The sequence below is a fragment of the Cryptomeria japonica genome, chromosome 4 (genome assembly GCF_030272615.1).
Source record: "Cryptomeria japonica chromosome 4, Sugi_1.0, whole genome shotgun sequence".
NCBI classification, from domain to species: Eukaryota; Viridiplantae; Streptophyta; class Pinopsida; order Cupressales; family Cupressaceae; genus Cryptomeria; species Cryptomeria japonica.
Genome location: NC_081408.1, coordinates 160,721,061 through 160,793,149, shown reverse-complemented (window position 1 = coordinate 160,793,149; position 72,089 = coordinate 160,721,061). Strand labels below are relative to the sequence as shown.

The following is a 72,089-nucleotide window of genomic DNA, read 5'->3' as shown; positions in this document are numbered from 1 at the left end:
ATTTATTTTTTCTTTCACAAATGTGCTGACATTGTATATAACACCTCTCAAAATTATATAGAACTCCAAGGTATCAAGACCTTCGCTAATGATCTCTTTGTTTCAGATTCGGGGCTTACTAGGGCAGGTTTGTCTAATGGCCCTTGGATTTTGAAGATTAATGGTTGTCTTGAAAGATGCAAAGAGCAACCGAAATTGGTAATTCTGCTTGAGATGATTGTTGAAGATGTTGAATATTTCTCAAAGCACTCGTTATACTACAAATTTTTGGGGATGAGGGTTTCTCTACAGTTTTTGGAGAATTGGGCTCAGAGGACTTGGGCAACGGAAGGGGAAATGGATGTTATATTTTTGGAAAACAATTACTTCATGGTAATCAACACTAGTGATCCTATCATGGGAGGTGATAAGGTTTTCTTCGAGTAGAATAAACCTAATGACTTCAAGAAGGATGTGGTAGTTTGGAACTACTATATTGAAGGCGGAGTGGAAAAATTCATGGAAAAAGTGTGTGGACATGACAAGCAACTTTCCATCCAATTTGCAATATCATGGAACAATCGCATAGTGGTCATTGTAGGGATTTCCTTTGAGGTCACTAAGGAAACTATTGCCAAGGTGATTGGACTATCTCTAGAAGGAAGAAGATGGAAGCAAGTGAGTCATATGGCTAAGAACAAAGGCCTTAACAAATTCTTCAAAGGGAAGGAGGCTCTAGTCAAATTTCAAGGCAGTTTTGTCAAAGGGGAGCTCAAATAGCCATGGGATATGGTATGTTTAATGTTCATGAAGTATTTCACTCTCGAAGATTGTCATTAATTTTTATATATTAATACCAGTTTCCCTTGTTAAATCACTTCAGAAATAATGATCTATCATGTTTTCTTTTCTATCTATCACATTCTATAAAAAATTCAATTAAAGAGGCCCTTTACCCAAAAAATGAGGACAAACCATCTATCCCCCTCCACCAAGGTTTGATTTATAGGCTCTACCACTACCAGTTGGATTTATATCCCCCCAGAAACATAATGCTTATTCAACCCACTTTGGATGGCTCTCATCCTTTGGTGGCATTTGCGAGCATAACGGCCCCTTCCAAATTTTTCCAACTCTCCACTAAAGCTTTTTCTTCCTCCCTGATCTCTCTTCCTCTATTACTATTACTGAGTTGAGGCCTCCCACCATCCCTTCACTCTCTATTGTGAAGGATAGGAAACCATCTTCCTCTAGGGGGAAGGGAAAATCTACTAGGAAACATAAAGATTAGCTGGTGAAAACTGAGGGTAGAAGAAGGTTTCATAGGCTTGCCTCCAAGGTTGTGGGTGAGAAGAAGGATGAGACCCAGAAAGCTGTTGAAATTGAGGAGGACTTTGAGGAGGGTGAGGGTGCCAATATTGCAAAGGAACCTATGGGAGATGAGCCCAACACCCAAAATTTGGATAGTGTCAACATGGAGGACCCCGATCCTACCCTGCGACCCGATGATTTGAACATAAGAAATGATAAGGCAACTAATAATTTGGATGATGGATCCTTAGAGAGCCCTATGAAAAATGTGGCTTTCATTATTTGGATGGCTTATGAGCTAGTCAGGGGGTCTAGAATGATGAAGAGGTTGTTGCAGAAGGCAAAGATAAGGAAAATAAAAGGAATGTGAATAAGAAGAATATGAAAAAAGCCAAGGGTCTCTCTCCCAAGGAGATGGAACATCAAGAAATGCTAAAGGAAAAAGATATGAATTCCATGGATCACCCTAGGGAGGAAGAGTTGAAGGTGCTCAATTGTGATGATCGTGAGCTAAGGAACTGACTCGATGTTTGGGGGTGAAGGAAAAAATTTGGAAGTTGGAACAAGAAATTAGAGAGATGAATAACAGGTTGGATACCAAGGACAAGAATCTTGTTAGTATCAACAAATTTTGCATTCATGTTATGCTTAACTCTGCACTGACTCTCTACCTCCTCCATGATAGAATTGTTGAAGATGATGCTGACAATCAGGCTGATCAAGAACTCTACAACTTCCTCTCTAAGGATACGGATAATATTATAGATATGACTAAGGTCCATAAATGGCCCCTTAGGTCTTAGTTTGTTGGTAGTTTTTGGGTTCTATTTGTTGGAGTCTTAGGGTATGCCATGTTGCTTATATTTCTGCTAAACTCTTGGTTCAAAATTTGTTTTTGATGTTTTGATGTTGTTTATGTGATGTTGATAGTCTTGAACTATGCTAAGGGCTAGCGCCCTAGTTAACGCCACTTTACTAATCAAAAACATTAATTGAAAGATAAATTCAATACTAATAAATATTTTTTTAATTATTGTTGGTGTAAATAATTATTCATCATGGATATTATTCCACTTTACATAAGTTAACTTAGGATAATGCATCTCATTATAGTTTGGATATGAGATACTTAGGGAAGTGTGCACATAGGGATATAGCTTGTAGGAGAAATTCCACCTTTTGTGGTCTTATTTTGCTGTTACACTCCACATTCCGTGGGACATTATATGGTTTCTCCTACCTAGCCCTAATTTTTCTTACCTACCCTTGTTTCTCATTGAGCCACATGTCATGATTGTGTGCTCGTACATCCATCTGGCCTTGCCTATATAAGTAGGCTCATATACATTGTATTGGTGAATCTAGTTGATCATTTTTTATATTGATGAGAATATAGTTTGTTCTTGTCATTATATTGTCTTTCTTTATGCTTTTAATTGTACCCTTGATCTTGGCAAAATATCACATGGTATCAGAGCCATTGGGGCTTCATTGATTGGTTTTAAGAGACATTTTTGGAAGGCTTCTATTTTTGGATCTGAGGTACTATGCATTTTGGAGGCATGGTAGAGCATTGTTTACCTCACCATTGCATCCGGGAGGCTATTTCTATAGAAATTGAGTATAAAATCGACCTATTTTAGCGAAATTCGAATGTTGGGTGTTGGAAATTTTTTTTACCCAATTCAGGCACTGCGGTACTAATTTTTTGTTTTTTTTTGGGGGTCCCTACCTTCTATTTAGTTAGCTTCTACCTAGTCCATAGTGCACAGTCAGCGCTTAGTTAGCATTTTTTGAAAAATTTTAGGCCTCTCTCCATTGAGCAGTTTAGATTGGGTCAACTTTGGAGGCTCATAACTTGCTCAATTTTGCTCCTTTTTGGGTACAAGATTTTTTAATTTGGGCTAATTTTTTGTGTTCTTCACAGTGGTGTGGTTATTTTCTGATTTTGGTGTATAGGTTTTTCAAATTTTTTGGATTCTCTTAGTTGTACCTATCCAATCCTAAATTTTTGCAACGTTAAAGGCTTCATTTGAGCTAATATGACCTCCTTTTGAGGTGTCTTTTTTTTTAAAGTGCATATTTTTTTGTCTAATTTCATAATCTATTATCAATTTTTAGATATTTTGAGTGGATATTTTACTTTTAGATATTGGTCATTTTTGGCCTATTTGGTACTTGTAATTTGCTTGGATCTTAGTTTAGATCTCTTGCATTATTAGTTTGAGTCTCCTTTGGCCTCATTGAGGCAGTTGTAAAGTTGAAATGATAAGTCCACTTTGTAATTTTTTTCTAGTGGTCCATTGTACACGCACTAAGTATAAAGTGTCAAATCATCAGTTTGGGGGGGGAGGGTTCTTTGATTGAGTGAATTTGGGGTGGTATCTTGTATGATTGTGTCTCTCTTTCCTTGTGCTCTTTCATTTTTGTTGCAATGAGTCCTCATAAATTTCCACCTTTAACTCCACATAATTATGCATCTTGGAAAATTAAAGAATGGAGTAAATTAATGGAAAAGGGACTTATGCATTACATAGATGGAACAATAGCAACACCACTTGATCATAGGGCTAATCCTAATTATCAGTTAGAATGGCTCACTAAGAATTGCATGGCTCTTGGAACTTTGCATAAATATGTATCAGATGACCTCATTTTTCACATTGAGAAGTGTTCTACAATCAAAGAGGCTTGGAAAATGTTTCAGAAATTGTATGGTCAAGTTGATGAAATCAGAGATTACAAGGTTGACAATGAGCTCACCAACTTGGATCCCAAGAGTTTAGATACAATCCAAGACTATGTCACCAAAGCAAATGAGCTAAGAGAAAAGCTTAAGGATTATGGAATTGAAAAAAAGGATGCTCAGTTGATATTCAACTTGTTAGACAAGCTTGCACCAGAATATGCAACATTTGTTTCAAGCTTCCAAACTCATCATTTGACAATAAGGAGTTCCTATAGTATGCCTTCATTTGATGCTTTCACAAAAATGTTGATATTGGAACAATCTAAGTTGTTGAACATGGAGCTTCTCAAGTCTTCAAAGTCTAAGGCTTTGGTGGCTAATCACAGAAGTCAAGGGAGTCAAGGAGAAGATTCCAAGAAGAAGAAGAAGTCATCTAAGTCAAAGCCACAACAGGAAAAAGGGAAATCATCCTCTCCATGACAAGGCAATTTTTCATCCTCTTCCAAGAAGGGGACTCCACCTAAGAAGGATAAACCAACTTGTGCTTACTGCAAGAAGTATGGTCATGATGAGCATCCATGCCATACCAAGCAAGTTGATGAGTTGACAAATCTTCTTAAGAGAAACAACATCAACTTGCCATTCACCTACATAAAGAACGATTCAACTCCTTCCTCTTCCCCTCAGTCTAAGGGAAAAGGGAAAGCATTTGTGGCTACTACAGGTTCTTCACAGTAGTGGATACTTGAGTCAAGTGCCTCTTATCACATCTGTTCTACAAATGAGAAGTTTTCTTCATTGGAGCCATCAAAGGTACCTCACATTTACATAGGTAATGATACACAAGTTGAGGTTGAAGGGAAAGGTTCAATTGACATGGATGATGGAACATTTGAGAATGTTCTTTATGTTCCTAGCTTGTCTACCAACCTTCTCTCTATCTACCAAATCACTCAGTATGGGAATGGGAAAAAGGTTGAGTTTACACCTGATTTAGTTGTGGTAAAAGAACTTGATAATGATGCCTTGGTAGCAGTGGGACAAGTCAATGACAACTCAAGGATATATTCATTCTCCCACTTTGTGCCGCATTCTCCTTCTAGGGCCTTACTCATTTAAATTTAGAAAGTAAGCTATGGCATGAGCGGTTTGGTCACCTCAACTACCACTATCTTCAGTAGCTACATCACTATGAGAGGGTATATGTTGAGAGTGTTCCATGGGCAAGCATCATGAGGAGAAGTTTGATAAGGGGAAAGATTGGAGAGCTTTGGAAGTTCTTCAACTTTCTCATAGTGATGTAGCAGGTCCATTTTAATCACCTTCATTTAGTAAGGCTTGCTATGTCCTCACCTTCATTGATGACTACTCCCGCTTCACTTGGGTCTACTTTCTTATTCATAAGAGTGAAGTATTTGATAGATTTGAAGACTTCAAGGCTCGTGTGGAGAAGCGATTCGGGAAAGTGGTCAAGATTCTTCACACAGATAATGGAAGGGAATATGTGAACAAAAGACCTAAGTATTTTTGTACATTTGAGGGGATTGATCTTCAAATCGGCAGGAAAAAAATCGACAGAATGGGCAATTATAGTTTAATTGTGTTTTATTATTTTTGACTTCTATGGTCCTAGGTTTGAGTCCCAATTGACCAAATGAGTTTTAGCTCAATACAAACCACATTCTTCCTTTAATGATCCAAAAACATTTATATCTTCTTACATTCAGTTTACTTTATGTTTTTATATAATAAGCCAAAAGGTGGAAATCAACCATCACACTTGTTAATAGTTATGTAATTATATTTTTGAACACCCTTAACAAAGGGTTTTGGATATTTTTTTAATTTTAAAGGCTTATCTCACCTTTTTCTCCTTTTAATCAAAGAATTACCTTCTCTTTCATCTACTCTATATTTTAATAATTTTTTTTCCTTGATAAAGGGTTGTGGCCATACAGATTTAATTAAATATCAAAAAAAGTTTACATATGGTTACAGAGAGGTTGAGCCATGCTCCAGGGCATTTACCAAAATTGCTTAACAGGTAAAATGATCAAAATGCCCACATTTGTCTTTTATCTGCAACTTCCCTAATGGGTGAATCCATAAGAGCAAGAGTCGATAAAGCAGGATGAAGGACTGGAGAAAGAAGTCTCAAAATGATAAGGGCAAAGAAAAATTCTCTTGGAGAGGTTTATTTATAGAAAAAAGTTCCAGATGAACCTCTATCTTGAAAATGTAGACCATAAATGCCTCATAATGGCGAAGTGAGCTATGTACCATGTCGTCCTTTTGACTAGTTGGAATGAGCAATACTTGAGTAAATTCCACACTTGCAAAAAGATTTTCTCTTGATCTTTAAGCAACCAAGTTGACAAACTTGCTGCCAAAGATATGCTTTGATTGACTACTCATCAATGCCTGGAGAGGGCTTACCAACCTGTGATCCAACTCCAACTCATATGGGTGACCTATCAAATGATATTGTTGACTGGGAGCACTCCTATACACCTCAATAGTCAAAGCTTTGGAAGGCCATCATTGTTGGGGCCTATTCTTCCAAATTCAATTCCATCCCCCAATCATTGATGGAACATTTGAGAATGTTCTTTATGTTCCTAACTTGTCTACCAACCTTCTCTCTATCTACCAAATCACTCAGTATGGGAATGGGAAAAAGGTTGAGTTTACACCTGATTCACTTGTGGTAAAAGAACTTGATAATGATTCCTTGGTAGCAGTGGGACAAGTCAATGACAACTCAAGGATTTATTCATTCTCCCACTTTGTGCCGCATTCTCCTTCTAGGGCCTTACTTACTCATTTAAATTTAGAAAGTAAGCTATGGCATGAGCGGTTTGGTCACCTCAACTACCACTATCTTCAGTAGCTCAACACTAAATACATGATCATAGGTCTACCTCAAACCAGTTTTTAAGAGGGTGTATGTTGAGAGTGTTGCATGGGCAAGCATCATGAGGAGAAGTTTGATAAGGGGAAAGATTGGAGAGCTTTGGAAGTTCTTCAACTTGTTCACAGTGATGTAGCAGGTCCATTTCCATCACCTTCATTTAGTAAAGCCCGCTATTTCCTCACCTTCATTGATGATTACTCTCGTTTCACTTGGGTCTACTTTCTTATTCATAAGAGTGAAGTATTTGACAGATTTCAAGACTTCAAGGCTTGTGTGGAGAAGCAATCTAGGAAAGTGGTCAAGATTCTTTGCATAGATAATGGAAGGGAATATGTGAATAAAATACCTGAGTATTAGTGTACATTTGAGGGGATTGATCTTCAACATTTTGTTGCATACAATCCACAACATAATGGAGTTGCAGAGCACAAGAATAGAACTCTCAAATAAATGGCTATCTATATGATACATGCACATTCTCCTTATCCCGCCTTTTGGGCAAAGGCTATTAGTTGTGCCACACACATCTAAAATCGAATTCCTCACAAATATTTGCAAGGTATTACTCCTTTTGAGGCTTGGGCAGGTAGGAAACTTATTGTGAGACATTTCAAAGTCTTTGGGTGTCTAGCATGGGCTCACATACCTCCACAGAAACGCAAGGCATTGGAACCTCAGAGTTGGCCTTGTATTTTTGTTGGATATCTTGAGGGTGTTAAGGCATATAGATTGATGGATCCTGAGACACGTGAGGTGTTTTTTGAGAGGAGTGTTAAACCTCTCCAAGCTTGGCCTCTCTACCTCCTCCACCTTCCTCCATTATGGATAGTGATGTCAATGATTCAGATGATGAGACTCCTTCAACCTCGGATTGCAGGCTTACACCTCTATAGGGTCCACTTGTAGTTGAGGAGTCTCATTCTCCACCTCCCTCTAGACCTCCTTGGGCTTGATAGACACTTGAGTCAGTGGGTTCTCTTGTTGAGGATCTTTCTAATACATGGAGGACTCGATCATAGCATCAGGATCTTCCACATGCATTCATTGCTATAGCTTTCGATCCACAGAAATTTTGGGAAGTATTACGGGTTCCTGAGTGGGAGCACACTATAGAGGAAGAGTATAGTTCCTTGATGAGGAATAAAACATGGGAGTTAGTCCCTCTCCCTAAGGGGAGAAATATGGTTCGATGTAAGTGGATCTATCGGACCAAGTTTGTCGCAGATGGTAGTTGGGATAAGTATAAGGCACGTTTTATTGTGAAAGGTTTCTCTCAGGTTCCAAGTGTTGACTATTATAAGACCTTTGTGCCTGTAGACAAGATGAACTCCATTTGCTTGACACTTGCTATTGCTACAGCTCATGGTTGGGTTGTACATCAGATGGATGTGAAGAGTGTTTTTCTTCATGGGGATCTTAATGAGGAGATTTATATGGAGCAGCCATAGGGTTTCATCTAGGATTCTTCCTTGGTTTGCAGACTAAGAAAATCTCTATATGGCCTGCTTTGGTTTGCAGACTAAGAAAATCTCTATATGGCCTTAAGCAGGCCCCCCATGGCTTGGTACGCCAAGATGGATTCATTTCCTCTCTTAGCAGGGTTCACTAGGCATCATTTTGCAATAGGATGACTCTCACTTGATACTTGTGCTTTATGTTGATGATTTGATCATTATAGGGAGCACTACATCCATCATTAGCAGGGTCAAATCTTCTTTGCATGAAAAATTTGCTATGACTGACTTAGGTCTTTTGCACTACTTTCTCGGGATAGAGATTTCATAGTCACCTTCGAGGTATACACTATCGCAGCCCAAGTATGCTCTTGATCTACATGCACACTTTCATATGGTTGATTGTAAGCCTGCACTGACTCCCTTTCTTTCAAGAGTCAAGCTTGAGGCTCAGTGCTCTTCTCCACTAGTTGATGCCACATTGTATCGTCATCTTGTGGGTAGTCTCATCTACTTGACTCACACATGCCCTGATATTTCATTTGTAGTTGGCATGGTTTCCAGCTTCATGTAGGAACCACATGAGCTTCATTCAAAATCTGCCAAATGCATCCTTCATTACATCTAGGGTACACATCATTATAGGATTCACTATGCAGCAGGCATAGGACTTCTCTTGGTTGGTTACACAGACTCAGATTGGGCTGGAGATCTTGATGATCGTAAGTCTACTTCAGGTTACAACTTTCACCTTCGTTCGGGCCCCATTTGTTGGTAGAGAAAGAAGTACAATGTTATTGCTCTCTCTTTGACTGAGGCTGAGTATCGAGAAGCTATTAACTCATTGACTGAGACCATTTGGCTTCAACAAATTCTCACAGTGTTTGCGTTTACCACTCCATGGTTGATAATTCTACATTGTGACAATCCAAGTGCTATTGCAATATTGAAGAACCCGGTTCAGCATCAGTGAACCAAACACATCGAGATTCATATGCACTACATCTGGGAGCTGATTCAGGAGTAGGTCATTGATTTGCAGTATTGTCCTACAGCACAACAGGTTGCAGACATATTCACCAAACCTTTCACCGAGAGTACGTTCTAGTAGTTGCGAGCTCTCTTGGGGGTGCGAGATGTCTCATTAGGGGGGGTCAACTGACTTCTCCTTTCTCTCTTATGGGGGGAATTTTTCCTCTTTGAGGTTTTGTCCTTCTTCTTTGAGAGTTCTTTTGTACACTCATCTCTCTTTTGGGTGGGGGGGGCGGGGGTTCCCACCAGGTTTTCTCCCTTTCTCCATTTTTGAGAGATTGCATTGCATAGTTTTGCATTCATTTGCATATTGTACATAGGTACCTATCATGGCCTAGTAGTCGAGACCCATCTTGCATTGTTGACTTGAGTCTTCATTCCCCTAAGTTGCACTTAAGGGGGGTGTTGGTGTAAATAATTATTCATCATGGATATTATTACACTTTACTTAACATAACTTAGGATAATGCATCTCATTGTAGTTTGGATATGAGAGACACTTAGGGAAGTGTGCACATAGGGATTTAGCTTTTAGGAAAAATTCCACCTTTTTTGGTCTCATCTTGCTATTACACTCCACATTCGATGGGTCCTCCACCTCTTGTGGAATATTATACAGTTTCTCCTACCTACCCCTACTTTTTCTTACCTACCCTTGTTTCTCATTGAGCCACATGTCATGATTGTGTGCTCGTACATCCATATGGCCTTGCCTATATAAGCAGACTCATATTCATTGTATTGGTGAATACAGTTGATCATTTTGTATATTGATGAGAATACAATTTGTTTTTGTCATTCTATTGTCTCTCTTTATTCTTTTCATTGTGCCCTTGATCTTGGCAAAATCTCACAATTATAAAATTGAATATAAATATAGAGTTAAACTCTTAAATAAATTAAATTTGAAAATTTAAAACTATAATTCAAAAAAAGATTAAAAATAAAGTAAAATATATTACATTAAAATTGATACAATTTACATTTTAAGTTTCACATTAAAAATAACAACTTAAATCATAGTAAAAAAATTCAAAATACAAACAAAACATATTAAAAAAGATTTTAAAAAATTAAATTTATTTATGTAATTTTTTTATTACCTTTGATATCATAAATAATATCAAATATAGGATATTGACTTTTCCTATATATAAACAAGAGACACATTGCGTCAAGTTCCTAGTACCAATATCTTAGTTAGTTAAGAGTAGGTAGAAAGATAAAGATAGAGATGAGAATTGATATATGGAGATAGGTAGACATAGATATATAGTGGTAGAGAGATGCAAAGATAATGATATATAGATAGGAGAAGTGACTAAAGAATAAATATCGAGGGATCGAGATAAAGTGATGAAGAGATTTAGATATAGAGGTTTAGAAAGACAGAGCAAGAGAGAGTGGTGGATTGATAGATGGAGGGAGTCATGTCTAGAGATAGTAGGGGAGAGAGGAAGATGGAGATAGAGAGAAAGAGGGAGTGAAATGGATAGATAGATATAGAGGGATAGATAAAGATAAGGATGGGGAGATATAGAGGAGGAGAGATAGATATGGAAATAGATATAAGCTATGAGATAAAGAGATCGATAGATCAAGATATAGAAGATATAAGGGAGGAGAGGGAGAGGGAGAGATAGATTAATAGATAGAGAGGGAGTGATATACATTGCAAAGATATAGAGAGATATAGGAGGTGATGTATAAAGAGAGGGAGGAGTTGGAGAGATAGATAAAGATATAAAAAAGGATATACAAAGAAGTTTGTGAAAGATTGGAATTTAGCTAGTAAAAAAAGGGAATGGAAGTTAGAGGTAGAGGGGGCAAGAGTGAAAGATAAATGAGGTGATATTATACTAAGAAATACTTTAATCTAATATATTCAAACTATAATGATTTATAAAAAGAAAAAGTATTTAAGCAAGCATAATCTATTTAACTTAAATGATAATTTTTTTAAAAATCTATATTAAAGATATATTAAAATTTAACATAGAATAAGTTAAATAAAAAGTTAGAATATATCATAATCTAAATAAACATCACATATTAAATCTATTAAGTTAATTAATAACTAAATAAAAAAGTTAAAGTAATTTTTAAACTAATGAGAACTAAATTTTAAGAAGACATATACTTAAATAATGTAATTAATATATTACAAACAATATTAAGAGAGATATACACAATATTAAAAAATAAATTAATTTTCTTAGATGAAAATCACACTTTAAATAAAATATTAAAATAAAGATAAATTATATTAAAATTATTAGTTTAAAATAAAATAATATATTTTAAAAAACTAAATAAAATAATATATTTCAAAAAAGTAAATAAAATAAGAAATAAATTTGCAAATAACAACTGAATATGAAAATCATATTGTTTATTATGATTGATTATTCTATATTATTATAATACTTACTTAAATTTGTGAGGGTTAACTCAACAAAACAAATGTACTATTAAACTATTAACTAACTATAAATTAACACTTTGGATCATAAATCTAATACTTTATCATAAAACATGAAAAAAGGATGAACAATTTCTAATATCTGAAAAAATAAATCAAATAATATTACAATTATAAAATAAGATGTATATTTAAAAAATAAATCTAAAAAATAATTCCTTTAAAACTTTACAAATAACAAAAGAAAACAAAAAATTGAAAACTAAACTATATTAGTTACATAATGCAAAGGTAAATTAAATTTTCAAATTTCATACCTTTAAATTAAAGAAATTCACTAAAATAAGAGTCATTTAGAAATCACCTACTAATGGGCTTTTGAGGGCTAATCCTCTTAGGAAGGGAGGTAAAAGTCAGGAGTAGGTTCCGCCAGATAAGGGCTGGACCAAGTTCAACTTTTGACGAGGCTTTAAGGGGGAATTCCAAGATTTTTGAGGTAGGGGTCATAACCCGTGATGAGAATGGAAGTATTCTTGCTCTTGGAGCTAAGAGACTGGTGGATGGTATGAATAATGAAGCTGAGTGTCAAGTGGTAATTGAAGCCATTCTTTTGGCCAAGAAATTGGAGATGAAAAACTTCATCTTGAGGGGGACTCCCAGAGAGTGGTGAATGGTATTGCTAGGGGACGGATGGAGGCCTAACACCTGGATAAACTTATTAGAAGGATGAATAACCTTTTGAGTGGGTTGAGGATTTTAAGGTATCGCATGATCTCAGAGAAGAGAATGTTGAGGCTGATAAGCTTTTGAACGTTGGTGCAAATGGTTCTTTGGGTGACCATTTTAATTTATTTGAGGACCTAAGGGATGTGTGTCCCTTAGAGTTTAGTTGATGGTTCTTTGGTAGTGAAGGGAGAATCTGAGACATGGTGTTGTGTTTTGTGTGATTTGATATTTATGATGGAGGGGAAGGGATGAATCATGTGTTTCATGATTTTTGATCTGGTCGCATCTGGTAATGGCAGCGTAGGTGTGATGATGTCAGTGATTGGAGGTCTATCTAGTTTATGATGCTTGGTTTGAGGTGATGGGTGTGAAATTATTTCTTGCAGTGGCTTCAATTATTTTAGGGCCTCGTCTCTAGTTGTTTTTTCATTTCACAGAGGATGGTTTTGGCTTTCGCGAGAGCAGGGTATGGAGGCAAGTGTGGGGAAGGATGGAAACCAATTTCTCATTGTCTATAGAGGGCCAAATGCCTACATTCCATGGTTCAATTTCAAGCAATCGATTGTTTAACATTTTTAGGGTGGATAAGGATTTTTTTTGGAGGGCTCTGCGTCTAATGGTTGGGGAATAATTCCTGGATTTGGATTGTCATCCATGAACAAACCTAGATATCTCATCCTTGTTCATGGCACTGGCCCTAATGGTGGGAGGTTCAAAGGATGAGGTGTTGCAGGTGACATCCCTTTTGCTGAGACCTAAATGGTCTAGTGCTCTGGAGGAGGTGGTAGCGCATGCAGAGATTGGCAAGGGTCATGGCGGCATCTTGGTGAGGAAAGGGGAGCTGTGCAGCAGCTAGTGGTGTGGTTGGCTTCTCGTTCTGTGGATGTGTAGATGGAGGATGCAAGAAACGGGTGGAGGGATGTTGTGGAGTTTGTGTGGGATTGGCGGATCAAGCAAAATTGTGAGGCAAGCAAACCCCGATGAAGTTGTAGGCTCCATTGGATGAAGATGGGCGGTCGTTGGTGCGTCACCAAATCCTGTGGAAGAGTGCGAAGGTGGTGGAACGTAGTTTTCTCTGAGGTGGCAGGCCAGGAACCTCAATGGGTGGTGGGATGGAGATACCTGAGGCAAGTCCTAGTCAAGGCATCCCCAATTTCTCTAGGGAGGATGCCCTTGGTTGGTTCCGATAGGCTGCTCCCATGGGGTTTGTCAGGTTTTGGGTAGGGAGGATTGATTGCAAGGTTTGTGTATGGATTGGGAGACTTTGTAGGTGTGGTGTCAGTCTCGGGTTCTTTTAGTTTTGTAGGGGCGAGACCCCTTTTGTGTGGAATGTTGTTGAACAACTTTAAGCATGTATAATTTCCTTTTAAGCAATATAAATCTAACCTGGTTATCGTTAAAAAAAAAAAGAGTCATTTAGAAATTAATATATATAAAAAAAAAATTTCAACAAATAAAATTTCTAAAATTTTCAAAAAACTTAAAAAAATAATACAGCAAAATAATAATAATAAATAATCAAATAACATAAATATTTTTTTCTATAATTTGAGAATTACTCTAAATTTTTTTTAATAAAATTCCAATCTCTTCAAAACTAAATTTGATCAATTAAATAGTAAAAGGATAAATTAACTTTTTAAAATTTATACATTTAAATAACCGAACATATAGAAAATTACAATGTTAAAAATAATACAACCAAAAAGTAATAATAAATAATAAAATAAAAAGCTCTACATATTGAAAATAATTTTTAAAAATTGAAAATAAATTCTAACGTCTTTATAGCTGTATGGTGGAAAAGTGGGCGAATAAAACTTAATATATGAAAATTTAGTTAAATTACTAGTCCACACACACACACAGGACTTCTTGATGCAAGCTATGGAGTAACGTAGTGTTACTCAGCTTCCCAAGGAGGGTCCCATGGTTCTCTATCTCACAATGTCCCTCAAACCAATGTTTTTTCTCTCAGATCACTGAGCAAAATGGTTTAGGGATGGCAAATATGAGAATGAGAGATGCTTTTGATTGATTTTAGTATGAGATGTGTTGTAAGCTATGTATGATTCTAAAATGCAATAAACTAAATGATAAGATGACAAGATTAGTATGAATACTATCCTAGCATACTATATTTAGTCTATGATTGAACTAAAATGATAAAGAAAGTAATCTAAGCATGCATATTAGTCTAATTTATGATCTAAAGAGAGGCTAAATGATGAGCATATATGAAATGAGAAAGCTTGAAAGAATTTGAGCATAAGTGTAATGCTTCAAATTTGAAAGATGATTGTTAAAAATGGAGGAATGAGAGCTCTATTTATAGCACAAACAGGGCAATGGATGGTCAAGATTGAATGGTTTAATCAAGGGCCAAGTTTGAAAGTTTGGGGATCCATATGCACAATTGGCACCAATAAAATAGTGACAAGTGTCAATATAGGATTGGGTTGAGAGAAGAGGTTGGAGGCATTAAAGGCCTGAGAAGACCTCATGGTTATCTAAAGGCTAAGGGTCAAGTCTAAATTATGTTTACCCAATGGATTAAGATTTAATCCAAGAATAAACCTTTGTGCAAATGATTAAGAGATAACCATGGTCAAAGCATTAATGGCCTGATGAGACCTTTGGGTTGGGTAGAGGTTGAGTCAAAACAAATGTTTTAACCATGTGGGAGGGTTTGAATTAACCATTAATGGTTATTGGAGACTTTGGGGATTAAGTGGTTGAAGGTTGGAAGCCTTTAATGGTTTTCAAAGACTTTAAGGATTTTGGTGGTTGAAGGTTGAAAACCTTTAATGGTTATCAAAGACTTTGGGCCATTTGAGAAGTGACTTCCCTTTGCTTAGGGATGTGACAAAGTTTAGAGGAGGGTTAGGTTAATTAGAAGCGATTAGAAGATTCTAGAAGGGATTAGAAATGGGTTTGGGATTTTGCAAGTGGATGGGGGGAATAATAGGATTTAATTGAATTAAATGATTTTCATTCAATTTGGTTACAATTTGGAGGAATTAAATAAATTAGATTTATTCAATTTAGGATAACTATTTAATTAAATTTGAATTTAATTAAAAGTTGCTAGGGGGATTTAATTGAATAAAATGATTTATTCATTAAATGGTATAGTGAATTTTATTTAAATAAATTGAGTAATTTACTTAATAAAATAGAAGAATGTGGATAATTTAATTAAATTGGATTTAATTAAATAGAGAAATGAACATAAAATATTTATTTAGGAATATGGTCATTTTTATACGTCTAAAATAGCTAAATTATATCAATTACATAATAAAAAACATAAATTAACTTTTCGAAATTCATACATTTAAATTAAGTAAATCTATTAAAAAATATAATAAAAAAATAATGCTACCAAAATATAATAATAAATAATCAAATAAAATAATGTGATATTTTTGCATAGCTCTCTTGATATTCATTTTTATTTTTATGCTAAAGCTTGTATATGCAATAATGTGATGTTATAGATTCAAGTACATGCTAATAAAGTGGCACTTGAAGTGGCCCTCTTGCAAGTGCTTCTGGATCACTGGGGTAATGCCCCTTATACTATTGCTAGGATTCTGTCGGACCCTTCTTCCTTCAATGACCATTTTTTGGTCTGTGGTCATTGGTGTGGTTGCAACACTTCTACCGATGGCTCCTGCACACCTCGCTCTCAAGGTCCTTGCCACCACTCTGTGTTACCCCTAAAGTATTAATGGTATTAGTGTCAAAAAGGAATTTTCATGAAAGTTTTACCCTTGGCATAGTTATACATGAGATATATTATTAGTGACTAAGTCACTCGATGATTCAAAAAAGGCAAAGGTTTTGAAGTCACTTTAAGTGACTAGGAAAAATGACATCTTTTGGTCCCCACCAACAAGGTATTTATTGTAAGCACAGTATTTTATATATTCCCATCAAAATACCTTGTGTTATGTGGTGGTTGGTTGAGGAACTCTTGAAAAGCACTTGTTTTTTTCTTTGACATTTCATTTGCACTTTGAGTTGTCATTGTTCTCCAAACCCTAGAGCTAGGGCACGACATTTTTTTCGATTGTGAAAGCATTTCATTTATACAGTGGTCTTGAATAAGGTAATGTTGAGCCTAGATAAGGTGAAGTTGAGCTCGAACAAGGTGAAGTGAAGCTAAAGATGAGAATGAGGTGTTTACTAGAAGTCAAGGACAACATAACTGAAAGAGAAGAAAATATTTTTAGGTGTATCAAATCCCTATCTTTCTAGTCTTCCTATCTTTCCACAATTTATTTTGTTTGTTAATTGTTGTTAAGAGTAGTATGTCTTTGTTTGTATAAAGATTACTATGTTTTTGTGGATTTGTTTTGGAAAGTTCAAGGTAATTTTTTTTTATAATTTTAAGGGTTTCAAAAATATTTTTAAAGGACGAAAAAGGTTGATGTTCTAGTTGTCTTTTGTGAACACCTTCATGTTCTTTAGTTTTTTTAAAAAATAAAAAATCCCTAGTCAAAGTTACGGGTATGGATTATATCGTTGGGAATGTTTTCTTTCTCAGAACCCTAGTTAAGGGTCTATGAAATGCTTTGAGTTTCAATATTGGTTTCAATGTCTGCTTTGGGTATGTTTGTCTTGAATTTTTTAGAACCCTAACCAAGGGTCTACCACGACATACTCCAGGAGGTTTTTTTTGTGATAAGTTTATCTAGATGGAAAGCTATGCTCTGTTGTTTTTGTAGTGATCGAATTAATTTTTCAGATTTGGTAAAATATGATAGTTATGTTTTGAATAAGTGTAATATTTTCTTCAATCAAAAGAGAGCATTTTTTATACTATGGAGATATGCAAAAGTTAATTCTTATTAAGTGAAATTAAGTTGAAAGAAGACATCCCTTGAGATTCTCTTTGTCATTTTTTGAAGGCATATAATACCATTGTTATATCATGATCAGATTGTAAAGAATTTGTGAGTAATGATATATAAGAGCTTCTACAACAATATTCACTATAATATATTATGTTGTACTTTACATATGCACAATCCACTTGTGTATTTGAGCATTTGCACTCTTTATATGACAGAACTGTGTATATTTTTCATACATTTTAATGCTTTATATATGAATTGAAAGAACTATTGTTTCTAAGTCTCAATGTTGTGAGACTAGAAAATGTAAAAGAAGTGAAATGGAGGCAAAACTTTGTATGTTATTTTAGTATATTTGTTGAGAAACATTCATAAGCTAGTGAGATATTTGAAAAAGTCTATTGAAGTGAGATAGCATCGTCAGTGAGACACATGAAACAGCCAGTGAGGCATTTGTAAATTTTTATTGATAAGCCAATGAGGCATTTTTCGAGTGGTTTTATTCCTAAAGAGGGTTTCCACTCAGGACATACTCTTTGTCATTTTCTTTATGTGTGTTGTATTTATTTCTGCTATCAACTCTGAGTGCACTTTATTGCTTCTAATAAGTCAATATTTAAAGAGTGGCTTAAAATGTTGAAATTGATCATAATCACTGATTCACCCCCCCTCTCAGTGCCTATATTACTCCAACAATTGGTATCAGAGCCAAACCCTTGTTGTCTTGCATTGTGCTAAAGGGTTTCCATGTAGGAGTACTTCAATGGCGAATCAAGAAGGTTTGTCCACTACTAGGGCACCTTTGTTTGATGGTACGAGCTATGCTTTTTGGAAATTTAGAATGCAAAGGCATATAACCTCTCTAGGATATGAGGTTTGGGTTGCAATTAAAATTGCATATATCTCTTCTACTTCCCCCTCAACCCCTGATGAGAAAAAAACTTATGAATGTGATGCAAAGGCTTCAAATACCATTTGATGTGCTTTGTCAAATGATGTTTTGGTCAAAATCATGAATTGCAAGAATGCAAAATCCATTTGGGATAAACTCTCTAGCATATGTGAAGGTAATGATAAAGTTAAAGGCAAAACTTCAGACCTATAGGGCTAGACTTGAAAGCCTTAAAATGAATGAAGAAGATAAAATAGCTAATTTCTTTCTTAGAATCTTAGAAGTTGTTAGCTCAATTCGGGGTCTTGGTGAAACATTAGAAGAAAAGGTAGTTATGAAAAAGGTACAAAGGTCTTTGACACCTAAATATGATTCAAAAGTCTTTGCCTTAAAAGAAAGAGACTTGAATAAACTTACTATTGATGAGATTCATGGTATTTGAACTGCCTATGAAATGAGATTTTGTGAAGATGTTCCAATAAATAAAGAAACTTCTTTCAAAACTCAAAAGAGAGATAATGAATATGAGTTTGATAAACCTGATGATGAAGAGTCTACTTTGTTTGTCATCTTAGAAGAGAATCATGTAGATATACAGGGAAATTCCCCTTTAAGTGCTTCAACTATAGCAAAATCGACCACTATTTTGCACAATATCCAAACAAATAAGCTACAAGTGATGATGATGATGGTAGAAGGCAAGGGAAGAAAAAAAATAATTTAGAATAAAAGGAAAACATCCTTCAAAAAGAAGAAGAGCTTTTTTCTTGACATAATAGATAGTTTTTCAAGTGAGTCTCTTGAAGGAGATGAAACTTTGTTTATAGCTACTATTGAAGCTCAAGAAGAGATCATTTCAGAATATTTTGAATGAGAAATTGACCTTGAGGGAGAGCTTAAATGTGCTCTCAAAGAAATTAAAAAACTTAGAAAAGAATATGTATCTCTAAAGGATCACAATCAGAATGATACCAATCTCATATATGATCTTACTCTCTAGTTAGAAGAAAGTAAAAAGATTCTTGAAGTCACTCAAGGAAGACTGATCAATAAAGAGAAAGAATGTCACTTCGTAGAAGAAAAGCTTATTCTTCTTCAAGGACAACTTAAACTATATGAGAGAAGTGATAAATCATCTACTCTGATCAGTACTCCCAATGATTACAAGAGTAAAGGAATCCAAACATTCATTGATGGTGAGTCCTCAAATCATGCAACTACTAGCAAGTTCACTGATAGAACAAGTAAGTTTTCTAGATATCTCTTTCATTTCTTTGGTTATTTATTTAATTGCCAACAATTTTGGCAAAAATAAAATACATGCAGAGTTATGTCTATAAGAAAATATAGTTTTGTTAATGACAATTTATACAAATTCCTCAGTAATATCAGATGTTATCATTGTAAAAAACTAGGACACATAGCTACTATCTATAAATCAAATTCTATAAAACAATTCAGTAAATATGATCAACAAAGATCAAATCCAATTTGATTTGGAAACCTAAGAAAAAGGTAGAAGCCTTAATTGTTCAAACTACCTTGCATTCTGTCAAAAAGAATCTTTGGGTTGTGGACAGTGGCTGTTCACACCAAATGAGAAGATATAAAAGTGAATTTGCTGACCTTGAAACCTACTAAGGAGGATGTTTTAGATTTGGAAATGATCATTATATTCCCATTGTAGGGAAAGGTACTATTCTCCTAGATAATGATACACTAGTACATGATGTCTATTATGTAGAAGGTATGGCTCATAACCTACTTAGTGTGAGTCAAATATATGCTAATGGCTTTGATGTTACCTTTAATGTGCTTGGATGTGAAATAAAAAAGAAATCTAGAAAAACTGTAGCAATAGGGTGTTAGCTTTGTGTTGTCATTGATGTCAACTGGTATGAGAGATGTATGTGCAACACTATCAAGGAGGAAGCATAGGTTGAGATATCTTTGATATCACCTTGTGTTGCAGATCACCAAAAATGAAAGGATGTCAACTGGTAAGTAATTTTTTTGACTTAGGAAGTCACATCAACCAAGAAAGTGGATGTCAGCTTGCAAAGGTTATGACCAGAGTTCAAGGAGGATGAGCAAGGTGTTTAAGCTGGTGCTTATGATGAAGAGGCAGAATGTTATCAAAATCACATCAACACTGGAAGAGAAGAATGAACCGGTGTGCTGTGAGGTTGCAGAACACCAAGACTCTCACCGGATGAAGATGAAGTCATCATGGGAAGCAATGATTGTCAGTGAGTGTCCACACTAGATCACATGTGGCTATTTCAAGATATGTTGCACAAATAGGGAAGTAACATGAGCAGAAGACAAGGTGTTACTCCACCAAGTAAGTGGAGCTTATCTCCTATATGAATTGAGTGCATTATAGTTTGGTGAGATAAGAGTAAAGAGGTAAAGGCAAGTACTTGAAGGATACCACTACATCCATCGATGAATTGAGGGAATGCCTTAAGTGCATGAGATCAAGGTTATGCACTGAACCAACTGAGAAGGCATGCTGAAATGCTAATACAATAGAAGAGTGATGTGTTTGTCATTCAAACAAACTGGCTAAGCAGATACAGTCAGAGGAGAATGGCCTGACCAATGAAGGAGTCTAGTGAAGGTTGATGATGGGTGTCATCAAGAGTGGTAACTGATATGTAAGCCCAACGAGAATATAAGAAAAGTGCAGATGTAGATGACTCCCCACCTTGTGGAAATGAGCGTGCTCAAGAAAGACATGTCTAATGACCAGTCAAGGTGTTCCACCCATAGTTCAGTAGAATGCAGACATGATGAGGTTACCGGTACAGTGTGTGATACCGGCAGGAAAGAGGAACTAGTAGAGTGGCTACTCGGTGACCCTATATGGATCGAGAGGAAGTGACAAGCTGGTAGTTTGTTGATATGGATTCCACATGGAGTCAATGTGGTGATCCTGCATTTGGATAAAGATGGAATGTAGATCGATGGGGTAAATGTAGGGCTGGTCGACTTTAATGAAAGGTCCCATAAATCATGGGACATGTTGTAGAGCTATTGCAGGGGTTTGAGGCTCAAGGTCTGGAACACAACTATGAGCTAGCTAAGAGCAATTGAGAAGATCAAGGCTATGGAGGAAACAACATGACAAATCTTTTGTGTTTGACCAAGAGATCAACTATTACGGTGAAAAGAAAATCACCATAGATGAAAGGTGTGATCTAGGAGATGCATAAATGGTAGAGTTGTACAAATTGGTAGTCTAAAAGATCGGATCAGACAAGATCTGATAAGATCTAATTGGATTCGGCTTTCCTCAAGGGTGGTGAAGAAACCCTAACTACCTATAATTTGAATTGTCTTTTGGCAGGAAACTAGTATATAAATAAGTAGGGCAAAGACATTGTTGAGTGCTGCTGAATAGAAGATTATTGTGCTACTGTGAAGTGAGTTACTTCTGCAAGTGAAAGAAAATCAGCCAAGTGCTCAGAAAGTATCTGAGATAAGAGGGAGAGTGAAGAGAATAATGGGCAGTATCTTTACCAAGAGAGATAGAGGGAAGAGAGCTACAAAGAAGGCAGACAAAGTATCGGTAAAGTGTTATACTGGTGAAGTCTAGAAAGTAAGGAGGAGATCCAGCAAAGAAATAGAAGTGGAAGAGGTGTATCAGTAATATTTACTGATAGAGAAGCAATAGGTGAATAGCAGCAGGAGAAGTGAGTTAGTGTTGCAAAGAACCTGTATCTCACCAGCAGGGAATTTTCTATTGAGTTGTTACAAGATTCGCTTGTAACTAGATGACCACCTTTGTAATTGAAGTTTTTGTGATCATTGAGTTGTAGCTCGGTGCAAGGGTTGTAGCTCCTTTGGGTTGTAGCCCATAAACAAGTTAGGGGTTGGTTCTCCTTGGGTTGGTGCCCTAAATAAGGGGTTGTAGCTTCTTGGGTTGGTGCCCTAAATCAATGGTTGTAGCTCCCTAGTTTGGTTCCCTAAATATTGTAACAAAGGTTTGATTGTGAGGCTGGATTGAAGCAATAGTCTCCAGCAGCATTTCTCACCAAGTTTTTTCCCACCTTAGGTTTTCCTTGTACATCCCGATGTTATGTGAGGTTCCTTTGTGTGATTGCATTTGTGTTGGTCTCTCCACTAACTCGTAAGTCTATATTGAGTTAGATCTATTAACCGATATGCTCACATTGGATAATTAAAGGGAAAAAGATTGAGGACCATTGATCCACTCCCTCCCCCTCTCAGTGGTGTATTGTGTCTAACAATTGGTATCAAAGCATAGGTTCCTAGTTATAAGAGTGTTCTCCAACTTGGGTAGATTCTAGATTAAGGACACAATGGTTTGTTTAGTGTCAATATATGCTGCTGTATTTGATGGTTCAAACTTTTCTATTTGGAGTTGCTGAATGGAAGTTTTCCTATCCTCTTTAGGGTTTGATTTACTAATGTGAGTAGTTGATGGTCTCCCTAGAAAAGTCAATCTTCCTACCTAATTTGTAGAAGAAAGAAGAAACATGTGCAATGAAGAAGCCATGAAGGTAATATTGGGTGGGCTCACCAGTGATGTCTCTTCATAGGTGGATAGGTGTAAAAGAGAAAAGAGCTTATGGGAATGATTGAAGAAGCTCTATGGAAATGAACCCTCAACTATAGAACCAACATTTGAAGGAAATGTGAGAAAAACATCTCATATTAATCTAGATGATGAAGATAGATCTCCTGGCAGCTGCAATAGTGATGAAGATGGAACCCACTTCTTCATGTCTCAAGAATTTGAAGGAGAAAAGAACACATCTGAATGTGTGAGGACAATGGGTCCCCACTTGTAAGATGCAACTAGTAGCAATGAGGAAGGGGAAGAAGAGGTTGAAGCTGAAATTGATCTTGAAGAAGAGCTTGTAAATGCACTTGAAGAACTCAACAGAGTTAGAAAGGAATACAAGCTATTCAAGAATGTTACTATCGTAGAGAAGAATTGACTAACAAATGCCTCTCAGAGTTGACTTCTCATGCAAAGGACACCAAGAAATACCAGTGTGATGATCTAGCCTTTTAGCCAGAGATAAAAGACAAAAAACTTCAATGGCTGCTTGGAGAGATCAAAAGCTAGACCTTCCCAGTTAGATATGCTCCTCGAAAGAAGGTTGTCCTAACCACAAATATTCTGGACTTGCAGACAAGAGTGAAGATCAATGCTACAAAAAGGAAGAATCATGCATATCCCAAAGGTAAGGGGAAGATGGGAGAAGAAAACTTCACCAAAAGCCAGACGATGAGGAAGTAGCACAAGAGACCCTCCACAGGCAGAGGACAAAGAAATGCTACCACCCACAAGGGGAAGCAAGTGCGGGAGAAGAAGAAGAGATCAGATGAAAGAACTCCTCAGAATGGACAACCAAGGATCCATTCTCAAAAAGGAAAAGATGGGGATGCAAAACCGGCAAGATCTCCTCATGCATGGCAAAGTAAATTTGTAATTCATATGCCATCATTCACCAGTTATTGCTTTACATGTAATAATTATGGCCATAAGGTAGGGGAATGTAGAAAGAGATCTAGAAAGGATAATGTAGGATCTCATAGAAATCATACTTATGGGAAAAATGTATCCAAAAGTAGATACACGCATGTGCCTTCTCCGATTATGCAAAGATTGTTTTTCATAACCACAAAGGATTTGGCCATAGAGAGTTTGAATGCAGGAAATCAAATGGAGGTTAGTACAACAACTATGCTCTACAGAAAAGTGGATATAGAACGTTTGGAAGATAGAGACCCGCATGGAACCAAAGGAGAAATGTCTCTGCAAGAGTAAGAGGTCCACCAGTTTCGGTTGCCAGTCACAGCAACATGACCAGAAGGAGATGGTCAAACTGGTATGTCAAGAGATTCCCAAATCATGAAGTTGGGATGGATGTTGTGTGCTACTATAGCACTACTTATGCATGTGATGAGGAATTAGAAGATGGAAAGACCTATCTGCAGAAGAAGGAACGACTTGCTCCCAAGCTTGAAAATAAGAAGAAGAATAAGACCAAGAAGGTATGGAGGAAGAAGACCTTGGACTGGCACTGTGTACTCAATACATAGATGATATCTCCTAAGGCCTAAAGGAGATGCAGGACCTAAAGGGGAGTGGCACATTGAATTTATCATTCACCCCGTCAACAAAGATGACAACATGGAAGAACATGTTGTTGCCAATGTAAAAGAGAAACAAGAAAGTGATAAGTGTGTGTAGAAAACTACATTGACTACACACCTATAGATCAGTGTTGGAACACCACTGCATGTTATAAAGAGTGATGGTTAACAATTAATAGGTACTTGTAGGTTATGTACAACAATGAGGTTGGAAATCATTGCATTAGCCCCGGTAGCATGGAATGTAAAGTTATGTCTCAGGTGGTGTTGATGAAGACCTGAAAGACATGTGTTTGGCCCTATGGTTGATCATATAGGGTTGCATGTTTTTGTGCTAATTGGTTTGATTCTTGGCATAATGATAATATTGTATGGAATTGTGTAGTCCTAGGATCATGTCATAGGCTATGATGAAAAAATGAAGTTGATAGATCATCAGATGATCTCATGTTCACAACTAAACCGATACATGGAGGAGATTGGAGTCTCAGTATTGTACCTGACCAAAGATAAGAACCTAAGGTGTATGACTCAGGAGGAGTTCAAGTTCTCATGATGCAAAGATGGTGTGCTTGAACTTGCAAGGATACTGACTACCCAAACTACAAGAGATGAAAATTGTAGAGGTGTTGCAGGTTGACTGACAAGTGAGTAGGATTCAATGGCTCATTGACAATTGGTATCAGTCTTTCTACAAATTTAGTACTCTATCAAATAGTATTAGACTTGCATACTCAATTGGTGTCATTTGATGCTTAAGTTCCCCATCTCAAGTGTTGTGACTTGAGAAGATGTAACAAACAGTGACAATATAGCAAGTGGTATCAAAGGAAGTGTTGCATCCAATCAAAAAAAAGGAGGGAGAAATAATTCTCTCAGTAACTGGTAAATACAGGGAGAAATGATATCCTGACAGTGTCCTTTGTCATTGTTGTCAAAGGGGGAGAAGAATGATTATAGTATGCTGCATACTACATATGTGAGAACTCATTGGAGAGATAAGACTATGTAGTATGCCAGATACTATATTAGTTGACGTCAATGCCAAAGGGGGAGATTGTTGGCATTGTGTTGTCATTGATGTCAACCGGTATGAGAGATGTATGTACAACACTATCAAGGAGGAAGCATAGGTTGAGATATCTTTGATATCACCTTGTGTTGCAGATCACCAGTAAGGAAAGGATGTCAACTTGTAAGTGATGTTTTTGAGTTAGGAAGTTAGATCAACCAAGAAAGTGGATGTTAGACTGCAATGGTCATGACCAGAGTTCAAGGAGGATGAGCATGGTGTTTGAGTTGGTGCTTATGATGAAGAGGTAGAATGTTATCAGAATCACATCAACACTGGAAGAGAAGAATAAACTGGTGTGCTGTGAGGTTGTAGAACAACAAGAATCTCACCAGATGAAGATGCAATCATCATGAAGATGTAGTCATCATGAGAAGAAATGACTAAGAGTGATTGTGTCCACACCAGATCACATGGGCCTGTTTGAAGATATGATGCACAAAAAGGGAAGTAACATGAGCAGAAGACAAAGTGTTACTCCACCAAGTAAGTGGAGCTTATCTCCTATATGCATTGAGTTTATTAACATTGATGTTCCTAAAACAAGTGCATATACTCTATGATAACATGAGTGCTATCAATATCTCCAAGAACCCTGTTCAACACTCTTGAACTAAGCACATTGATATCAGTTATCATTTTCTTCGTGAAAAGGCCCTGAATAATGACGTGGTGTTAGATTATGTGTCTTCCAATAATCAAGTAACTGATATCTTTACAAAGACCTTACCAAAATAAGTTTTTTAATTTTTGAGGGACAAGATTGGTGTTTTCCCTCAAAGTTCTATTTAGTAATTTACTCCGATCCAGGGAGAAAGGGGAAGCATTTCTTTCACATCTTTTACCCCCATGGCATCTTGTGGAATTAATAGTAATCTAAAGTAAATGTACGATGCATTCTTATATCGTATATGTATGCATCATGTGTTTGCCTTCATACAATGATTAGTTTCATATTATCTCCTTTTTCACTACTATCAAAAGGGGGAGATTTGGCAATTCTCGGTGATTTTTAGTGATTTTTGCTCATAGTTCGGTTGAAGTTTCAGTTCGGTTCAAATTTCTTGTTCAAATTTTAGTGATGCTTATCAGCGATTGGATGGTTTTTGTGCATGATTGGTTTCATAGTGAGTGACTATGTTGTTTATAGTTTTTCATGGTTATATTATAGTGCTATCTTTTGATGATAGACATTTCTAATGATTGCTTTGGTCATATCTTGCAGTCGATTCTGTTGTTGATAGTATTTCATGGTTATATTATAGTGCTATCTTGTGATGATATACATTTCTAATATCATTCTTGTGTCATGCCATCTGCTAGGAAAATATATGTATGTTTCAGTGTTCTGGTGATTCTTTGATTTGTGCAGTGATATGGGAATTCACACTAGGATTATGTATTTATTTTAAGTAGTGACATTAAGGTATATTATGATGATTTTGGTCAAACTTATTAGATTTTACACCAATGCCAGAGGGGGAGTTTGTTACCCCTAAGGCATTTTTGGAATTACTGTCAACATTATATTTTCATGAAAGTTTGACCCTTGGCATAGTTATACGTGAGATATATTATTAGTCACTAGGTCACTTGGTGATTAAAAAAAGGCAAAGGTTTTGAAGTCACTTTAAGTGACTAGGGAACATGAAATCTTTTGGTCCCCACCAACAAGGTATTTGTTATAAGAAAAGTGTTTTATACATTCCCATCAAAATACCTTGTGTTATGTGGTAGTTGGTTGAGGAGCTCTCAAAAAGCACTTCAGTTTTTCTTTTTCATTTCATTTGCACTTTGAGTTGTCGTTGGTCTTCAAACCATAGAGCTAGGGCACAACATTTTTTTTAGTGTCAAACCATTTCATTTTTACAGTGTTCTTGAATAAGGTGATGTTGAGCCTAGATAAGGTGAAGTTGAGCTCAAACAAGGTGAAGTGGAGATGAAGATGAGACTGGGGTGGTTACTAGAATTCAAGGACATGATAACTGAAAGAGAAGAAAATATTTTTTAGGTGTATCAAATCCCTATCTTTCTAGTCTTGCTATCTTTCCACAATTTCTTTTGTTTGTTAATTGTTGTTAAGAGTAGCATGTCTTTGTTTGTACAAAGACTATTATGTGTTTGTGGATTTGTTTTGGAAAGTTAAAGGGATTTTATTTCAAAAATTTTAAGGGTTTCAAAAAGATTTTTATAGGTTGAAAAGGGTTGATGTTCTAGCTGTCTTTTTGTGAAAAGTTTCATGTTCTTTCTAGTTTTTTTTAAAAAAAAACCCTAGTCAAAGTTACGGGTATGGATTATATGGTTGCAAATGTATTCTTGCTCAGAACCCTAGTTAAGGGTCTATGAAATTCTTGGTTTCAATATTGTTTTTAGTGTGTTCTTCGGGTATGTTTGTCTTGAATTTTTCTAAACCCTAACAAAGGGTCTACCACAACATACTCCATGGGTTTTTTATAATTATTATTTTATCTACATGTGCAGTTATATGCTCTATTGTTTTTGCAGTGACCAAATTACTTTTTCAGATTTGGCAAAAGATGATAGTTATGTTTTGAATTACTGTAATCTTTTCTTCAAACAAAAGAGAGATCATTTTTTATACTATGAATATTTTTAGAGGCTAATGCTTATTATGTGAAATGCAGTTGAAAAAAGACATCCCTTGAGATTCTCTTTGTGATTTTTTGAAGGCTTATAATACCACTGTTATATCATGATCAGATTGTAAAGATTTTGTGAGTAATGATATGTAAAATCTTCTACAACAAGATTCACTATAATATATTTTGTTGTATATTACATATGCACAATCCGATTGTATATGTGAGCATCTAAGCTCTCTATATGATAGAACTGTGTATATTTTTTATACACATTAATGTATTACATGTGAATTGAAAGAACTATTGTTTCTACGTCTCAATGTTATGAGACTAGAAAATGTAGAAGAAGTGAAACAAAGGCAAAACTCTATATGTAATTTCAGTCAATTTGTTGAGAAACATTGTTAAGCCAATGAGGCATTCATAAGCTAGTGAGACATTTGAAATTTTTTATTGAAGTGAGATAGCATCATTAGTGAGACACATGAAATAGCGAGTGCGACATTTCTAAACATTGATTATTAAGCTAGTGAGGCATTTTTCTAGTGGTGTTATTCTCCAGGAAGGTTCCAATCCATGGGGGCTTCATTGGCTAGGCAATATTATATCAGGTGCATTCATATTGGGGGGTTTAATATCCCAAAAATGAGGGTGCTTTTAAATTTAGCTATAAAATAATACAATATTTGGTGAAAATAGGGTGGCTTTTAATTCAGAATGTGTATTGGGAGAGGGTGACAACAAAGGATTTTAGGGCAATGTTTTTTGAAAATAGGGGGATTCTTTAATATGCCATAAATGCACATGCTATAACCCAGGGTCACTGCATGAAGCCCCAATGTTCCACTCAGGACATAGTCGATGTCATTTTTCTTTATGTGTGTTGTACTTACTTTTACTATCAATTCTGAGTGCACTTTACTACTTCTAATAAGTCAATCATTAAAGAGTAGCTAATTTTTTTTGAAATTGATCATAAGCATTGATTCACCCCCCCTTCTCAGTTCTTATAGTACTCTAACACTCTAATGGAGAGAGAGAATTTTCATACCACGCTCTACCTCTCCACCCCAAGGGGGCTCTACCTTCAGGTGGTCTACAGGTGGTGGTGCTTCTTTGGCTCCTGGTATTTCTGGTTGGCTCAATTCTTCTAAAGGGTTTCCCTAGTTTTCTCTCACAATTTCTATGTCAAGAAAATATAAAGATGAGAAAGATGAGGTTACAGAGGATTGGTGGTCTCCTCATTACCCCCTCGACCCACTGATGTATGGGGTAAAAAAGATGATATGGATCCCGATGAATGCCTAAAAGGATATGCAAGGGACACACAAGTTCAAACGTTAGTGTTGTTAGTCACAATTAGAAACGAAAAACAAAATAACCTATGATCCTAAGAATGAATATCAAGAGAGATATAAAGCATACAAAAAGAAGCATACATAAATGAAAGAGGGAAAGAAGACCCCCAAAGAAGCTCCACAAAATTCCCATAGTTGCTCCTCCATTGTTCCTCTCCTCTCCAAGTTCAACATGAGTGTCGCTCTCAAGCTTTTTGCACTATGTATGGATGTTTTTTGAAGATTCAAGATTATGAAAAATGAAAGTAACTTATGCAAGTGTAAACAAGCTAAGTATGAGAAAGAACCCTAATTATCTATGTTAATTTTAAACAAAAATAACAAAGAAAATGTTCCTAAATGTTCTCTATAAGTTTGATGCACAAAGACTTGGATTCTTGAAAATGAGGAACGAGAGCTCTATTTATAGGGAAAATAGGGAAATGGATGGTTGAGATTGAGTAACCTCAACAAGGGTCAGGATTGATGGGTTTGTGATCCATTTGAGGGCTTTCAACCCAATCCCAGGATGACAAATGTCAACATGAGATGGCTTGAGAGGAGAGGGAAGAAGCATTAAATGCTTGAAATGACTTGAAGGTTACCTTAGGAGGTAAGGTTTAGCCTTGGGTTAATGAATAAAATCTTGTATTCAATGAATAATGCTTTTATCCAATGGATAATCTCTTGTGCAAGAGTTAGTGGGGATAACCATGGTTAAAGCATTGAATGTTTGAATAGAGACATGAGTTAAATGGGGGGTTGAGTCAGAGGTAAAGTTTATAACCATGTGGGTGAGTTGATTTTAACCAGTAATGGTTATGTAAGAGCCATAAATGGTTGTATAATAACGATTAATGGTTTGAAAGACTTTAGGGGTTAGCTTGTGGGAGAATAAAAGCCATTAAATGCTTTTGAAATACTTTGGAGGCTTTGAGAAGTGACTTCAAGTTGCTTAGGAATGTGACAATAACTAGGAGGGTGATTAGGCTAATTAGGAATGGTTTGGAAAAATCTAGGAGGGGTTTAGGAGGCAAGTGGGTTTGGTGGGTGAGAGAAAATAGGATTTTAATTAAAATAAAATTACTTTATTTCAACAAAATAGGTGAAACTTGCATTTGTAGGAGAATGAAAGTTGGGGAGGGGGGGGGGGGGTAGTTTAGGTATTTAAATAAATATTTATTTATTTATTTAAAGGAGGAAAGGGGTTAAATTAAATAAATGTGTTTTATTCATTTAATTGATTTGGGGATGTGGTTTAATGAATAATTTAAATAACTTGGATAATTTATTTAGTTAATAGAAGAACAGGTTGAGGATGAATTAATTAAATGTTGACTGATGGTTAAATAATCAAATTAATACTAAATATTCATTTAATTAAGTGGACAGATTTATGTGTCTACATTTGCCCCTCTTTGAGATGGTGAGGTTTATTGCATCGTTTCAAAGAAAAAAAGATAGGTGTGAAGAATATGCCCCATAAATGTTAATTTAGTGGGTGGAATGCCCCTCAAGAGATGGACCAATTTTTTTTTGAAAAATCGGGCAATCTCTCGAAAAAGAGAAAGAAATTAGGGGGAGATAGAATAGGAGAATTTATAAATAATGGTGAAAGAACGAGAGAAACCGAAGTTAATACAAAGAAATGGGAGGCATTGGAAGTTCACAAGGACCACAACAGTGAGTGGGGTGATTAGGGTTAGGGGTGTTGGGGTATATATGGAGGGGAAGGGAAAAAAACAACCTCATTTGCACCTATCTCCCTAGAAGTTTGGAGCTCTGATAGTGACATTTGGTGAAAGAGTGAGCAACAGTCATCATGGTCGTGCTGATAGAAAATCATTGATTTGAGCAGATCTGCCAATACCAGTGACCAGAGGACTACAGACCAGCGGTACGTAAATCTTAAATTTTTCTTTTTATGCATTTTTGTCATGTTTTTTCAAGCGTCAAAGTCCAAGTAAGAGAATAGTGCTCAAACTATGTTTTAGCACTTTTGTAGCCTAAAATAGCACTATTGTGCCGCAATGGTGCTATTGCATCATTATTTTAGTGTTGTTGTTGGTTTAGCGCTTTTGAATAAGAGTTGTAGCACTTTTGTAATGTTAGCATTGTTGTACACTTGTTGTGACACTTTTGCCATGAAATAGCACTATGGTATAGCTATTATAATGCTATTGTTGATCTAGTGCTTTGGTACATAAGTTGTAGCATTATTGTTAGTAGAATAGCGCTATTGTAATAAAATACCCTAGTGTTAGATAGAATAGTTCTTGATGCCTCTGTTGATTGATTGATTGGTTGTTTTGGTGAATTATAGCAGCCCCGTTGAGATTAGGTCATTACGATGAATGCTTGTTGTAGTCTAGGATTGCCATAATCGATTGCCTGTTGAGACCCGAAGATACTTGATTAAAAAGTATCTATTGATAGTTTAGGTTGAAACTTAAGAAAGTTTGTAGCAAAACAACCGATGTTTTTTGATGTGTGTAGGAGGATCTACCCATCTTATAGATGCGAGAGCAACATCCTACCACATGGCAACTATGAGAGCAGTTGACTAAGATGGAGATAGATTGTATCTGCACTATTGGTTTGTATGATATGATGTATCTTCCCATGATTCGGATGAATCGTGGACTCCTGATAGTGTTGGCCAAGCAATGGTAAAGCGAGACATGTTCTTTCCACTTGGCAATGGGAGAGATGATGGTGACCTAGGAGGATGTTTGGAGGATATTGCATATCCCGATTAGAGGGGAGTTGGTGACCTATGATCGGCCACTAGGGACGATAGTCATGCAGAGGATATTTGTCGATGATATTTACATTGAGAATGGCTCTGTGGTATGGGAGGATATAGCAACGTTGTATGAGCCCTTACCAATAGTACTATTAGTGATCGTCAGGGGTTTTCTTTGCCCCGATCAACATTCTCATGGACTAGCCGTTTCTTGGGGCCAAGTGATTGAGTAGATGATGACATAGGGGAACCGCTATGCATGGGGACCATGTATGCTAGCACACCCTTATAGGGATCTACATGAGGTAGTCTACCGAGAGACTAGATCACTAGGGGTAGGGATTAATTTGCTACATATTTGGGCTTGGGAGCACTTGCCAGTCACACGGCCAGTATGCTTGAGATTTAGGGTGATAGATCAGCCCTATGTGTGTATGTATGGAGGTATGATGAACCAACCCCATTTAGGGAAGCTAGAGTTTCGATGACGGGCATTAGATGACCTAGATACAGTTATATGGAGGTCGTATATCAATTGTGATCCCTGGGAGGATGATGGAGAGGTCCTATTGTATGTGTATGTGACATGGTTTTTGATTGGTTGCACATCCTACTATGTGGAGAGACATTTGCCAAGGAGAGTGATGAGACAGTTTTGACAGAGGCAGAGGTTGCCGAGGGGTTCAGGAGAGTATGCATGGGTAGTGCAGGAGTGATTTCAGTGGGGGTAAATGTTACCCTATGATCAGGCCCTCGCAAAGTTTTGGATATTACAGTCGAGACCATGGCAGATGAGGCCAAAGATTGTAGATATAGGGGTGACAGAGGAGCATACTCAGTATCGTGCTGCACATCCAATTCCATGGATTTCAGATCCTGCCAAGCTCATATCATTGTTTGAGGATGGCAAGAGATAAAGGAGGAGAGGAGGTCGGGGTGTAGGAGGAGGATATGTAGGTGGTAGAGGAGGAGATGGAGGTGGTGAAGGAGGTTTTGGTGGGGGAGGAGGAATTGGTGGAGCACAAGGAGGGGGAGGGGTTAGGGGAGGTGGATTTGGGGGTGGAGGTGGATTTGGAGGTGGAGGTGGTGGAGGAGGACGATTACAGAGAAGAGGTAGAGATGGAAAACCTTTACGACTATCACAGGGTCTGTTGATACAAGGAGCAATGAGAGGAGGGAGAGATGTTGGTGGGGGAGAGGATGGTAATGAGATAATGGGAGAGGGAGTTGTTGGTGATGGAGAGGATCCTATGGAGATGGGTGGGGGAATCATGGGTGGAGAGGGAGATTTGCGATATTTTTTTATTGTACAACTACAGACTCGACTGACAGGAGGTGGGGCATAGTTGGAGGATAGGGATGTAGAGATTGCAGCAAGGGATGTCCATCTTTTTGCATGGGAGGCAGAGTTGGGGGTAGTGGTGTGAAAGAGAGATGATCTGATGGATAGAGTGATGGAAGTATAGGATAGAGTTCATGTTTTTGAGAGAGCACAAGGAAAGGGTTTGACTGGAGAAGTGCTGAGGAAGATGTGGTGGGTAGGGGCAAATATTGACTATTGGTGGGGATTATATGAGCAAGTTGTGCCATCTAGTCAGTGAGTGATGGGTTACTCCCAGATGCAGCAAGCAATATCAGAGTGGTCTCAGAGGATGCAGAGCAATGGTGGTGTTATGGGGCCGTGGTGTTATGGGGCCTCCTCGACAAGATGGCGAGGGTGGTGGGGGAGCAGTATCTGGCCAGAGTGCTAATTTAGAGATTTTGGTACATTTTGGCTTTGTTATTAGACTGATACTTTGATGGCTCTTGGTAGCCGATATTTTTCAGACATCATTGTACTCTGATACATGTATTCTTGTTGATGCGATATCATTTTTTGTGGTGATGATATGATATGTATCCATGTGATGACATGTATGTTTTTATGCAGGATGATGATATGAGTTATGCTTGGATACATGCTACGAAGATGTTTTACTATATAGATATACATGTTGATGATATGACATCTATATGAATGCTATGTGTGTGCTAACATGTGTCTGCAGGTTACTAGATGAATGATGCTTTTGTACTGCTATGAATGTGATGCAATGATGAAGATTTTATGCTAAATGATGAGTTTAGATAATGAATAATGATAGTATGATAGATAATACTTGTTTATGTTGATGATATGATGAGATGATGATAAGAATTAATGATGCATTTTTTTAAGATGAATCTTAAATGAATGAATTTTTTTTTGAAGATGTTATGTATGCTTCTAGATGAATGCACTAAAATGGATGAAAAGTTGTTTATATAAATGTTATGTACGTTTCTAGATGAATGTACTTACATGAATGGTTTGAATGCACTTAAGGAATAAATACATTTTTATATGACGATAAATGTATGTACTAAACAACTAAATGATGGAATTTAAAAAAAAAAGAAACAAAATGAATCTAAATAAATTAACAGGATGTGAAATGCAACTAAATGACAATGAAATGAATGCAGCTAATGGATAATGAATAACTGTACCTTAATGCAAGTGAAGAAAATTCATCTTCATGAATCTAGATGAAACTTTTAAGTGATAATGAAATGAATGCATATTTAATGATTACAAGAATGCACTAAATGGATAGATGATTGTTCTTGATAACAGATAAACAAATGCACTTAAATGCAACTAAATGAGAATGTACTAAACAACCTAAATGATGATGAATGTTTTTTAATGATTAGATGAATGTAACTTACCGGTTTGAGATGAAACTAAAGGATATTAAATGCACCTTAATGCAAGTAAATAATAATGGATGAACTTGATGTATATAACTAATGTGAATTGATTAAAATGCAACTACATGGTGATAAATGTACCAACTGTGTTGAATGCCCTTATTTGATGAATAAACTAATCTACTTAAATACATATCTGAATACACTCTAATGAATAAGTGCACTTAAATGAATGAAATGAATGTATTTAATGTAACTAAATGAGAATGTCAATTCCTACATGATATATGAATGTCCAGTGGTGAGAGAATGCAGATTTGGAAATGGGTATGTGAGATGATGTATCAGAGAACTCCATCGTGATTGCACCCAGGTCAAATTTATATTAGGTGCTTTGTCATAGAAACCTGAATTACTTGCATGCAAACAATAGATATGAATAATGAATGAGCAAATGGATGGGTGATATGCAATGGAATGCAATATATACATATGAGATGAAATGATGATCCATGTGTTTATCCATAGTGCTTTATTTTCATCATCGAGCATGGTTGTATCGATCTTGGCCAAGGTAGAAGGAACCAAGTTTGAGCATCTCACCTATAAGTAAGCATTGCAAACAAGGAAAGTGACCCTCCATTCTGGTTCATATATAAATGGTTGAGGTATATGTTGTAGTCAGCAAGCCATAGTGATCCATGACTATATTTTTGCATAGAATCATGTAGCTTAGTGAACTTCCCATGTAGACACCATTAGTACATGCCCCAAAACTTCATTGGAACAATCTGCAAACATTAAACAAAGAAAAAGATATCAAGAGCCATCCCGACTACTCTAATCACTTGTGGATATCCGGGAGTAGCATAGGAACCTGATATAAATAAATAAATAACAAATGACCAAGTGCCTATCAGCCACACCGAATTTTCTTGTCAAAGAAAATGTTACCATGTTTTGTTTGTCAAGAAGGATGCATCCTTGTGAAGACGGTTGTGTGCAGGTGTTTTGATTGGTTGGTTGATTTGATAGGTGGTCATCATTTGAGTAGCTCAAAATGTTATGTTTTTTTCTCTTGTGATGTGTATGTACAAGGAATAATACACATTACAATGTTTTTGAGTGATTTTTGATGTTTTTGAATGTTGTGAATGTTTTTGGATTTTGTTTTTAGGACATTTTGCAAATGTTTTTGGGGTTTTGCTAAAATTTTATGAATGTTTTTGGTGTTATTTCAAGACATTGTTGAATGAATAACTCAATGAATCACAAGTAATAGAGAATCCACTCCCATCAATAGCTATTAGAATGTTATGCCCCCAGTAGGTGCTGGTGTGAAAGCATGACACGAGACACATGGAGGAATAATCCTGATTCCGGATCAACAACAAGCCATTGTATAAATGATGGGTGAATGGATGCAATGGATGTCATTACAACAAGTCTGAAAGACAATGGAGCCATAGCCTTTATGAGTGCCACCTGTTTGCCAGGTTTTCACCACCGTACTTACCTAAGGTGCCACTGGAGTGGTTTTCACCATTTGGATAAATGATTTTTTTTACTAATTTTTTTTTTTTAAAATTTTTTTGTATTTTGTTCAGGACTGTTTTCTAAATGTTTTTTGGTATTTTATGATATTGAAGGAGCCTTTTTCTCTACACAACTTATGTATGAATCCTTTTGCTATGCACAACTTATGTAAGAAGCCTTTTGAAATGCATGTTGTTGATCGGATCTGCTAGTGGTTCTCCTTCTGAGGTTGCTCACTGATATGCCCCAGACCCAAAGATGGCAGTGATGACATATGGACCCAGCCAATTGGATTCAAACTTTCCTTTATGTTATTTGTTCAGTTGATTGCAAGGATTCTCCCTGAAAAAGATCTCCTACTTCATATGTGTGAGGTTTGACATGATGATTGTAGCTTCTGCTCATGCACTGCTAATATGCTTTGAGGTGGTCGTTGGCAGCTTGTCGCCGTTCATCAAGTAGTTCCAAGTCCCAAAGATGTGAGACTCGGTATGCTTCATCATCTATCAAATTGTGCAAGGAAACTCATAGAGATGGTATTTCAACCTCAATAGGTAAGATGGCTTCTGCTCCATAAAATAATGAGTAGGGGGTTGCACCTATAGGGTTTCAAATGCTAGTTTGATATGTCCATAGTAATGGATTCAAACACATGTGCCAATCACGACCAACAACATTGACTATCTTCTTGAGGAACCTCAATATATTCTTGTTTGATGCTTTGGCCTGACCATTTCCTTGTGGGTAATATGGGGTGGAAAACTAGTGTTGGATATGAAATTTCTCATAGAGTTCGCGGACATCTTGATTTTTGAAAGGGAGCCTATTATCTATGATGATGGACATGGATACACCATACCGATAGATGATGCAATTGAGGATTAATGCGATGATCTTCTTGCCAGTGACTTGGGTAAGTGGAATGACTTCGATCCACTTTGCGAAGTATTCTATAGCGGTAATAATGAATTTATGATAGTTGGATGAAGATGGATGGATTTTACCTACAAGGTCAAGTCCCCATTGACAAAAAGGCCATGACGTAGTGATTTGTTGCAATTCTTGTGTTGGGATGTGCATAAGATCTCCATGAACTTGGCACTTCTTGCACTTTCTGACAAAATAGTAGAAGTCTTTTTCCATGGAAGCCTAATAGTATCATGTGTGCATGATTTTCTTTGCTAGTGAAGGACCACTTGAGTGAGCCCCACAAATTCCTTCATGTACCTCTTCCAAGGCTTTTATTGTCTCATCTTGTTCCAAACATCAAAGGAGAGTACCATCAAAACTTCGTTGGTATAGGGTTTTGGCAATGATGGTGTATCGAAAGGTTTGGCAGATGAAGGTTTTTCATTGGTTATTCAATTGGTTAGGAGGAAGTGTGTGATCACGTAGGTAGCTGAAGAACTCACTGTACAACGGGGAGTCAGAATTGGTAAGGTGGCATATCATCTCAGATTTAGGGATATCATAAGCAGGGATCCAAAGCTATTCTATGAAGAACTCATAGCGTATCAAATTCTATGGAGGATCTAGGAGAGATGCAATTGTAGCCATTGTGTCGACAACTCGATTTTGATCTCTTAGTACTTTCTCAAAGGTGATAGCTGTAACTGATTCTTTCAAACTATCAACCATTTATTTGTATGGCATAAGCTTATCATCCTTGGTTTGGTATTCATCTATGATTTATCGAATGACTATCTGAGAATCTCCATATACCTGTAGCTCTTTCAAATTTCATTATATGGCTAATCGGAGTCCTGTGATCAAGGTCTCATATTTTGCTATATTATTTATACACGGGAAAGTGAACCTATAGGACTTCAGGATGCTATCACCTTGAGGTGTGATAAATAGAATACCTACCACCGAGCCATGTCTAGTGTATAAGCCATCAAAATATAGCTTCCAGGGTTGTGTAGCGGTGATTATGAAGATTTCTTTATCTGGGAAGTTGGAAACAAGAGGATGGTTGCCTTTGAGTGGTGCATCAGCCAACTAATCTGCAATAACTTGGCCCTTAATAGCTTTATGATCCACACACTCAATGTAAAATTCACTCTGAATCATAACCTATTTGGCCAATCAACCTGTCAATGTTGCCTTGCTGCGTAGGTACTTTAGTGGATCTATCTTGGCAACGAGTTGTACCTCGTGCATTAACATGTAGTGCCTCAATTTGGTGGCTACCAAGATAATTGCTAGGAAACCTCGCTCAATAGGTGTGTAATTGAGTTCATAGCCTACTAGTGTACAAGAGATGTAGTAGACCACACACTCTTTTCCTTCTACATTATGTTGTACCAACAGTACTCCTAATGAGGTATTTGTAGCTGAAATATATAGCAATAGAGGTTTGCCTGGATCTGGTGGGATCAACAAGGGTGTATTCATTAGATAGTCTTTGAGAATTTGGAATGCTCGTTGGCATCTTGCATCCCATTGAAAGTGGATATTCTTATGTAGCATATGGGTGAAGGGATGACACTTATCAGCCAATTTTGCAATGAATCTCTGAATTGATAGTAGTCGCCCTTGTAATGTCCTTAACTGATTGATATTCTTTGGAGGTGGCATGTCCATGATTGCCTTGACTTTTGAAGAATCTACCTCAATTCCTTTACTTGAGACAATATATCCTAAGAGCTTCCCTGAAGTTACTCCAAAGACACATTTCTTTGGATTGAGATGGACATGATATTGTTCTAATCTATCAAAGATTTTATGGTTAATATTATTGCAATATGTAAAGAGATTTGCATTACCAAGGATTGTAATCTCTACCCCATTATGTGGAAACTTGATACATTAGTGATAGGTAGATGGGACTACTTGCATGGCATGTATCGAAGGTATCCCTAACAAGAGATTATATGGCAGAGGAAGGTCTAGAACCTAGAAAACTATATGCTTCACCACCAAACCCACCCTGATAGGTAATACAACAGCTCCTCTAGAAGAGAGTGTAGCATCATCATATGCCTTAATGGTTATCTTTTTTCTAGCATCCACTGATTCTACTACATAACCCAATGTTGTGACCAACTACAAGGTGCATGTATTTAAACTAGCTCCATTATCAATTAAGAATCGCTTGATCCTATGTTGGTTCACAAATCCTTCAATATGGAGGGAGGCATTATGGGGTTGTTGGAAGGATGCATTGTCACTTTCAGAAAAAGTGAGACATGGCGATGACTTCAGATCACCAACCATGTCTTGAAATTTATTTGTATTGAGGTTGGCAGGTACTAATGCTTCTTGGAGAACTTGGTCCAAGATTGTTTTATGTGATGGAGACAAGTGTAAGAGATCTAATATGGAGATGAGGGCAAGTGCTTCATATAACTACTCCACAATATTATACTGCTTGCGGAGGGGTGATGTTCCTTGTGGAGCTTCTTTAATGGTGATCTTGCTACGACACGTAACAATGTTGCATGTAGGATTTGGATTTTTGATGGTAAGGGTTGCAACTTTTTCATTTGCGTCATGCAGGTGATTCACAGTATAATTGTATGCAACTTGCATATAATTAGTTGTAGTATCTGTGTTTCACCCTGAAGTGGAAGGACCCCTTTGATCATGTGATGGGAGTGGTTTCTTGAACATTAAATGATCATCATTGGATGTTTTATGGTCATGTCCTTTGATTTCAATTTTGCCTCTATCAATAAGATCTTGAACAAGATCTTTCAGTCAATGGCAATTGCTTGTCTTATGGCCTCATCCCTGGTGAAATTCACAATGTTCATGGTCTCATCACCATGAAGGTTTAACTTGAGGCTCATAATTAGATGTCTTGGGTAAGGTCACAAGATTATAAGATATCAATTGATGCAAGATTATTTCAATGGGTTCCCCTGAGGGTGTATACGTATGTTTCAGTTTGTAATTTTGTTGATTTGCTTTTGATTCCTCTTGTTGTGTGATGCAACCTTGATTTTGTGGTTTATTGATGATGATGTTGTTAGGAGGGAGATTTTGTCCAGCAAATCTGACTATAGGTTGTGCAATTTTTACCATTTTTGCATCTATTATCCCATCGTTGACAACATTCTTGTTCTTGTTCCAAAATTTGGGTTTATCACTATTATAATGTGGTCGAGGACCATCTTTGGGTTCATTATAAATTTTGATGAGTCTCTTTTTGATAAGGGCTCTTTCACATTTCAATCCTTGAGTGATCATCTCTTCAAAGGATTATGTACCCTTCATGTCTAAATGAAATTCCATTTCATCATTTAAGTTTGAAATGAAAATTTCTACTAGTTCTTGCTCAGGTAGATGAAGAGAATGTCTGCTAGATAGTTGCCTCCACCATTGTAGGAAATTTGAGAAAAAATCCCCTGGTTTTTGTTTGGTGTTGCATGAATCTGCCATGGTGACATCATGCTTTAACAAGCTCTGTGAAATTCTCTCACATGATCTCTAGGATCTCCTTTGCCTCGATACTTCTCAAATTTTGGTGTTTTAAACCTTCGTGGAAAAGGTGGCATGAGAATGTTCCTATCGAAAGGATAGGGACAAATGTCATTGAGTGAAAACCGAGTAGTCTTGACACCACTGTTTAATTGTTGAGCAAGATTTTCTATTTGTTGTCTTAACATGTCTATTTCTAAAGGTGGAGGAGGAGGGGGATTCCCCTGATGATTAGGTTCATAGCAGAGGCACTCTCTACCTCTTCCACCATCATGATGAATATGTTTCTCAAATGCTTGTCATATCTGTGTTGTATCAAAGTTAGAGGGTAGTTTGGCACCCTCTTGAGCAAGTTTTAAGAAATGAGGATCTACATTGTTTTTGAGAATCTCATCAAAGAGCCTATTTAACTTGGGATTATGTTGTTCTCTTTCGATATCTTCTGGGGTTGGAGTGCTGGGATCTTTCTCAACTGTACCTCCTCCAAAGGCCTCATGAAAATCATTGAGGTTTTCTTCCTCCTCTTCAATTTCTGGTTGTCGGCTTCTCATTGATCTTGTGTGAGCCATGTTTTTAATGTTTGTGAAAATGATTTATGAGGTGGTGCTGAAATTTTTGATGGGAGACAAGTTTTGTGAAATATTTGTTGGATATTAAATCTCTAACACTGAAGGTTGGATTTCAACAAAGTTCTTTGTGAATTGCTCTTGTATTTTCAACAATTTTGATGTGATGAGGTATAGTAAGGTTTGAGATGTGTTACAAACCAAGCTATCTAGCAATGGGAGGATGGACTCATAAACTAGTTTTAACCTATGTAGAAATGCCTCTTAGGATGATTGATCCTAGATGTAGAGACACTCTAAAAGTGATTTGTTGTTTTGATTTAGTAATATCTATAAAAGAACTAAGGACAAGACCTTTTTGTGTTTCAGAGTTAAATGGATTGTGATTTTTGTGGAAGTGAAAGTGGGTAGGATGTATGTCTCAATATAAGTTTTCTGTTATAAAGGGGTTATCTACTTCTTCCTCTCTTTTAGGGGTTGGTGGTTCCCCTCAAGCTTCGTTGTATGCAATACAGATTTGAGGAAATAAAGCAGGGTTGGATTTTCCCCCTTTGTTCTTGTGATAATCAAAATCTCTATATTGCATAAAATCTTTATTTCTCAAAGGCTCTTTGTCAAATTCATTGGATTTGCCTTGAATATATAAGCGCATATGATGCAAAAAATATCATATGTGAGAGAAAGAGTTATCTATTGATATAGAAAAACTTCCTTCTTGTGATAAAAGTTTTTGAACCAAGTTGTCTCTTCTTTAATTGTGTCTTTTGATGAAGATTTCATTTTCTCAAGATGTGAATGATGGTCATACAAACTGATATTTTGTTTCACTTGTTGAGGTAGATTTGTTTGTCAATTTTGATGTATGTTTGTTGGATGAATACTTGATTTCAATTTCTTTGAATTTTTTTTGACAAGAAAAACATAGCAAGAACACAAGCACAATAACCTTGCCCTAATAAAGACACAGTAGGTGTGGGTCTAGATCAACCCAATCATGAAATTTGACCCTTTTTACAAAATGTATTTTAATGTTCCCAAAGCCTGAAGTCGGCTCAGATTTTCACTAGTTTGAAACATTATGAAGACAATTCAAGCACTTTTTATCCCTAAGTTTATTGGCCAGTTGCAATATTTTCAACCCACATCTTGATATTTATTCGACTTTGGTACTACATACCTTATGAATCCCATCTTGGTAGGTAAGAATGTTATATACTAAGTCTTGCACGAGCATAATAGATAGATGATCCCTATGATGGGGGAGTCACCATTTTTATCAAGCTACAAGTAGCCTTTCAAAAAACCATGTTTCTACTCAAGGAAATATGTATGGTGAGTATCTTGGGAGAAAAACCATCTATGCTCTTGCACTAAACTTTTCACAAATATCCTCAATCAATAGAATGGGTGGGCTTCTATAATAGGAGGTCTAGTAATGTTTGATGTCTTTGGATGTAAGTTCATTCTGCAGTGACTCACTTAAGAGCCTTGTAACTTGTGGTGGGGCCCATATGTCCTTTTGGTAAGTTAAACTGCAGGAACAACTACACCCAAGGCTACAACTTTCTCTCTCACCTGATTTCTTTAGCGGCTCAAATGATTTATGACGCAAGGTCATTCCCTAGAGTGATGCATCTCTTAGCAGGCCTCTCTTAAAAATAAAAATTTTTGAGCGTTACTAACACTTTTCTCTTGCATCTAGGACCACGAGAGCCAAGGGAGAGGATAGTGTGTGTTAGAAATGGGACCACTCTACAGATATTGCACAAGCATGCCAAACATGGAAAACACTTGTTCTTTTTAACTATTTATCGCAATGTGATCTATCTGCTATTTGGAGATGTTGCTCCAACAATCATGGTTTTCTTTTTAATCCTACAAAGTAATTTGTAGTCTAACTATGTGTTAGTGAACAGATTTGTCCTTTTTACAAATGATCAATCTTGAACTTTGTTGCCTTATTTTAAGAACAAGTGTTTCACTAAATAGTTGGGTAAATGTTGTTCGAATCACTTCCCTCTAAATTTTGCGTAGGTATAGCTCCCTATCTTAGTTTTTCAAAGAATGCTCTAAACTATTTATTTTTGAATAGTATCTTTTAACTCGAAAGCATGTAAGGCTGCCTACTTCATTCTTGGATGAGAGGCTGATATTTCACTCATGTTTCAAAAAGAAGAAAGCACTTTTTCCTATCTTTTCAATATATGAGATGACAGTAACTGAAACAAAGTTCAGTATACCATTTACACAGGTTTAATAAAGAATGAACAGATTTAAGAAACTAAATCTGTCTCCAAACATGAATCTTCTCTAGAAGTAAACAAACACTCAAAGGAAAGAACATCAGAAGAATAATAATTTTCTGTAATGGAAAGATCATTACTGTTATTTGATCAGATAAACATATGCAAAGATATGTATCAACACAGATTCAAAACACACAGATTTTCCCTCTCCCAAGAACAACATGATCAGTCTGTATATATATATTCTAATGCAACAAAGGCATGAAAATACATCTACAAATCTTCTTCCATTCCAGATTTAGCAGTCTGATTTTTCCTTCGACAAAATAGAAAATACACCAAAACGGAGCAAAAAACCAAAAAAAATGGTCACTAAATCTAACCCCTATACTATCTAATTTTCCTTAATTTATAGTTTTGAACAGGGGAGGTCTCCCTAAAAACTCGACCACCCCCATAAATAGTTATGAAACCAACAAGAAGTATTTTGGGACAGATGTCCTGAAGTCTTTGCATAACCATGAGAAATTACAAAGATAAAAGAAACTAGCCCTAAATTAATGCATTATGCCATATTTCCATCATCATCATCCTCTCCACTTTCACGGGAATTGTGGGTGGTTGTGAGTTCTTGAACAATGGATTGGCTTGGGACTTTCATCGCGTTGAGCTTTGCCTTCGCCACCTCTTTATTCCACCGGTGTTGCACCATCTTCTCAGAATGTTTCAGTAGTTGATCATTTCCAATGAAAGTCATAGACTCAATCCTTTCCACCCTGGTTATATCTTCAGGCATGAAGTTACCCTTGGCCCTGATCTTCTCCATGTTCATCGGGAAAGATTTGATTGCATCTTGTGTACTCAACCTGCAAATTCCCAACTGCCAATCGTGGTCAGGGTTAATCACTTTGTTATCATTTACTATGCTGCATTGGAGATCCTGGAGTTCGTAAATAGAGGTCTTTGCATCGGTGATCACAGACTTGAAGGTAAGCACTCACCACATTATGGTTCTCTTCAGCACAAAAAGCTGACATTCATCTGCCACCAGCTTGATTGAGTGTTTTGTCGAAAACCTGGTAACTCCATATTCTTCTAATTTTGCAAACAAAGGCAAGATATTCTGCCATTTGTGCTCCTCCTTTTCCCATGGCACAAGCTAATTTTGAACCTCGACAATAAGACCCTGTATTTCATCGCATAGTCTCCAGGAGTCGGTAATGTACTTCTCGCCATCCTTGATTATCCCCTAATCCATTTTTCCACATCTTTAGCAATACTCTTGGCCCGTTGAACTTGGTTCATTAGCTCTTTATTTTTCGGTGAAGTCAGGTCAAAGTTCTCTGTAGCATGAGATATTGGAAGTACCCCAAGGCAACCAATACTATCGATGAACTAGGCCAGAATGTTTATGTGTCGCTTAAGTTCTCTCTTTTCTCACCCATCCTTTTCCGACCTAGTGAGCATTTTATTTGCTGACACTTGGAAGAAGTGGTTGTCTGTGTCTCTCCTCATGTTCCCTAATTCCACCTTTGTGATCTTGAAATCATCAGGGCTAGCCTCTTTTTTTCATCCTTGGGTTTATATGAGGGGATTTCAGCAACCCATTTTCTAGTTTCCTCATCATTATCCAGGCGAGTGGTAGTCTTGAAACTCTTCGGCTCTGGATTCTTCTCTGTATTTAAGAACTATTTCCTGAATCAGAATAGTCATAGGAAGAAAACTCCTTTTCTTGTTCACCGAGGTGGTCAACCACTTAGGATTTGCACTAGAATGAGTAGTTCCATCGATCATCTTTGAAGGTGGCATCATAGCCATAGTCACCATATGAGAATCTTGGGTACTAGCAACTTCACCATCCAAGTCTTTAATTTCAAATATCTGGGCATCGAGCATAGTATCTTTCACCCCCATATCCTTTGCCTAATCCATCTTTCTTTGAGTGGCACTTCGCGATCGGGTATGCCGAGGAGCACAAAAATCCAAAGTTGAATTAGACCTGTGTCTAAGTTAAGGCAACTTGTTATCCTTACCTGCACGAATAGGCATAGAAGCATTGTTAGAAAGATGCTTTGGTGAAGGTAGAGGATCCTTATTACTTCTCGCAGAATGAGATTTAACGCCTGACTTCATTGCTTTCTTATTGGCCACCCATATCGCGGTCCTTTTTAGAACTCCTTTGGTCCTTAATTGTATATTATCATTCTCTTCCTCATCCCAGTTAATTGAGGCATTTTAGCTTCTGCACAGGCTAAGTACCCTGGTTCGAATTGTTCTAGATAATCCTCTTCGAGCCCCTTAGTATCCAACTTTATCTACAAAGAAACAACTTGTTCTAACACCAATCTCATGTTTCCCCTTTTGAATATTTCAAGTTCATCTGTACAATCTTCCTAGAAATCTTCTAATTGTGGCATGGGAAGATATGGCATTAGACCAAGACTTCGGGAAAATCCTTTGTTATCAAAACCTTTCCTTTCAGAATAAAGAGAAAAATTGAAATTCCTGAGGTCTGCTCCTATACTCAAAGCATCAGACATTGAACTACAGGACAACACACCTAATTGTATGGGAAAATGACCTTCCCATTTGTCCCTAGGCTGTGCCTTTTTTATTACAGAGGTTATTTGTCTGCATACTTCCGCTAGAACAAAGAAATCTGAATAGAAGTGAGGGAGCTTGAAGGGTTCCTCTTCAAAGCCGCCTACCCATAAGTAACAGAAGCATGGAAACTGGATATAAAAACTACTAAACCTCTTTATCAAAGTCTGTGCATCATCAGAGATTCTTTTAGCTTTCATATTCTTCAATTCATGACACAAATCACCCAGAAAAGTGTTGTGCACCCTTCTGAAATCCTATAAAGCTTTATCCTTTTGCAACATAGGATAGAACTCATATACGGGAACATCCTCCTCAGTGAGCTATTTTGGTATTCCAACCAACTCCTTAACACAAGCCAAACAATACAAGAGATATGAAGACATAAAGAAGTTCTGTTTGAACTGTTTAGCCAAACTCAATTGTTCTCTCATTGAATCAACGATTAATTCAACCTAATCCAAATACTGCTTTCCTTCTAAAACCAGCTGCGCATAACAATAAATCTAGTCATCGAAGCTATAAGCTTCAGCAGATCCTATGGCTCAGTGCAACAAAAGCATTACATCATGAATGTGCGGTAGCATGTGATTCTTATTAGGATTCTTGGGTAACCTGGAACCACCTCTTTAAGGAACCTTCAACCAGAATTTTGCTACATTGTTTCGATGTCCGACTCTGTCTGTGTTGAACTCAGTGATTGACTGAGCATGAGAAAAGTTGGAGAACTAATAATCAGGTATTTTGAAAATTGAGGAAATTACTTCATGATTTATGGCGAGAAGGGTTTCACCATTGTCTCTCCTAATGGTTTCAGACACTAGGTCATATCTAGCAATACATTCTCGAATCAACTCTGGGCAAGGAATGGTTGGGGGAAAAGCTACGGCTTCTACAAGACCACTACTCAAAATCTCCACACCAAAGGACTTGTCAATTCCCTTGAACACCCTTTCTTTCAACACCTCAAGGTTTTCTCCTTTTAGATCAGTATCGCTAACTATGGGTTCAGTGGATACCAGGCTAAATATGTTCCCGAACAAATGTAGTGTGGACTTCATAATTTTAAACAATAAGCCTAAACTGGTTACAGAAAAACTTTCTGTAAGAGAGAAAATGCAAGAAAAAACCACTGAAGAGAACAAGGAAAAGACTCACCTTCATAGTTGAACAACCAGACGACGGCTAGCAGCAAACAAGACTCCTATCCAGGAAAAACAAAGACACAGCAGTGAGGAACAAATGCAGAGTACTAACAATCCTTCATACCTTATTAGTGAAGGCAATGATATGAAAACATTGAATGCAATAATTCCAATTTTTAGTCTGAGTGTGTCGAGTTTGTGGATTAGACCTTGCACGCATGCATTGAATGCATGGCAGTGTTTTTGAAGTAACCGCCAATTCCCAAAATGATTACTTACTTCAAAAAACCAAAGAATGACGTCACTTAAGACATGGTTCTGCCTCTTCATATTTGGCAATGAATGCACTATTAAATCATTAAAACCTGTGGGGCCCACCAACATCGAACACATATGAACATCTGAACAGACTTCATGGGTGTTCAAGTAGTTCAAGATGTACGCCGCACTCAAGGAGAATTTTGCCGAAACAAATAATACCAAGCTGCTGACCGCTTGTGCTATATTGAACATGTTGGACATATTTGAACCTCTTGAACTTAGTTCAATGATTTCAACACCCGATGAACAATAAAGTGACATATCACTGAACAAGGAACTTTTTTTTAAGAGAGCTGTTGCAGGACACTTAGAGAAAACATTAGTGTGAAAAACCTCCCTGAACACCTTGGAACCTATGGAACCTAAATGAACCTGTTGAACCCGGTTCAAAATGGTTCAACGTGTTCACAGAGTTCAATGAATTATCTAAACTTGACCTTTATGATTGGAAAAAAGATTTACAGACATACTAAGGACTTGAACCGAGGCATCACTTGAAGGATTAGGACTTCCAACTGAAAATCTTAAAGGATGACTCACTCTTATCATGAGGAATAAAAGATGCAGTAACACTATGAAAATGAAAATCTTGGTCAACAAAATTGAAAGCACGTTTGCTCAAAGTAAAAGCATTTTCCTAAACAAGAATGGACAAGTTGTTTGTTCTTTTTAACTTGCAAATAAAAAAAGTTTGATTGTGAATTTTATCCTTGCAAGAAATGAAAGTTGTTTGTTTGTTTTAAGCCCAAAATGAAAAGTTTGTCCCTAACTCGCAAAAGAAAGCAAAGTTTGTTTGTTTAATTTGTGGTTCTTTTTAACTTTGTAAAATGAAGTTTTTTTTAAAGCCCAAATTGATTTTTTATTTTATTTTAGTCCAAAATGAAAGATGAAGTTTGTTTTAAACCAAAAGGCAAGTGAATTATTTTTAATCTTAACTTTAAAATAAAGCTAGAAAGAAAAAGAAATAAAAATCCTAACTTCTAACTCCTCGAATCTTGCAAACAAGAGGTTAGCAACTTGCACAAGAAAAGGAAAACAATTAGTGAAATCAAGGTTTTTGGTGGGCTTCTACAAGCCTAAGTTTTTTAAAAATTTAGTTACACAAATATTTTTTTCAACTCTCTGTTACAAAAGTGTTATTCTGTGTAAACACAGAAGCACCACTTTAAGACAAAAGCACTGAAATAATAACAGAGGTGCTAAAAGAACACCAAAAGTGCTACAAGATGGACAGATGCACTAATTTAAACTTTTAAACAAAATGAAAATGTTGTCAGACAGAGAGCGCAAAAGCGCTAAAAGTTTTACAATAGTGCTATTTAACCAATAGTAGTGCTATAACTACAACAACAGTGCTAAATCTCTGACAAAAGCACTAGAACTTGGACCAAAGCGCTAAATCTTCTGTTGTCAAAGGTGCTAAAACTTGTGTCAATAGTGCTAAAGTGCAACCTATGTGTGGAAGTTTTATGAAATTATAAAAAAAAGGTTAGTTTGAATTAGAAGGTTGTGTGTTCGATTTACGTCAAGTTTGTTGGTATTTTTGATGTTTATGTTGTGATTGTCATTGATGGACACACACTTGCATTGAGATCCTCTTTATATGTATGAGTTAAAACACAACCAGTATTTGTTCCAACCGGTATGTTGTATTATAGTCTTTAGACTATTGATGTTTTGCAGAATGTGTTTCTTGGTCTGAAGCAGCATGTTGACCTCAAGCGATAGGAGGGTTTAAAGAAGCATAATACATTTCTACCAGTCTTCATTTTTGTCGAACCGGCAACTGGCATTTTGTATGAACCGGTAATACTTTGTGATGAGTTACCACCCACCGATTCTTTGATGGTGTCGATACTGTAGCGATGCTTTTTGTGATGTATGACTTAGTATGTCCAGGTTCATTGAACCTAGGAAATTGTGATGTAATCCTATTGGACCGACATGAAATCAGTTTCCTTTATAAGGACATCATGTCTAGGGTTTTAGGTTGAAGTTGTTATTGTTGTTGCGATAGTTGATATTGTGGCTAGGGTTTAAGGTGTTTGAGGATTTGGAGAGATTATGAATGTGTAGAAGACTGAAGTAATGCAATAGTGCATTAATAACGAGCTATCAAGGATCTAACTAAGCAGTCAGTGCTATTAGCTAGATCAAACACTTGTTGATTACTCCCATCTTTGACAAGTCTGTAGCCCTTAACCAGGTAGGCCCAAAAGCCTCTTGTAAATCCTCTAACAAGGTGGTTCACACCTGTGGATCTAAAATCCTCTAGCAAGGTAGTCTTTAATAGGACTTGTCTCCTAACAGAGATTGAGATTCCTAACAGGATCTGTTCTGGTAAAGAACACTGTAAGACCTTCGTTGGTCTGGTTCCTATTCTGCAGATAGTGACTTGTGAGTTCCATCTCACCATGGTTTTTCCCATTTGGGTTTCCACATCAAAATATCTTGTGTTATGGTGTTTGTGCTTCTGTGGGTAAATGCATTATTAGCTATTTGGTTTGCATGTTTGTTAACTAGTTTGTCTATTAAACTGTTTTACCGGTTTACTGCTAGTCTTGCAAAGTGTTTAAGTGTGAAGGTTTTTGGCATACTAATTCACCCCCCCTCTTAGTATTCATCAATTGGTATCAGATCCTACCTTTCTATAAGTTTAACCACTTGGAAAGAGATATGGGGGAATACACATTGAGGGAACTTACCCACTGGCTCATTTAGTCTAAGTAATCCTACGATGATCTTATGGTCAAATACAAGGCATCTCAAGCAAAACAAAGAGAACATGTAGAAAAGCTGATGGAGCTATCTGAAAATAGTTCTTCAGATGAAGTAGACATGGAAGCCCTAATTGCTGAAGTAAATAAGTTGAATGAATCAAACTCCAACCTGAGAAAGGAGTTGGGAGGACTGACTATCTAGATGTGTCAAGAGCTTGAGAACCAGAGAAAAGATGAAGACCTAGTGAAAGAAAGCGATCATGAGATCTCCAAGCTGAAACAAGAGATGAGTGCCCTAAATGCTCAACTCCATGCAAGCAAGGTGGAAAAGGAAGACATGCAAGTAGAACTGAACACTACCATCTTTGAGAATGAAAACCTGTTGGAAACAAATGTCTCTATTTCCAAAGAACTCTCTGAGTCAAAGGAAATACTTGCTAAGTTCAACAAGAGTACTATCAAGCTAGAGCAAAAGCTTGAATCTGCCAAACCGGTCAAGAATACCAATGGACATGGTTATTCTGGTAATGAGGAAGGTGAAACTCTGGTACAAATGCTGGAACATCAAAGAAACAACTGACATGAAAGGATAAAGGTAAGCAAAAGTTTAAACCTGTTTGTTTCAACTATCTTAAAGAAGGACATACTGCAAATGTGTGTAGGAGTAAGGCTTACAACAATTTTCCTTATTTTCTAAATGATAAGCCTAGACCCTATAGATTTGATGGTAACTGTTATGCATGCAACAAGTATGGGAATAGAGCATCTGAATGCAAGTCTCTTATGAATAACACTGGAAGATATCCTTAGAGGACCCAAGGAGCTGGTCCTAAACCTTTTGTGAATCAGAATCACAACCAGTTTAATGTCTTCAATCATCAACCAAGAAGTGGTGGTTATCAAGCGACAACCAGATGGAGAGCAAATTGTATGATCTGTCATAGTCATGGTCACATTGCTGCAACATGCAGAAGGAAGAATGGAAACATGAACAATGGACCTTGGAGAGCACCTGGATTGGTTTGCTATCACTGCAATAAACCGAGTCACATTGCAAGATTCTATAGATCAAGAAAGGACATATTTGATGATATACCGGTCACTCCGAAAGAAGACATTGATGTTGAAACTGTTCAAGCGGATATGAACAAAACCTGGAAGAAGAAACCAGCGGTGTTACAAGAGGAACCAGTTTCTGCACCTAGTGTGGAAATCACGGAATCGACAAACTAAGCTTTAGAAAAGCTTAGGGGGAGCAAACGGAAAAATGTTTTGAACCCCCGATTTACACTGGTAAAAGACCTTAACCGGTATGTTATACTTGTCATTTGGCAGAAGACCAAAAATGGTAAAAAGGGCAAATTAGGGTTTATGCCCTAATGAAGGAGCATTAATGATAGTAGGTGAGGAATATGTTTAAAAGCATTTTACAAATCATTTCTCACTATTAGTTTTTGAGCGAAGAAAAGTTTTTCAAAGAGCAAAGCAACGAAAAGGCGATTTGAGTAGAGATTTTGAGAAATTGAGAAACTGCGAAGGAGATTCAAATTCAAACTGGAAACGGTCAAGTGGAGAACTCAAAGTGGTGATTCAGCAACCAATGGAGTGTGAAGTGAAGAAGAATCGACAAGCTATAATTTCACGTATTTCAAAAGGTATTTCTTGAGTTCTTAAGATTTCTATCATGGCTTCCGCATCACATACCAGTTATAGTGCATCTATCAAGTCTGCAAGTTTTATTCAATGGAAGTGCAAGTATAATGCCCTATCACAAGTTTCGGCTTGTGTGATAGTAGAAGAGGGAATTTCTGACTACATAGATTGAAAAATAGAAGACCTAGGTTCTCTAGCTATCCACACCCAGTTAGGTTTATTTTGCGGTAAAGATAAGAAGATCAAACTAGAGTTTAATATTTTGGAGAAGAAAACACTCCACAATGCTATCTACTTCCTAAAAGATTTCATAGAAGATCACGTAAGGATCATTCTAAGTAGAGTCCATGGTGATAAGATGTACCTAGATAGGACACATGACATCACGCCATAGGCAATTCATGCAGTCATCGAATTCTACAACACAGGGGAAGTGCCAACCCTAAGAGCAATAAGCAAAACTGAAATGGCCAAGCTCACCGGTTCAACGAGTGACTCACGAGGCATGACAATAAATCCTATCAAGGATGATCTAGTGAAGTATGCGTGTATGGTGATTAGATACCAGACATTCTCAGCCAGTAGGATTAACTTTGTATCTGCTGCAGCGGTAAATGCTTCTTATCGAATGATTAGTATGCAGAGACAACTCCTATTGAATCTAAAGGTGATCAAATAGGATAATGCCCTTAGGTTTAAGTTTGGACAACTACTGGTTGGGTTGTTCTTCTATTTCTAAGGCTACTTCCCAGGAGTAGGAGATGTTCAGTGGTCTGGTGACCAACTGGTAACCAAGCAAATCAAGGAAAGGATTGAAGCACTTGGAACTAGTTACCTTGATATTCTGAATAAGTATTTTGATGAGTTCAGAAGGAAGATGAGCCAAAGAGTGAGGATATCAGGTGATATCGTCAAGAAATATGAAGATGATATTTGCTTCATCATCCAAGTAGATAAATGCATAATGGAGGCTATTGAGCCTAGACAAGAAGAAGTGGAGCTAATGGGCTATGAGGTGATGTACGATATGCTGGAAGGGTATGCCTCTACCCTTATTGCCTCACCCCTTGACCCTAAGGTGAAGAGAACCGACACCTACCTAGAAAGGATAGCACCAGTTGAGGAACTACCAACAATGAAAGAGAAGGAACCGACAAAGAAGAAGGCAAAGGTAGTGCCTGCAGCATCCACACCAGTTACTACTGGAACTCCAAAAGTGACCAAGCAGTCACCAGCCAAAAAGAAATCGGAAGCTGCACCGACTAAAGTGTTCCAAAGAAAGAGGAAGACAAGGAACACCTCTCCAGACTCAGAAGAAACCTTGTTTGAGGAAAAGCCAAAGAAAACACGTCAAGCAAAGAGGAACACAAAGGATGAACCAATAGTGTCTGCACCGGTAAATATTGATATCTCCTCATATAAACCTTTGACACATTGTCAAAGAACAATAAAGAATATTAGGAGAAAATTATTACATGATTTAGTAGACTACTATGATAATTTTAGTGATGAGGAGAAAGAAGAAGTACTATAGGAGATTATTGTTTATTTGTGTACAAATGATCGGTCACCATCAGAGATTAAATCTCAGACACCGGATCCTTTGTATAAGGCATTAGATAATAAATGGCGCATTGCCATAGAAAAGGAAAAGGAAATTAAGGAGAAAGTTTTTGCTCAGTACTTTCCCAACCTATCAAATTCTAAATTATTTGATGTTATTGACCAGAATAAAGGGCTCTTCTTTACTAGAAGAAGAAGACTCTAGTTGTTAGAAGGAAGAGTTGATGATATCGAAAAGGACACTCATCAGTATATGATAACCATTGTCCAGACTCACAAAACATGTCTAGCCAACTGACAAGCTGAGAAAGAACTAGTTATATCCAAACCGGATGAAGCATTTGATGATGAAAGAAATCTGGTTGTTGAACCAATCAACACCATTGATGTCGATGCTTTGGATGCTGAGGATGTCACCCAGGAGATACCATCTGAGGCAACAAGATAGGAGCATCAGGCTGAACAGGAGAAGAAAGCCGAGGATAGACAGGAAGCGGTGAAGGAAGAGGTAGAGAAGTGGAAAAAGGAAGAAGAAGAGAAGCAAAGAAAGGAAGAAGAAGAGAAGCGGAAGAAGGAAGAGGCAGAGAAGTGGAAAAAAGAAGAAGAAGAGAAGTGGAAAAAGGAAGAAGAAGAGAAGTGCAAAAAGGATGAAGAGGACAAAAATAAAAAAGATGAAGAGGAGAAGAAGAAGAAGTTAGAAGAAGAAAAGAAGAAAAAGGATGAAGAGGAGAAAAATAAAAAAGGATGAAGAGGAGAAGAAGAAGAAGGAAGCAGAGAAGAAAAAGAAGTTAGAAGAAGATAAGGAACAAGAAAAAGGAAGCAGAAAAGAAAAAGGCTAAGGAAGTAGAAAAGAAAAAGGCTAAGGAAGACAAGGAAGCAGAGAAGAGGAGAGAAGCGGAGAAGAAGAAAGTGGAAGAGGACAAGGCAGAAGAAGTGGCGAAGAGTACCCAGATGGAGACTCCAAAGGTAACCAGGAGTCAAGCTAAACCAGTTGATCTCTCCAGTCCTATAGATCTCCAGTCTGCAAGTGAAATGGAGCTAATGCAGAGCATCAAGGTAGCTCAAGAGCACCTTGAAATCATTCGACAGAAGAAGGAGCAGGATGTAATCCAAGGAGCTATGGATACACTTACCAGTTTGATACTCAGTACAAATCTTCCAAACACTGATTCATCACTAGCTAGACTTAAGCTCCTATGCACAGTAGTAGATGATCAGGTGCAGAGCCTTGAAGAGGCAGCAGAGGCTAATGTCAAGAAGGAGCATCAAAAAGCTCTTAATATAGCTCTGGTCAAGAAGTTGAATGAGCTCTAGGTTGAACTAAAGAAAGGACAATAGGATATAAGGGATGCTCTAGATGAGGGGAATTTGCTACTGAGCAAAATCTGCCAACCCCATCTGTTTTATGATGATGTGCTTGCTCAGAAGCAAAAACTTGAAGAGGACTTACAATCCTGCTTGAGCACATTTAAGCCACCTTATGATTCCTTTACAACTTATGGGAAAACCATTCACTAGTTCACATCCAGTCAGCAAAAATGGAGCAAGAGATCAGCACTCGGTCTAGAGATTTGCAGGAGCTACAACTGGTTCTACTCCCACGATTGCAAATTCTTCAGAAATGCTATTTGAACCTGGATGCCTTAACAGTTACACAGGAGATGAGCACAATTGATGCCATGGAAGAACAGGTCTCCTAGATGCAAATAGAGCAAGAAGTAGCCACCTCCCTACTTGAGTCCTAGTCTTTGTCGATTAAACAATTCTTGCAGGACTTTAAATCTATTTTTGACAAGTATCATTCCTTGTTGTCATAAACTTTTATTATTTTTAATATCAAATGGAAACAGGGTTTTTCAGCTGTACTTTGTCATTGTTGGCAAAGGGGGAGAAGAATTCTATTTGGAGAAGTATCTGGTAATCAAATTTTGATTATATGCTTTGTAGATCTCAATGTTTATCCTCTTTATGCTCTTTATGCAAAATTGTTATACATTGTATTGTCAAAGGAATAGTATACATGCTTAGGGGGAGCAATTTTGCTAATGGCATGATTTTGTTGTAAAACACTTAGATGTCAAAATTTTATTTTCCTAAGTGTTGCCATCAATGCCAAAGGGGGAGATTGTTGGCTTTTTTGATGTTTACACTATGATTGTCATTGATGGACACACACTTGCATTGAGATCCTCTTTATATGTATGAGTTAAAACATAATCGGTATTTGTTCCAACTGGTATGTTGTATTATAGTCTTTAGACTATTGATGTTTTGCAGAATGTGTTTCCCAATCTTAAGTGGCATTTTGACCTCAAGTGGTACGAGGGTTTAAAGTGGCATAACACATTTCTACCAATCTTCATTTTTGTTGAACCAGCAACTGACACTTTGTATGAACTGGTAATACTTTGTGATGAGTTACCACCCACTGATTGTTTGACGGTGTTGATACTGTAGCGATGCTTTTTGTGATGTATTACCTAGTATGTCCAAGTTCATTGAACCTAGGAAATTGTGATGTAATTCTATTGGGCCGACATGAAATCAGTTTCCTTTATAAGGACATCATGTCTAGGGTTTTAGTTGAAGTTGTTATTGTTGTTGCGATAGTTGATATTACGGCTAGGATTTAAGGTGGTTGAGGAGTTGGAGAGATTATGAATGTGTAGAAGACTGAAGTAATGCAATAGTGCATTAATAACGAGCTATCAAGGATCTAACCGAGCACTTAGTGCTATTAGCTAGATCAAACACTTGTTGATTACTCACATCTTTGACAAGTCTATAGCCCTTAACCGGGTAGGCCCAAAATCCTCTTGTAAATCCTCTAACAAGGTGGTTCACACCTGTGGATCTAAAATCCTCTAGCAAGGTAGTGTTTAATAAGACTTGTCTCCTAACAAAGATTGAGATTCCTAACAGGATCTGTTCTAGTAAAGAATACTGTAAGACCTTAACCAATCTGGTTCCTATTCTATAGATAGTGACTTGTGAGTTCCATCTCACCATGGTTTTTCCCATTTGGGTTTCCACCTCAAAATATCTTGTGTTATGGTGTTTGTGCTTCTGTGGGTAAATGCATTATTAGCTATTTGGTTTGCATGTTTGTTAATTAGTTTGTCTGTTAAACTGTTTTATCAATTTACTGCTAGTCTTGCAAAGTGTTTAAGTGTGAAGGTTTTTGGCATACTAATTCACCCCCCCCCTCTTAGTATTCATCAAAGTTCACCAAATGATTCATGCCTAAAAGGATGCACAAGGGACACACAGGTTCAAACGTTAGTGTTGTTAGTCACAATCAAAAATGAAAGACAAAAGAACCTATGATCCTAAGCATGCATATCAAGAGAGATATAAAGCATACAAAAATGAAAGAGGGAAAGAAGACACCCAAAGAAGCTCCTCAAAATGCCCATAGTTGCTCCTCTCTTGTTCCTCTCCTCTCCAAATTTCACATGAGTGTAGCTCTCAAGCTTTTTGCACTATGTATGGATGTCTTATGAAGATTCAAGATTATGAAAAATGAAAGTAACTTATGGAAGTGTAAACAAGTTAAATATGAGAAAGCACCCTAATTATCTATGTTAATTTCAACAAAAATAACAAAGAAAATGTTCCTAAATGTTCTCTCAAAATGACTATAAGTTTGATGCACAAAGACTTAAATTCTTGAAAATGAGGAATGAGAGCTTTATTTATAGGTAAAATAGGGAAATCGATGGTTGAGATTGAGTAACCTCAACAAGGGCCAGGATTGATAGGTTTGTGATCGATATGAGGGCTTTCAACCCTATCCCAGGATGACAAATGTCAACATGAGATGGCTTGAGAGGAGAGGGAAGAAGCATTAAATGCTAGAGATGACTTAAAGGTTACCTTAGGTGATAAGGTTTAGGGTTGGGTTAATGAATACAAGCTTTTATTCAATGAATAATGCCTTTATCCAATGGATAAACTATTGCACAAGAGTTAGGGGAGATAACCATGGTCAAAGCAATGAATGCTTGAAGAGACACATGAGTTAAATGGGGGGTTGAGTTTGAGGTAAAGTCTCTAACCATGTGGGTGAGCTGATTTTAACCATTAATGGTTATGTAAGATCCATAAATGGTTGTTTAAGAACCATTAACAGTTTAAAAGACTTTAGGGGTTAGCATTTGGGAGAATAAAAGCCATTAAATTCTTTTCAAAAACTTTGGAGGTTTTGAGAAGTGACTTCAAGTTGCTTAGTAATGTGACAATAATTAGGGAGGGTGATTAGGCTAATTAGGAATGGTTTAGAAGAATCTAAAAGGGGTTTAGGAAGCAAGTGGGTTTGGTGGGTGAGAGAAAATAGGATTTTAATTAAAATAAAATTACTTTATTTCAACAAAATAGGTGCAACTTGCATTTGTAGGAGAATGCAAGTGGGGGGGTACTTTAGGGATTTAAATAAATATTTAATTATTTATTTAAAGGAGGAAAGGGGTTAAATTAAATAAATATGTTTTATTCATTTAATTGATTTGGGGATGTGGTTTAAAGAATAAATTTAAATAAATTGGATAATTTATTTAGTTAATAGAAGAAGAGGTTGAGGATGAATTAATTAAATGTTAATTTAATTAACTGTTTACTGATGGTTAAATAATCAAATAAATACTAAATATTCATTTAATTAAGTGGACAAATTTACGTGTCTACAGATCCACCTCCTCCATCTGTTGCTACTCCTTTAGCTTCTTATGATTTTTCTTGATGTTTCTAGATCTCTATGCTAGGCCTATGTTTTTTGGCTATTTTTGAGTATACTTGTGTGACTCTTGGGGAGTAACTTTTTCCTCCAACTTTTTTTTTGTGAATAGTGTAATCTTTTACTTATTTAATGGATATGCTTATTCATAAAAAAAATGACTCTAAATTATCTGCAATGACAAAAATATTACAATTTAAAAATAACAGCAAATAATAAAATAAATCATCTATAAAATGAAAATAACCCTCAAAAATCTAAATCTAAATTCCAACTTTTATACTACATCTATTTACTTTTATTTAAATAATTTCAACCATCATTTAAATAAATTGTTTGTTTAATTAATTTAATCATTTAATATGTTTTTTTAATCATTTAATAGGTATACATACTCTATCCTCTTATTCAACACTCCATGTAAAAGAGTTCAAATATTAAAAAAAAAAATTCATATGCATTTTACTTAAGTATATTGAAGTTGGGAAAAGTGACGTTGTTAATTTGGATTAGGATGATATGAACTAAAGTCCTTGAAGTGCTAATTTTTAATAAGGATTAGGATGATGCTAACGAAATATAAGTGAATAAAAAAATTAAAAGAAAAAAATTATAAGTTAATAATTTTTTTATTTTTTTTTTTTGACATAATTTTGAAAGCAAATTAATTGAGTGAGATGAAACATTAGTTTTTCTTATAAAGAGGTAGGTGGGGCTCACAATTTCTCACCTACTGACTCATGGTTACATTAAATTAAAAAAAGATTTCAAATATAGATTCTATCAATAACTTGTATAAAAATAAATGAAAACAAAAATTATAAATTAAGAATATCCACTATCTAAAAGGAAAAAAATGGAATATATTGTGTACTCATCATTCACATTATCTAGCCATCAAATTAGGAGTTAAAAGAATATTCATTTGCATGGCGATTTTTTTGATTTTGTCATTATCGTACCAGACAGCACTCTAATGTATAAAAATATATATGGAAGTATTGTCCTCTAGCTAGACCCGTCAATTTCAATGCTAAAATAGTCTAACTTTCAAGTCACATATAATTATTAAAAATTAGAATATAATTATTTAATATTTATAATAAAAAATTAGTTCAAAATAAAATTATTTTAACATAATATGAATGGAGAGAGGAGGAGTTGGTAGATTGAAACTATGGTATTAGATTTAAAAAATATTAGCTGAATCAGCATATATGACCGTTCAAACATACGTTAGCTGGATGGAAAGCAACACGAATGCAAGCAATTGGACAACCATTTTTTTTCATTGTTTGTGGTAAGTTAAAGCCAATTGGATCTTCTTCTTTTTTTTCAATACCTAAGATGATTTTTGGTAAGTCAATATCTAAATTAAAAAAAGGAAAATGTTTCCATAAACAAAGAGAAGTTATGGATTGATTTTATAAAATATATTGATCATCACCTAATAACAGTTAATATTAATTAAGGTTTTTAATATTTTAAATTTAAAACTTCCATAATATCATTTAATATTAGAATAAAAAATATAACATTATTTTAAAATAAAAATATGATTTCTTATTTTATAGTTTATTAGTTTAAGTTGAATGATTATTAATTTAATGTCTTTTTTAAAATCTATTTTAAATTTAACTTATTATTGTTTTGAAAGATCATCATATAGGTTATAGTTGTAAAATTAATAAGAGTTGTAATTTTGGATCATAGCATTTATATATTTGAAATGAAATTGAAAACTATTATTCCTATTCTCATAATGAACACATACTATTTCTCTAAAAAAATAATCTAATAATTATGATCTCTCAATGTATGAATGTATCTATGTATGTATGTATCTATCTATCTATGTATGTATTTATTTATTTTTTAATAAGTAAATAGCTGCAAAGGGGCAACACCCTTGTATTTAACAAAAAGGAGAATACAAGGCCTGATTGAATAAGAGCGGCAGAGGGAAAGAATCATGAAGAAAACCCCCTACCTTAGCTCTAGTCCTTAGAAAAGAAAAATCAACACTGAGGCTGGGTGAGTACAACTGTATACCGACCTCTTAAGAATGCAGAGGTTATAAGACCAAAAAAAGACAATCTAAAAAAGCAGATAGACCAGAGGGCCGAGAGACAACCGGAGTCAAAGAGAGTCTTCAGAAGCATCATCCACAAGTGCATTAGCTGCATCTAGGACAATGGGACATTTAGTGCCACAATTCAAATGAGCTGTCGATTCTCCCTTCTCCTTAGGGAGCAGATAGTCGTTTGGAAACCACTTTTCACCCAACCCAAAACCCCAGTCATTTCCATCCACCAAATCACCATTCTCCAAGATCCCAAGGTCATCAGTCTCCACTAGATCTTCATCATAGAGAAATTTTTCCCTCCATTCTGATGTGAAATCGCTTTGTATACCAGCCGCTTTTAGAAGGAAATCAATATTCCTGGAGATGACAGGCTAGGTTGCTTGGAGGGATTTGAAATCTAGGGAATTAACAATCACAAGCACTTTCACCTTTGCTCCGTTGCTAAGTGATATTTAATAATTTTTGGGAAGCAAAATTCTAAGATTTGCATCAATATTGTCCAAAACAACATCTATTTCCCCCAATAGGCAATGCTTCAACATCATCTAAGTTAGTAGTTTTGCTTTCTGCTTACTAGTCCCCATATAGATTATCATTACAAGAAAAAAGGCTGAAATATCGACATTGGCTTTGTACCTGTGGTAAGCCATAAGAAATTCCTTCCCCAGAATCCTCTTTAGGCTGTGGAGAATAAGAGGATGTCGAGAGAATATGACCTCTTGCAGTTGTTTGTCTGTGATTTTGCCTAAGAAAGCCATCTGGTGAGAAGTAGCTTCAAGGAGGATTGGGCTCTCCATACCGAGATGCCAAGAAAGGAAAGAAAATTATGGTGGAAAGAAAGGGTATTCCATTGTTAAATAGCAAGGCTTCAATCCAGAGAATACGACACCCTGGAAACACTGCAAATCCATTAAAAACCCTCACACATGAGCTGCCCATATCCAGCTAACCATCTGCTCCAAAGCTCCTCAACTTGGTGTCGACTTACTTTAAGCATCACGTGATCATAAGAAAATATTGAAAGGATCCATTCGTAACTAGATAATCATAAATTACATTTGTATTTAATAGGCCATGAGTAAAAAACTGGCACTAATCAATGGTGCCGACAATGTGTCACATCACGTTGATATGAAGAGAACTTAATAGGTTAACAGGGCAGACAGTTGATCATTCCATCAGAAACCAAGACCAAAAAGTGGAGAGGGGGAACCACTGCTACCAGGGAGTAGAGCACCAGTTTGCTTCACAACCAGAAGAGGCAGTAAGAATCGGAGAGCGCACAACTATCAATAGACCCAACCGGAGCGCACCAAAATTCAAAGGACCCAGCTGAAGAGTGATGAGAGCATGTCAGTCGACCCAATAAAAAATCATCATTGGTGGATATTCAGGAGGGGTCACAAACAACTAAAGCCAATTTCGAAAGTCTAGCGGCTTCACCATTACGTTCTCTATAGATATGGCTAGTCCGAAATTCATCAAAAGTAGCTAGCAGTGCCAGGATCAGTTGAAGCCACTGGTTAAGGTGCCAACTAGGGGATGCTATTGCAACAGATCACATTAATGACATTTAATGAATTACCCTCCAAATGAATTTTTTGCACCCCTAATTCTTTCCCTAGCTAAAGACCTCTTAATGCCGCTCTAAATTCCACTTAATTATTAGTAGCCACTCCAATCTTTTCAGAGATTCTTTTATACAAAGACCATCTTGTTGGCATTATAACAGACAATAAGAGATTGTTGGAATTTCAATTAGGATATTGAGAAGGTTGTTGATAATTATGGATATAACTGATTAAGGGTGTTTACTATCTTCACAATAATATTTTGTCATTGATGTCAAGAAATTGATTTTCTTATTTAGTATGATGTTGCCATATCTTAAGAAGTATGTTTTGAAGAGAATTAAGATGTTGGTAAAAGACATAGAAAGAATGTGATGAATAAGGGGAGGAATAAGTTATTCATTGGGCAACTATTACCGAGTTAGACAATGATGAGATCATGTTGTTTATATTGTTTTGATATCCTACATATGCTATTGTTTGTAAGGTTAATACTATACTATGTTACCAAGCAAGGAAACTAGTCGATAAACCCTAAGGTTATCACTGTCGGTTAATGAAGGCGAAATGTCTACTGAGTTAAGTTTAGTATTTACCAAGTTGCAACTGAGTAATAACAGAATGCATTGGATGAATACATGTGATATTTAATGATGGAAGCTGATGAGTTGGTTATGATTAAATGATTGATACAACATGTACGAAGTTTGTTAAGGATCTATGCCAATGGAAGATCGGCAGGAAGATCTACATCTCAGATTGAACAACAATACCCTAGCACAAGTTCCAAGAAATGTATGCAAGTTCCAAGGCGAAGTACAACATTTTCAGATCTAAGGATACATTGAACCTGGTCAAGATTGAAGATCTGATGGTTATGATTGATCATGGGAAATGTGATCAAAGTGATTACATGGTTAGAAAATTGTTTATAAATAAGGAACTGTTGATAAACAATGTATGCGGGCAAATGTAAGCACAAGGATGCTGCATAGTGATTACCGAGCACAGAAGCTTGAATATCTATTTGAATAACAAAGTAAAAATCCTAGTAGAGGGACAAGATAAGTCCTATGACTAGATTGTATTGAGCAACTAAGAATCTGCTTTAGCATTTTAGATGCAAAGTTGCACACATACTCATTACTGTTATTTATTTGTAAGTGACAGAAAATCTCTTAACCGAGTGGACTTAACAGTCTTATTTGTAAATCCTCTAGCAAGGTGACATTCTGATTGAGTGTTTGAAATCCTTTGACAAGGTCACTTCTAACAAAGTGAAGATCCTAGCAGATCTGAGGGAAATCCCTTAACTGGGTCACATCTAGCAATGTGTTTGTAATCTTTAACAGGATTTGCTTTTAACCGAGCATACTCTAGAAGAGTATATTTCTTAGTGGGTCCAAAATCCCACAATGGTTTTTCCCTATTTGGGTTTCCATGTTAAATCTGGTGTTATGAGTGTTGTTATGATTATGTGTTCTTAAGTTTGCATGTTGTACAGTTTTGTTTACATATATCTGTTAAAGCTACCCAGGTTGAATCTGTTGAATATATTGAAGATTAAGTTTGTATGATTCGCCCCCCCTCTCATCTTATTAACAATTGGAATCAGAGCTAATAATTGGTATCAGATCTTGGAGTCCGGAAGAGAAGTTTAAAGGTACTTGAGGAAAAGATCTGAAGATGTATAAGAGGGATGCACCGAAGCTTAACAAGTCAAGTTTCTCTACATGGCATAAAAGGATGAAGTTGCACCGATCAGGAATTGGAGAATATGTTGTATATTATTTGGAGAATGATTTCATTACACCTAGCACCTATCCATTGACAATGGAAGAGATAAAGGCAAAGCAAGAACATATTCAAGCAATGATAGAAATAACATCTGCATTGATTGACTTAGAGTTTAATGATCTAGAAGGTTGCAATGATGCCAAGGCAATGTGGGACAAGCTCATATCTATGTATGGTGGTGATGAACATCTTCAAAGAGATAAAATGGATAGTCTAAGAGGATAAATTGAATCTATGAGAATGAATGAAGGTGAGAACATAACCCAGTATAGTACAAGGTTAAAGGAGATTGTCAATCAAATCAAAGGAGTAGGAGGAACCATTGAAGAGAAGGATGTCAGAAGTTATTAAGAACCCTTCTACTTGCTTATGCAATCCGAGTCTCTGCAATCAATGAATTGAGCTCTGTACCCAACATGCCAATTTCTTTGGATGCTACTATTGGTAAGTTACATGCTTTTGAGTTAAGCAACTTTGATAACAGTGGGTCTTTGGTAAATAAAGTTGAGTCTGCATTTAGTTCTTTTCATCTTGATGAATCTGATGATTACAATGATAGAAAGTATAAGTACTCTGAAGGGAATCACAGTGGAGAAAGTGAGAGATTTTGCAAAAACATGGAGGAGGTACACAAACTTTATGAAGAAATCAGAAAGCAAGAAGAGTTTGAAGCACTATTAGCCAGAAGGCTACCAAGAGGAAAAGGTAAGTACAAAGGAAAGTTGCCTTTGAAATGTTTTAACTATGATAGAATAGGACATATGGCTTCTAACTGTCCTGACAAAGAATCCAGTGAAAAGAGAGATTACCGAGATGACAGACAAAAAGATAATCATTATAGAGGACACTGAGACTTCAGAAGAAGTGATAAAAAGACATGTCTAATAGCGGATGAGGAATCTAATGATGATAAATCAAATAAAATTGATATAGAGGAAGTTGTTTATGTGGCTATCAAAGATGGATCAGATGAAGAAAGGTACGAAGAAAAAGCTTTAATATCTCACATAAATACTAATGATTCTTGGATCATAGATAGTGGATGCTCACATCACATGACAAGTGATAAACACAAGTTTGTTATATTAGAAGATTATGATGGAGGTTATGTAAGATTTGGTAATGATGCACCATGTCCAGTGAGAGGTAAAGGATCTATAACACTTCTTGACAATGCTAAATGTAATGATGTTTATTGGATTGAAGGTTTGAAATACAATTTGTTGAGTGTAGCACAACTAAACAATATAGGATACCGAATAGAGTTTCAAAAAGGAATTGTCAAAGTTCATGACAAGCATGGAATGTTAGTAGCTACTGGGACACAAACAAAAGGTAACACATTTCACCTTGACTCAACTCGGAATAAGTGTCTATATGCAAAGATAGATGATACCTGGTTATGGCATAAAAGGTTTTGTCATGTAAATTTTGATAATCTAATCAAAATAAGCAAGAAGCACCATGTAAGAGGTCTACCGAGTCTTGAGAAACCTGAGAATGCTATGTGCCGAGGATGCCAGATGGGTAAGATGACAAGATCAAGCTTTACAAGTAAGTCCTACACTTCTAACAGAATTTTAGATCTTGTGCATATTGATCTTTGTGGTCCTATGAAAGTTCAAAGTTATTATGGTGATAAGTATTTCATATTATTTGTGGATGATTACTCAAGGATGATGTCAGTAATGTTTTTAAAAGAAAAATCGCAAGCTTTTCAAATGTTTAAATGGTACAAGACAAGAGTTAAAAATGAAATAGGAAGACAATTGAAATGTCTTACATCCGATAGAGGAGGAGAGTTCACTTCTAATGAATTTAACTTATACTGTAATGATCATGGTATAAAGAGGTAAGTATCTGCACTGAGAACTCCATAACAAAATTGAATTGCTGAGAGAAGAAACAGATCTATTGTGGATTGTGCAAGAACCTTGATGATAGAAAAGAAGGAACCTCAAACATTTTGGAGAGAAGCAATCAGCACTGTAGTTTACACCCTGAACCGAGTACAACTAAAGAAAGGAACTTTGAAGACACCATATGAAATCTGGTATGACAAGAAACCTAATGTAAGTTATTTTAAAATCTTTGGAAGTAGATGCTATGTTCACAAAGACGACAAAAATGGTAAGTTTGATCAGAAAAGTGAAGAAGGAACATTTCTTGGTTATTCTTCCAGAAGCAAAGAATTTAAATGTCTGATCAAATCATCTAACAAAATAGTAGAAAGTGCAAATGTGAAAATTGATGAATTTGTAGAAAGAAATGATGAAGGAAGCTCCAAAGAACTAGAAGATTATGAAGGATTTGTATTTGTTCAACCGAGAAGTCCTACCGAGAAAACTGCTAAAGGAAATGAAGAGAATATCCAGTTACCGAGTGATGAAGAAGATCATACAAAATCTACCAAGCCAATATTTAGCCAAGTATGTTAGAAGGAATCATGCATTAAGTCAGATTATAGGAGATAAGAATGATCCAGTGATGACAAGGAATAAACTGAGACAGAACACATGTTTGATATTTGAATTTGAACCAAGGATAGTAAAAGAGGCATTTAACAGTGAAGATTGGATAAATGCTATGATAGAAGAAATTGATCAAATCAAGAATAATGACACATGGACACTGGTCCCAAGACCGAAGGACAAAAATGTAATCTGTACAAAGTGGATTTTCAGAAACAAGCTGAATGAAAAAGGTGAGGTCATTCGAAATAAAGCAAGACTAGTTTGTAAAGGTTATGCTCAAGAAGAAGGAATTGATTATGGTGAGACTTTTGCACCTGTGGCAAGACTTGAAGGAGTAAGAACATTGTTGGCATATGTTGCTTACAATAATTTCAAAGTATATCAAATGGATGTCAAGTCTACTTTTCTGAATGGTATATTAGAAGAAGAAGTTTTTATTGAACAACCTGAAGGATTTGTTGAAGGAGAGAATAAAGATCAGGTATGTAAATTGAACAAAGCTTTATATGGTCTAAAGCAAGCACCTAGAGAATGGTATGAGATATTGCATTCTTATTTAATCAAGATTGGTTTTATAAGAACTAGTGAAAACAATAATATGTACATGAAGAATGATGAAGACAAAGGTGTTGGTGTAAATAATTATTCATCATGGATATTATTACACCTTACTTAGGTTTACTTAGGAAATGCATTTCATAGTAGTTTGGGTATGAGACACTTGGGTGTTTGTGCCACATTGGGATAGTGTGTGTAGGAGAATTTCCACCTTTTATGGTGTGATCTTGTTGTTACACTCCACATTCAGTGGGTGATCCACCTCATGTGGAATATTATATTATTTGTCCTACCTACCCACACCTATTTCCTACCTACCCTTGTTTCTTATTGAGCCACATGTCATATTTGTCTACTCACATATCCATATAGCCTTGCCTATATAAGAAGGCTCATATTCATTGTATGTATCGCTTAATGATCCAGTTGATCAGTATTTTCATCTTGATAGGATACAATTTATTTCTATCATCTATTTTGTTCTCTCTTATTTGTGCTTTACATTGCCTCTTGATTTTGGCAAAAGCTCACATGGTATCAGAGCTGGTCCATGTCTCACATGGTATCAGAGCCATTAGAGTGTCATTGTTTTGCTAATTGAGAGAAATTTGATGCTATTTGGGGTTGTGTATTTTGGAATTTTCTATTGCAGGTTATTATTGAAGCTTGATGGTTCAAATCTGAGGTTACCATTGGATTGAGGAGGTCCAAGAAAGTTAGTTTTCCCTTTTGTTTCATCCAAATTGGACTTCGGAGGCCAAATCTAGAGGCATTTGAAGTTTGACGCTGTGGCGGAAATTTTCCTAAAATTATAATTTTGTAGACATTTTTCAAATAGCGATATCTCACTCATCCGGACTCATTTTTTTGAGCAATTTTTTTTTGTTTTGGGGTAGAATTTCATGATCTGTACAGTGGTACAAGATTTTTCTTATTTTCAGATACAGGTTTTTTGGAAATCACGAAATCCCAATTTTTACAACTTTGGAGGCTTCGTTTGGGCTCATATGGACTCCTTTTCAGGTGCCATTTTTTTTGAAAGTGCATATTTTTTCATCTACTTTCATAATCTACCATCTGTTTGCAGTGATTTTAAGTAGAAATTTTACTTTCATTATTTGGCCATTTTTGGCATATTTGGTACTTGCGTTTTGCTTGGATCTTAGTTTAGATCACTAGCAGTATTTGTTGAAGTCTCTTAGATCTCATTTTGAGAAGTTGTAAATTGAAATAAGAAGTCCACTTTGCCTTTTTTTGCAAGTGGCCCATTGTATACACACTAAGTATAAAGTGCCAAAATCACTATTTTGGGGGGATTTCTTGATTGAGTATTTTGGGGGGGTGTCTTGTGTGATTGTGCCTCTCTCTATCTTGTGTTTTTCCATTTTGGTGGTATGGGTTCTCTTAAATTTCCACTTTTAACTCCTCATAATTATGCATCATGGAAAATTAAGGCATGGAGTAAACTAATGGGAAAAGGACTCATTCATTATGTAAATGAAACTATAACAGCACCACCTGATCCTGAGGCTGATCCTAATGCTCAAATTGAATGGCTTACTAAGAATGCTATAGCACTTGGAACACTTAGAAAGTATGTATCAGATGGCCTCATTTTTCACATTGATAGGTGTACTACAATTAAAGAGACTTGGGATATTTATAAGAAATTGTATGGTCAAGTTGATGAGATTAATGGCTACAAGCTTGATAGTGAACTCACAACTTTGGATCCCAAGGATTTTGATACAATCCAAGATTATGTCACAAAAGCAACTGAGTTAAGAGCAAAGCTAAAGGATTGTGGAATTCACAAAAAGGATGCTCAATTGGTTTACAACTTGTTGGATAAGATTCCTTCAGAGTATGTAGCCTTTGTCACACCCATAGGTTAGCTCAAGGTTCCTCATACACTTCTCCCTCATTTGATTCATTCACAGAGATTTTGATACTTGAGAAATCTAAGTTGACCATGATGGGGATTCTCAAATCTTCAAAGTCACAAGCTTTGGTGGCTAGCAAAGGGAATCAAAGTAATCAAAGAAAAGGAAAGAATCAAAAGCAGCCTAAGTCTAAACCACAACAAGATGGAGCACAATCTTCCTCTCCACAACAAGGTAATTCACCATTCTCACCTAAGAGGAAATCATATAAGGACAATCTTTTTTGTGGATATTGCAAGAAGTTAGGACATGATGAACATCATTTTTATAAGAAGGATATTGATGAGTTGAAGAATCTTCTTGAGAAGAATAGAATCAACCTACCTTCTAGAATGTCTACATCAGCTTCTTCTTCTAAGGATAAAGGAAAGGATCACTCTTTTGGGAAAAATAAAGGAAAGGGACAAGCTCTTTGTGCTACTACAAGTCATGATTCAGGGAGATGGCTTCTAGATTCAGGGGCTTCTCATCATATGGCATCTTCATAGTCTATGTTTTCTACATTTGAGCCTTGCCACATGCTGGAAATTTTGATGGGCAATCATACATACATGGATGTGATTGGGAAATGATCTATTGCCATTGGGGATAACTCCTTCAATGATGTGTTGTGTGTACCCCACTTGACAAATAATCTTCTTTCCATCTATCAAATCACACATGGGGCAACTAGGAAAACTATGGAGTTTACACCTGATTCAATTATCATTAGAGACTTGGAGAGTGGAGCTATCATTGCGATTGGGATGGTTGATCATGCATCTCGGTTGTACTCTTTTTCAGATTTTGGTCCTATTGATGAGGATGATTCTTCCTATGTTGATGATTTTGATTTTGAGGAGAACTTTGGGCATTTGAACTTGGGGATTCTCACATGTGACCCTGTTCTTGAGCCTTGCATTTCATCTCCTTCTATTGATATCACACCACCTATTGCACCTGATTATGCAACTAGTGTGATAGTTTTGCCTTCTTATGATTCAGTGCAGCAGGATATTTCATGTCTTCCAGCTTCAGTTGATTGGGATGCCTACTTGACAGACATTGCAGGTTTGTTTGTGGAGTCCTACATTGCAGATTTGGGAGACATCATTGATGACATTCATCTTCTCTTTGATGAAGATGATCCTTCTTTGATTGTTGTGAGGGATCATTCTGACCCTCTTTTGCATTCTCTACATGATCAATCTTTAGAGGTTGACATGATTATGGATACTTTTGTACAACACTTGGAGGAGGTCTCTTTATCTTTTGAGGAGACATATGAGTCTTTGGATATTATTCTACATTCATCTCCACTAGATCTTAGAGTGCCTTTTTCAGTAGTTTGGCATAGTTTACCACCTTTGGAGGGGGTACCTTTCAGCATCAACATGGGGACACTTGAGTAGTTTTTAGAGATTCCTTTCATCATGAGTATTTTTGCTTCATATTCCCTTCATGGTTGGGGAGACTTCATGGATACACCTTTGGTTTTGTTTCTTCCTAAGGGAAGGAATGTTGTTCGACGTTCATGGAGCAATTTCTTCATTAATCTTCAAGCTTCTATCATTGGTGCAGATTCCAGATTTAGGGGGGGCTTCCTAGTCTCTCTTCTTCTTCTCTCATATGGGGGGGTACTTTTTCCTCACATGGGGTTTTTTCCTTGACATAATTCTATGAGAGTTCTTTGTATCTAGTTTTTATCTCTCTTTTGGGGGAGGGTTTTTTCCCATTGGGTTTTTCTCTCTTTCCCCATTTTGTGAGAGATTTCATTGCATTGGTTTGCATGCATTTGTACATGGGTACCTAACATGGCCTCGTAGACAAGACCCATTTTGCATTTCTTAGTTGCATTGTAAACTTTAGTGCATTCCCCTAAGTTGCATTTAAGGGGGGGTGTTGGTGTAAATAATTATTCATCATGGATATTATTACACCTTACTTAAGTTTACTTAGGAAATGCATTTCATAGTAGATTGGGTATGAGACACTTGGGTGTTTGTGCCACATTGGGATAGTGTTTGTAGGAGAATTTCCACCTTTTATGGTGTGATCTTGTTGTTACACTCCACATTCAGTGGGTGATCCACCTCATGTGGAATATTATATTATTTGTCCTACCTACCCACACCTATTTCCTATCTACCCTTTTTTCTTATTGAGCCACATGTCATATTTGTCTGCTCACATATCCATATAGCCTTGCCCATATAAGTAGGCTCATATTCATTGTATGTATTGCTTAATGATCCAGTTGATCAGTATTTTCATCTTGATAGAATACAGTTTATTTCTATCATATATTTTGTTCTCTCTTATTTGTGCTTTCCATTGGCTCTTGATCTTGGCAAAATCTCACATGGTATGAGAGCTGGTCCATGTCTCACAAAAGGAATACTAATCTCAACCATATTTGTTGATGATATTATCTTTTATGGTAATGACTCCTTATGCAAGAACTTTGGAAATGAAATGAGCAAAGAATTTGAGATGTCATTAATTGGTGAGATAAAGTATTTTATAGGTCTATAGATATTGCAAATGAAAGATGAGATTTTCATTACTCAATCCAAGTACATAAAGGAAATCTTGAAGAAATTTGGAATGGAGGATTCAAAACCAGTAAGTACTCCTATGACTACCAATTGTAAACTATCAAAGAATGACGAATTTGCATCTGTTGATGAGACACTTTATCGATCTATGATTGGAGAGTTGCAATATGTTGTTCATAGCAGGCCAGATATAGCACATGTAGTAGGTATAGTTGCAAGATTTTTTATAGATCCCAAGGAAACACATATGACAGCAATCAAGATAATTTTTCGATAATTGAAAGGCACTGAGGATTATGGATTAGTATATCAGAAAGGAAATGATTTTGATTTAAAATTTTATACTGATGCTTATTGGGCAGGAAACATAGATGACAGGAAAAACACAAGTGGTGGAGCTTTCTTTTTAGGAGAAAGACTAGTAAGTTGGCTTAGCAAGAAATAAGGATGTGTTTCACAGTCAACAACAAAAGCTAAATATGTTGCTGCAGCATTGAATTGTACCAATATAGAATGGATCAAAAAAATGTTGGAAGGCATAAATGATAAATTTACCGAGCCAGTAACTATATTCTATGATAATACTAGTGCCATTAACATTTCAAAGAATCCTGTAATGCACTCTAAGACAAAGCACATCTCTATCAAATATCATTATCTTAGAGAAGAAGTTCAAGAGAAGAAAGTGGTGTTGGAGTATGTTAGCAC

At 36.4% G+C, this 72,089-nt stretch overlaps 1 protein-coding gene across 1 annotated transcript; it reads left to right on the top strand.

Moving 5' to 3' along the window:
• Positions 1-13,535: 13,535 nt before the first annotated feature.
• LOC131874983 (uncharacterized) lies at positions 13,536-33,520 on the top strand. The gene is made up of 2 exons (XM_059218967.1): positions 13,536-13,654; positions 33,094-33,520. Exons 1-2 carry the CDS (start codon positions 13,536-13,538, stop codon positions 33,518-33,520), a joined length of 546 nt encoding a protein of 181 aa, XP_059074950.1.
• The last annotated feature ends 38,569 nt before the right edge of the window (positions 33,521-72,089 follow it).

Excerpts from the sequence above, each read along its gene's own strand:
- LOC131874983 (XM_059218967.1), top strand. The coding sequence starts at position 13,536 with ATGGGCGGTCGTTGGTGCGTCACCAAATCCTGTGGAAGAGTGCGAAGG. Across the intron at positions 13,655-33,093 it reads GTGGGATGGAGATACCTGAG|GAGGAGAGGAGGTCGGGGTG; the intron begins GCAAGTCCTAGT and ends CAAGAGATAAAG.